The sequence below is a fragment of the Erithacus rubecula genome, assembly GCF_903797595.1.
Source record: "Erithacus rubecula genome assembly, chromosome: 5".
Taxonomy (NCBI): Eukaryota; Metazoa; Chordata; class Aves; order Passeriformes; family Muscicapidae; genus Erithacus; species Erithacus rubecula.
This window is the reverse complement of record NC_136687.1, coordinates 44,653,841-44,725,929: the sequence shown is the minus strand read 5'-3', so window position 1 is coordinate 44,725,929 and position 72,089 is coordinate 44,653,841. Positions and strand designations below refer to the sequence as shown.

General features: G+C 39.7%; 1 protein-coding gene across 1 annotated transcript; it reads left to right on the top strand.

Moving 5' to 3' along the window:
* The first annotated feature begins 25,018 nt into the window (after positions 1 to 25,018).
* ENPEP (glutamyl aminopeptidase) lies at positions 25,019 to 59,849 on the top strand. Its single transcript, XM_079306382.1, has 21 exons — positions 25,019 to 25,086; positions 25,219 to 25,873; positions 30,755 to 30,896; positions 33,722 to 33,853; positions 37,939 to 38,059; positions 40,158 to 40,312; positions 40,938 to 41,051; positions 43,391 to 43,525; positions 47,538 to 47,603; positions 48,979 to 49,044; positions 50,316 to 50,467; positions 51,746 to 51,825; positions 53,451 to 53,578; positions 53,697 to 53,752; positions 54,577 to 54,727; positions 55,487 to 55,560; positions 55,660 to 55,761; positions 55,870 to 56,040; positions 57,783 to 57,923; positions 58,709 to 58,787; positions 59,035 to 59,849. Exons 2-21 carry the CDS (start codon positions 25,233 to 25,235, stop codon positions 59,197 to 59,199), a joined length of 2,871 nt encoding a protein of 956 aa, XP_079162508.1. The 5' UTR covers positions 25,019 to 25,086; positions 25,219 to 25,232; the 3' UTR covers positions 59,200 to 59,849.
* The last annotated feature ends 12,240 nt before the right edge of the window (positions 59,850 to 72,089 follow it).

Here is a 72,089-nt window from a genome sequence, read left to right as displayed (position 1 = left end):
ATAGATACCTAAAATTATCTTTGAGAGAAAGTTTGTTCAATGTATGTTAAAAGTATGGCCCATACTATGGAAACCTGCACTCGGATTTATATTCTGCTCTACTACAGGTGATCCTTATGAAGTTGGGCTATTCATTTGCTCATTCCTTGGTCCATTTTCCCTTCTCTAAACTGAAGAAAGGAGTATTTCCATGCTTCATAGAAGAGTAATGAGCATAAATTAATTGATATTTATGAGGTACTAAAGGGAATCTGATGGGTACCATAAAAAGGCTGACTTATAAACAAAATCCTCTCTGTGTTCTGTTTCCCATGATATAGCTGTTTTTCTCTACTTCTTAAAGCAAGGACTTTTTTTCCCAGAGTAGTATTTTTCACTTGTGACATTTCTTGATTTTACTTTGGAACAATAAGTACTTGTACACTGCAGATCCAGCAATTATTTTTATGCATGATAGGCTATATATGAAACTTTCAGTGTCCTTTATAGCCAAACAGAACAGATTCGTTTCTTTTAAGATTTATTTTTAAAGCCTGTGAAAAAGCACCAGACTTGCAGCTGACTAGGCAGAAGCACCTTTAGACATACAGCAGAGGGAGGATGTGAAGCAGAGAGAAGAGCATCATTTATGATTATCATTCAGTCCTCAGGAGGGCTGACTCATGGGTGAGACTGCAGAATAAAACCCAGTGCATATAAACTCTGCTTCCTTACTCCATCTGCACAACAGAGGTTTCCAGTGTCGTTCAAGCTATTTTCAAGTTTGGGTGGCAATCAAAAATAAACAAATCAGGCTGATGTGTCTCAAAAGAAAGCAGAGGAACCTATTTTTCTGTTATTGATAGGTAAGCTTGAACCACTTTATTGGCATAAAACCCAGGAAACTTTTAGCAGAATTTATCCCTGCTGAGAATTTTAACACCAGCTTTGTGAAGAAAATCATGTGTACAAGTTAAGTTCCTTTTGTTTACTGAATGTACTTATTTCTCTATGTATATTTATGATGACACCCAAACATTATGTAGAAATGAGCCAAGCAGCACTATTCTCAAATTTACATAGGAAATAAAAACTTTCAAAACAAGCAGGGAAAGAAATCTTTTGACTACTGTAAAACTCAGCTTTAAAAGCTTGAGAAAAGAAAGCAGTTCAAAATCTTTTCATATGCTGGAGCAATATTAGGAATAATAGGAAGCAGTGTGATACAATTTAGACAAGCAAACTGTTTCAGTAAGTCCCCTGGTCAGGGGAATTCCGTTAGCCCTCCAATTTTCCTTCCCTGTGAAAGTCATTGAGCTGGATGATAAAGAACCATAGAAGAAGGAAGCATTTTAAGCCACATACTGCCACTTGCAGGTCAAACAGAGCCCATGACAGCTACATAAGACAAGGATAGAAGCACACCAGTCCATAGCTGTGCAATACAGAGCTCCGATGAGGGATTTGGTAAAGGCACTCTGGAAGAATTTATTTGACATTCTCGAGAGAGAGAGCAAGTTTGAACAAAGTTAGCTTTGTCACGAAGGAGGAAGCTCTTAGCAGCAGGCATATATCTGAGAGCAAACAGGGTTGCATGTTCAGGTGACTGGCAGCACAGCAGGATGTCCTAGCTGTCCCAACAGAAAAGAAACATCAGCATGTTGAATAAATGCTATTGAATGTCAGAAACAACCAACACCACAGCATGTGGTCAGCTTGGGACTGTTCCAGGGTGAGTCCTGGGCTTGGAGAAAGCCATGTGTACTTTCAAACCATCTTAATCACTCCTCAGGGTTTCTCTGGATGCAGTCCATGCTGCCCTGGGACAGGTCTACCCTGCACTGACAGCAGCATTCCCTGTGGAGTGGCTCTGCTGGCTAGGGGGTTGTGCCCTCTTCTTCCCCTTTGCTGAGGGAGAAATATAGATTTGATCATTTAGGTTTCTGTGGCCATGAGCTACTTTTCTGTAAAAACAGATGTTTGTGAGGCTACTCAGGTCAAGGGCTTGACTCCTCACCTGGAGAAAAAAAAAAATGCAGTTTAGGCTGTGGAGTTCTTCAGACACCATGTACAGAGTAATCAAGGGAGAACCAACAGTCAGGAGGGGAAGGAGGGCAGTAAACCTGCATTCCCTGCACACCATGGTTCCTGGAAGGCAGCACAATCAGTGACACCAGCTCAGTGTGTTCCACTTGGCACGCTCTCCAGGCTGAGGTCCAGCAGAATTCCACTTCAAATGGCACTTTAAAGCTGCTGTCTGCATTTGAGCAGCACCCCCCTCCAGGGCTCCTGTGTTCTGCAAGTTTTCAAAACTCAAATACAGGAATGTTGGCCTCTGGGTCTACATCTTAATTTATATTTGAAGGGAAGGGGATTCACAGACTTTCTGTTGAGTTTAGAGAAGGCAGGGAGTGGAGAAAAATTAGTCCAACACATATGTAAGAGGTGGCCCTCATCTCACAGTAGAGATTTCTGCTGACATTTAAAATCAATCATTTATCAAGGGCACTGGTATTATACCCCAAACATCATATTCTGGCACATCCCTATTGTGCCTGCATGATATCATCACAATAACTTCCTGGCCACAACTTGATATAAAAAGTAAAAGTAGTAAGAAGTGAGAGATTATGAAAATACTAATAACTTTCCAGTCAGTGGGTGATTGAGCACTTCAGCGAGAGAAGACAACCTGGTATTTGTGCTCTGGCTCATACACTGCTGACCTGCTTAGACAAGAGGAATGAGAACTTTTTTGATCTTGTTGAAAAGGTGACTGAACCTTCTTGGTTTTGGTTTTTAGGTGCAAGATCAGTTTATTGATCTGTTTCTATTAAATATTATGAATAGACAAGAAGCTTCCCTGAGAAGGGAAGATTAAATAATGGTATTCACTAAATTAAGTGGAATTAAGAAAAATGCTGTGGAATTAATGGAACATACTCCTTGATAAAAAAAATTAATTGCTCTATTTTAGTTGTAGATTGTAAACATTTCACTCACTGACAGACAGACAGCAATCATAAAACCTAAGGTCAAAATCATTATTTACTATTTTCAGATCTCTACATTTTTGCAATCTTTTAATTATTTTGTTTTAAGCATTCTATATCACTTATAAACAGACATATCTTCTATATTTGTGTAGGATTATGCATGAAAAAAAATTGGTAGAAATTTGCTAATTTTTAACTTGAATTAAAATTCTGCTGGAAAGGTCTGAAACTATTAAAAAAAAGAAAATGTGCAATGATATTATGCATATGATATTAACTTGGGGATTCAAAACATTATGTATGTCTAGATTTATTTTGTTTGTTTATTATAACTGTAGTACAGTATTTAAATGTCAAATTTTGGCAAATCTATATTAAAACAAGTACAGCATCATCCTAGGAAAATTAACAGTGTATTAATACACTTTATGTGGCCACTTCATCATTTTCTAGCTTTAGACTTTCCAGAACAAACTTGATGTCTAATTGGAATAAATATATTAATTTATGGGTTTTTTAAGTCTTGCAAGAATAGAGGAAAAGGGTATTAGAATTTTAAAACATGTATTATTTGAATTTAAAAATATGTATGTCTTCAAGCTAACCTTTCTTCTACTTCCAGGTCAGTCAGCTCCTCAAAGGTATAGACACTAGTTACTCAGACAATTAATGACAGATAAGCCACTCCTCATCATTTCTCTTGAAGTGCTAAATTTAACTCTCTGGTTAAGACAGACACAGGCAACATAAGCACATCACAAAGTTCCATCAGTGAGCTTCCACTGCTCTCAGATATCTCAGGCATCAGACAGCCGTGTCTGATTTCGGTGAACCAAAGGCTGTGGGGAAATCCCAACAGACAATTAAATCAATCCTTGTTCTGTAACCTGACCATAAATTTGTTTTCTCAGAGCATGGCTGAACCATTTCATTCTCTAGAATCTACATATGATGAAATAGCTTTCCACTTGCTTCATCTTATAAGTTAGCTCCTTTCCATATCTTCTGGTTTAGGATCTACATATTTGGTGGCTTTAATACTGACCCTAGAAATGAACTTAAAATTAATTAAAAGAAAATCTTTTCAAGTAAAAAAAAAATTAAAAATATTAAAAAAATAAAAAATCAAGGATTTTGACCTCTACAATAAAAAGATATTGGGGAAATTTTAGGATCATTAGAAAAGCTCTAAACACCTCGAATTCTTCTGTTAGGTAGTTTGGTTGCTAATACAAATAAAAGCACAACTGAATCAGAGAAGGCTTCCTTCTGGTTTTGGAAAGCAGTTACCACACCTTTTTGAAAAGGGTACTGGAGGCACCTAAGACTGTGCCCTGTCCTTTTTCATACATGCTCAGTTCATACTCTCAGCTGTGCACTGTCTTTGTTTCTGTGCATTGTTAACTTCCATGAACACTCAGGGCCCACTGTGCAGAGCTCGCCCTCACACTTCCTACTCCTTTCATGCCATTTATTCTTCATCTGTAGTTTAGCATGCTGCATTAAGTATGTTATAATTCCGCTTCAGTGGCAGAATAAAGAATCTGAAGTAAATGTGCTCTGCACAAAGTAATATACTTATTAGATGGGTTTTGGCAGAAGCCCTTCCTGAAGGCCTAAGACACTGCTATCAAAATAAGCTGAACCCTCAGAAATATTGATACTTCTTCATTCATGTTCAAGTCACAGCTGTCACATAGCCTCCTTTGGACATCTATAGAAATACTGATCTGTCCCAGCTGATCAAGATGCTTGTCTGGGACAGGAAAGAGATGAAAACTTGGATCCGTGATTCCTCCATTTCAGGAAAAGGCTGGAGCTTGGGACTCTAAGCAACCTGGTTCTAGTGAAATGTTAGCTGCCCATGTCAGGGGGCTTGGAACTAGATGGTCTTCAAGATCCCTTACAATCCCTTACAATGATTCTAATTTTTATGAATTATATGCAATTTCATAGGCACCATTTAAAGATAAAATATAGAGGTGTAGTATGCAAATGACAAGAGCACTTAAACCCTATTAGCCAAGAGAGAAAGAATAAAATTTTAGGATTTTTCACAGGTAACAGAAAGAACTGTTTGAGACAAATATAATATATTCTTGTATAGAAAAGAACTAATGCTTCCCTTGGACTTGGGTCCCTTGGCTGGAACGGATGGAACGATGTAGCTGCATTTATTTAAAAAAAAAAGAGTCATGAAAAAAGGAACTTATTAGGTGTTTGGGGCCAAGAAGTAGCTGTATCTTTCTATGCATTTATTACAGAGATATTTTCCACAGTTAAGTTATCTACTTCTTGGACATTTTGAGTTAATTTTTACTTTGAAGACCGCTAAGGAAAATACCTAAGGTGAAACTTTAAATGTTAAGAGAGCTAAGGTGAAATGATCAAACATCTCAGTTTAGCACAGAGGTTGGTACAAAATAAAACTCCTAAACAAGAATGTTTTCTGAAAGTAGTTTAATACCAAAGAAGTATTTCTGATTATATCACAGCTATTTAATTAATTAAACAGCAATTTTGATAACTCTCTTTGACTTATCCAGTTAAAGGTATCATACAAACGTTTAAAGGCAACCAGCAGAGCATGAAATCTGGGATTACACAGGACTATCAGTTCAGAAGGATGTGGTGTTGGTTTTATTCCAAGTCTCAAGGATATTGATGCATTACTTAACACACCAGTTCCTGATAACAGGAATGTCAAGTTCAGGTGTATGACAAGGAAACCTGTAGCCTTCCTAGTTAAAGGGATGAGACTGGAATTCAAGCACACCTGGAAATTTCCAAAGACAAAGAGAACCTAACATATCTCAAAACACTAGTCTTTTCTAAGCCAGACCCATGTTGGTTGCAACTTGAACTCTGATATTTGAACATTTGCCTCTTCAGGCTAATTCCTGTAATTCAGGGGTTTTTTTGTATTTACAGAGTGGATAATTTTTGTTCTGCATCTAGCAGGACCAGAAGATTCATTTCAGCCAGCGCCCCACTGCTTCTCTCTTTGGACTGTCCAAGGGAACCAAGTCCTCTGATTTTTCTCCCATGCAGTTAGCACAAGAGTACATGCCAAAGGCTTCATCTGTCTGTACCAAACCAGCTGACAGATGGTATGGCCAGCTCCAACCTAGACATGCAAATCTATCTGAACTTTGTCAGACTTCTGAAGAGCCCTTTGGGTACAGCTCCTCCAGGTTTATGATTATGATATGAGATTAAGGTCCCTCAAAGCCAGCTTTGCACCAACGCTACTTCATTTGATCTCTGTTGAGGCTCAGCTAATATGCCTGACAGGATTTGAGCTGCTCTGCACAGGTTTGCAGCTCGTTTATCAGTCACAGTTTAAAAACTGCAATGGAGAACTGAGTGTCCCTGTACTAAATCTAGTCAGGTACTCAGCACCTCCTCTCTCAGACACTGTTTTTGAGTCCCAAAAGTTTAGCTTCTTAAAGAACAGGACAATGTCCCATTTATTTTGCTCCTCTAGTTTTAAATCCTGTATTAATGCTGTACTTGTTACTTGGCCAGCCAAGTAAGACCGTGACTATTATAAGTCAACGGCTGGGAAGCCTGGGGTTTAATACTTCATATAAATTCTGGCACCACTCAATTTTCTCAACAACATGTTCTCAGAGTCAACCGAAACTCCAAGGGGAAAAATTGTGTTCCCATACATTAATGGGCTATGGAAAATGCTGGTTCTGTCTTTGACAAAGTTTTAACCAGACGCATAATTCTTCTCATTAGCAAACTGAAGAGGCATGCATTTGTTACTGATGCAAATGTAACATTTGTATGGATCAGTAAATAATTTTCCATATCAATGTAAATAGGCTTGGCAGTTTGAATCTGCCACAATTTTCAGTGGTAATTATGCAAATGTCATACAATACCAAAGGAAAACAGTTTCCTAAAATATTCATGTGGGAATATCTGTTATTATAGCAAGATATGTAATATTCAAAGTACACTGACCAACAAATGTCTATGACAGCTCTATTCTGCAGGAACAGTAAGGAATGCTCAGTGCCATCCTTCATACTTGTGGTCACAATAATTATTACAAATCATTCTTGTTAATCTGCCTCCAGGGGTATGGCTGTGTAGTCCACCCACAAAATACTCAACAGCTAAGTGTGCACTGCCACATACACTGCCAGAATATGCCACTGTGCCCAGATCACTGTATGCCATAGAGGGCTGCTTTAGAACATGTTCGCTGTCATAACCTGAAGGAAGAGGCATTATCTTACAAAAACATTTTTCTTTCACTGGGCCTTTCAGAGTTCTCAGGAAGATTCTCACCTCATTTGTATGTCTGCAGATTAGCAGCAATTACTATCTTCAAGGGAATTCCATATTTAAAGTTTCACTATAAAGGGTGATGAAATCCACTGAGTCCAGTATTAGAATTGTAATGTGTTTGCTATTGTAAAAATAGGCCTTTAGATTCACTTTTTTAGAAGTTCATATCTTACATGACCACCAGGTCTAGACTGGCACTGGGCACAGCACTTCTGCCTCTGCACTATTGGGAAACCCAGTGTCTTCAAGTAGCAATATCTGGGGATACAGAAGAATGATACTTAGTCCTTTGTGACAAGGGACCCTTGACAGAATGAAGGATTCCTGACATTTTGGCAATTTTAAAAAGTAGCTTCTTGACAATGCATCATCACTTGTTGGCTCTTCTTCAGTGTTTAGGGGCCTGGATCTTTCCTAACAAGGTCACAACGCTGCCTATTTCAGGGAGATCCCACTATGAGTCCAGCTGGAATACCTACTAAAGATGTGGAAGTGTAGGAGATGCTAATAATACCTCTGAAGATAAGCAGAGTAATTTTCACTGAGGTCTGTGGAAACAAAAGCAAAAATATGCCTGTAATTCCTTTTCTGACCCTTTCATACCACTGTGATCAGGATTCCTGGTTTTTAGATTAACACATGACTGAGGATGAAAAGGCTGGTCTCTATACCAGGCCATGACCACAAAGAAAGTGGTTATAAAATGGGTGGTGTGAATGAAACTTCTGCAAGTCCTTAGACTGCAAAATCAGAGATTGGAGAGAAGAAAGTGGATTGACAAAGAAATAGACCCTTGCCTCAGAAAGTGTCCTGCAATCTGCCTCTCTATCTAAATTGGTCGTCACCTGTTGGTCAAAGGTTGTCACACTAGGAGAAGAGCAATAAAATATCATATAAATCTTATAATCTTTACTGCATTCATCCTGTTAATGATTATCTCCCTGCCAGCTGATGTCAGCAGCAAATTACACTACAGGTGAAATCTCTAATTTCTGATCTGATCCCCCCATTGCTTCTTTATTTCATAGTGTTACAATAGTACAGGCTATTCCAAAGAAGAACTTCCTGCACTTCTAAAGTTAAAGTTTTTATAATGCATTTAAATTCTGTAAGACTAATCTGTATTACTGATAATAACGATCTTTAACACAACGATATCTAAGAAACAGGAACATACTCTGAAGCAAACATCACTGCATCGTTTCACCCTAGAATACATCTTGATTTGATACTATGAGTATGTATCTTACCGTACAGAAAATATCCTTCTGCATCTGCAAATATCTCTGAATTTATTGTGCTGTGTCTAAAGAATCTAACAACAAGCCTTAGTATGGCAACAACTGCACAAATTCAAAGCTCTGCCTCCAAATTATTGTCTTGCTACCCATTTGAATTCAGGGTTAACATTTCCCTCAGCTGGTCTAGTGTAAAAGAACACAACATGCAGACAAGGGCAATGGGTTATTCTGATCTCTTGAGGGAGCCCATGTTTTATCTTTTCCAAAGGAGAATATTCAGTGGTACTCCACAGCCACACTAAATAACCAGCAGCTCAGTTTTGTTGGCAAGAAAAAGCCCCTGTACCTCTGTGGCATTCACCACTGTTCAGAGATCATCCCCTTTGTACAGTGACATATACCAGCAAAGAGCCTCCTCAGTCTCTTCTCAGCCACACAAACAAACTCAGCACTCATCTGCTGCTGTACATATTTCCAGTGTAGCACCCAATTCAGCTGCAGGCAGCAGAGGTCAAATAAGTACCATTAGGATCATGTAGGATCTGATCCATGTAGTCCTTTTTTCCTGCACATACCAAGAAGCTCCCTCCTCTCCAGGTCATGTTGCTAATACAGTGTGTGCAGCATAGTTCCCCCAAAGATGGCCCCACACATAGAATTCAACAGGTCCTACTACACCTGTTCAGCTTTTCTTCCTGTGGCTCTGAGGTCTCAACATACCCTAGCAATTAAAAAGTGTTTTCCTCTCCAGAACAGATGTCTCTACTTATGTAGTATGCTCACAGAAGCTCTGCAGTAGCAATGTCTTCCACATGCTTTCAACATCCTTGCAACTTCCAAGGCTCCCTGATGAGCAGCTGTTCCTGTGAGCCAATCCAACCACTTCTGCAGTTCAACAGTAACTGTGCTGTGAATTCACACACTCTTTCAGCTTCACTGATAGGAAAAGCAGAGTTGGGGACTAAAGCTGGGAAATCAGCTGCTGTATCCAACTCTTTGTATTTTCCTACAGAATCAAAAGCAAAGCACACTTCATGGTGATTTCTGGATCTACAAAGATCACAAGGCTACAAAGAAGGAATCCTGAATTCTCATTCTCACTCTGACACATCTCTCCAGACTGCATTGTTATTCCATAATCAAGTAGTTAATTTGAAACATATTAATGTTTTAATGAATACAGCCAAAATAATAATAATAATGATAATAATAATAATATACTGCAATGGTTAAATAATACAGCATATTAGGTACGTGACTCCATATTATTCAGAACTGGCTTTAGTGTTCCCATGCATCTGTGTCCAACTCACCACAAATTATCATTAAAATGAGAGTGCTGGTTCCCAAGTCATGGTATCAGTAAGGAGTTGAATCCTTTTGCTATGCTGTTCCATATATGCAATAACCATGCCATGACTATCAGGTATTTTTCAAACAGTTGTCTAAGTAATTTGCATATCATGTCTTTTACTATTCTTGTTTTTTCTTATCTTTGATGTGTGTCTCATCTGTAATTTAGATCTTGGCAAGTGCTTTGAGGTACTTTGAGTTTCTTAAGGGAATCTCTTGCTAAGCACATTTCTACTTGCAACTTCATTTATACCTTCCTTTTTTTGAAGTTATTGCTGCTGATCACAGTAATCAGATTTTGGCAAAGCTTCTGTTTTTATTGCTACTCAAACACAGTCCTTGTTCAAGACCTCTTAGAAGTGCTGAAATGTTAAACCTTACCTGCATTGCCATGCCGTGCTATAACACACACTTGCTATTTCAATACTCTGCAAGAAAGGAAAGCCCTTTTTTCACCTCTCTGTCAGGTCTTTAGTGGCCTTTAAGGTCCTGACCAGCCTCACCTCAGACCCCCATTCACATCCCTACCTGTTGGGGCCCTATTTAGGGTCAGGTTGGGCTTTACCATTATTCCCCTCTTCAAGCTCTGTCACAGCCTGTGACTGGACAAGGACTCAAACTCTGGACTGACTTCCCAGCTAGACTCCTGCCTTGTGTCACCACAGTTAGCACCCAGGTGGTATTCTGGTGCTCTCTCAGACATCTGCCTTTTAAGGGTGGGGACTTTCCTCAAGGGATTATAAATTTTTGATCCTATAACCAGGAAGACTTCGACTTTTCCTTTGAGGAATGACAGCTTCTTCCTTGACATTAAAACCAGCCTACTCTGAAGTCCAAAACTGTAGCAAAGGAAATAATTATGGTTCAAGGAAAAACTGCTAGTCCTGAAATATGCTGAATATCTGTTCTGTGGCCATGCAATGTTTTGCAAACCTTCCATTAGAGATTGAGTAGGGACCAAGATTTCAATCTTAAGTCTAAGATGCTTCCAGGATGAAGAAATGTTTCCAGGAATATTTAACATGCAGTCAAACTCCATGGCTATGATCTGTTTTATTGTGAAATATAACATTTTATTGCTTTGTCTTCAGTTGACACTACTTAAGAATTTGGAGCTCTCATTGGCTTGCTTGTTTATAAGTACCTTGTGTGAAAGTACTTAATCTCAGCTCCAGCTTTCATATTCTGAGCTGTAAGGTGCTGGTAATGGTGTGGTATCTCATGATGCTGCCACATACATACTATGGAAAGACATGGTAATTCAAAAGTCACATAGCTGCACCTATTTTACAAATTATTCAAAGGATGCTGATTTCTCTGCTTATAATGTTAATGGGAGCTCTTAGACCCTTTTTTTTGACAGAGTTATCCAGTGAAGGACATTGACACTAATCCAATCACTTTCTGGTCATGGAAACTGAAGACTTGTAACATTTGTCTTGTACTCAGGCATAGTAATAACAGGAGAATATCTTATGGGAGCATTGGATTTAATTTTTGTTAAGAGGTTACAGCATTCAGGTCTCCTGAATTGTGAATATTTTTGTAATAACTGTCAATAAACTTATGGCAAACTGATTCTTTTTCCACTGAAATTTCAAGAATATGAGAAAACCCCACTGTTCTAACCACCATTAGCATGACTTTAGAAAAAAACCCAGCATGTCAAGTAATTTCATTATTTCTTTAAAGCAGTGCAAGACCTGTCACTTCCATAAAATGCACATTGCTGTTCATGGCACCCTTTCCTTCTGCTCATTCTCAGGCTATACTCTCATTCAGTATCCTATTAGCTGGTCAGTTTGAATGAGTCTTTCTAGATTTGAAATCCTTCTTCTCCCAGCAGAAAATTAATCTACTGATGGTATTTCTGATTTGCTAACCCTGAGGAACAGCATGCTTTGCCAGCTTGGAAGCCAGCATTTCATGTCAGGCAAGCTGTACAACATGCTGTGTTGCCTGATAAAAAAAACATGCAGGCTCTTCCTATTAACTGCTTCCTAATGAATGAGAGTTTAATCATTGTACTGCACACCAGTCAGAATCTGCCACTAAAGGCAATACTTCAGCTCTGGGCTTGGACAAATGCTTCTAATCATCTCCACTAAATAACTTGCCTCTGCAAGTGCTTCATCCTGAAAGCTCATGTGAGAAGTATTAATACTGTCCACTGGAAAACACAAAATAAGACAAAATTAAGACTTGACAATAAGTACTGTACAGGTATATTGGTGACCAGGACTCAGCGATTGAACATAGGCAGTCATGGCATTATGTAATTGAGGAAAAACAGCTTCAAATGACATAAGAAAGTAACTGAGTAGGTGTAAGTCTCACTGCAGTGAGAACAGTGAGCAGAGTCAGCAAAGTGTGAACTGGAACCTCACAGTCCTATGCGACATAGTGCAGCACTTCTCTTAGATAGCACCACAATAAATACTGAGAATCTGAACAGCTGAACTTTGGGAGCCTGTGTATGGTCTTGTAAATGGTCCCTATCTACATTAGGTTTTTGAGAATAAGAATAGGGTCCTTTTTCCTTAAGAAGTAACTTACAGATATCAAGCACAAGCATTGGCACAACTCAAGTTATGTAGTTATGAAATGTTGGAGTCTGGCTCTAAAAAGAAGACCAATTCATAAAAAGTACATTTGGGAACCAGAATGACTGAGTGCACCTTAAGTATCAGCACCATTAAGAACCTCAATTCAGAATGGGATGGCAGGGAAACTTAATCATTCTGCTGTTCATATGAGAACACGAGTTAGGAGAGGTCACACAGATGCATTAAGACCCTGTCCTCTTAGTCTGTTGTTTTGGGATTTTTTAAAGGAAAAAAAAAAAGACACTGAAGGATATACCTAAAGCACAGAAGTCATCAGGCAAGTGCTGGGCAATCTCCCAAACAAAACAACATTTGAAACTTGGGGCCTTGTTCCTACAACTTTGAGGTTATTTAGCTGAAGGTCACTTTTCAAAATCTTCCTATGGTAATAAACATTGATATCAGTCTATTTTTATACCAGCTCCCTTTTCCATGTGATAACACTAATGCTCTTTCTGTACAATTTGACAACCATTAAAGCCACTCCTGATGAAAGAATAAAGTCCAACCAGATGTAATATGATAGAATCACTTCTAGCATTTCAAAATGTACTGCTGAATCCTGAGTAAACTATTAACCTGTTTACTGGAAGACTAATTGCAGTCTTAGCAGAATAGTACAGAAATTGCCCAGAAAATGAATACACAGTTTCCATTCAAGCAATGTGCTGTACTTAGAGCCAGCAGCTGTGGCTACCTATATTCAAAATACAGCACTCCTATCAGCCCAAGTCTAAAACAGGGCAGTACTTTGACACTTTGAGTAACCAGACACATTGATTAGGGTTCCCTCACTGCCACCTTCATACAGCTGCAAACTCATTTGTTCCCTGCTTCTGAGAAGGAGAAGAGAACAGGAGAGTTAAATCCAGCTGTCCTCAGGGCAGCATGGATGGGAGGGAGCACAGCCTGGCTTTTCCACTCCAGTCTGAATGACTGGCCAACAGTGGAGCAGATTATTTCACAGTGAAGCTAGTGTGAAGAAAGAAAAATTATACTAAATCAGAAGGAAATAATTTTATTATCCACACCTGTTCTTCATTGGTATGAAAGTGAAACATCTGTTCCTATTTATAAATGAGCAATGAAGCTGCCACAGAGTAAGACAATGGAAGCCTGTCCTCATGAGAATAGCAAATGTACCTTTACAAGATAGGCAGCTCAAGAAAGAAGCATGAGTTTCCAGATTCTGGAACAGGAAGCTAAATCATAATCTGATATAAAAATCCCTCAGAGACATATTTCCAACACCCCTGGATTACTTAACTCACAATTTTTGGAATTTGATTATATAAGGTGTAGAAATAATAATACAGCTCTGGGGACAAGCATAAACACAGGTCTAGTCCTGGCTGCTCTTACATTGATGGGAGATGGACATGAAAGGCTGCAGATGGAAGAGGAAATGAAATCAGAAGTGTTACACATCTGTCATTGAGTCACACAGGTGCCAAAAATCAACCACCCTAAACCCACCAGACTTCTTTATTAACTGCCCCATCAGGAAAATATTTTTAAATATATCCATCTTACAGAGCATTTATATAGAAATCTTAGTGATCAGGCCTCACCTTAGAAAGCAAGTTCCTTTAGCCATCACCTCCTTTGACCACTCTCTTCCCAGTGCTTTTATTCAGAGCAGTTAAGGCCATTTCCTCTGCTCCCTGGTCATTGCCTGGCTTCACCTCTTTCTTTCTGTAAATCCCAGCAGATCAAGGGATTTAGAACTGTATTTAAGATACTAGTTCATGCTGTTCCCAGGCAGAAGGCTGCTTTAGTAATTTGCTGAATAAAAGCACATTTTTTCCCTTGCTACAATGATTTCTGACACTACTAAAGCTATGAACCAGAGCTGGAAAACACCTGACAATGTGAATTTTATACATTTTCCCCTGATAAAAGACACTGATGTATGAGGTGCTTTACTGACCCCAAAGAGGAATGCAAATGCTTTGAGAAGACATTATAATTAATGTTGCAGAAACAAATCCAAGACAGTAGAAGCAATGCTTTGTCTGAATTGAGCTAGTTTCCAAGGATTTAATTAGCAAAGAGTATGACCTGATAGTATCCCTTACTGGAACAGACAGTACCCCACTTAGCCAATCAGAGGGCCTGGGATATAGGGCTGAATGTGGAATTAGCACTGCTTGGAAGAGTTGCTGAAATCCCTGCTACACTGGGTGCTCTGCCCTGGGTGAGGCTGTGGGATTAGTACTAAATTTTATTTTCTAGAGGAATGATGGAGCCTTGCATTTACAGTCATCAGATAAAAGGCACATGGCCACAGAGAGAATTTGCTTGGACACCACCACTGGTCACGTGCATGACCTGAAGCAACATAACTCTCCTTTTCTTCAGGACTCTGTATATCAGGACTTTCAGTATATCTCAGGAGACAGAAAGTCCTGAGCCTTATTATACTGCAGGAAAGGGCTGGCACAAGGTGAATGCAGACACCTTGATAAATGTGGCACTGGCAATAATCCAAAAGATCAGAGAAGCATAACCAGAATATTTCTGTTAAAATGAGGCACAACACTGTTTTTCATAGGATTCCAGGAATGTGAAGCTGCAGCAGGTAATACATACAAGCTTTCAGGATAACCCTGAAAAGCATGTACTGATTTTATTTTTCTACTACTTAAATTTTTTTGTAAATTAAACTACAATTTTACTGTTTTGGTAGTTTGAGTTTTTGATTTTGGTTGGGGTTTTTTTTATTTTGTTTGGTTTTTTGTTTGTTGGGGGGGGTCATAATTTATTTTTTTTTTCCTGGACAGTCAGTGCTGAATTGGATAATTGAGTTCACTAGGAAGCACTTGAAAAACAGGGCTGCTTGTTAAAATGGTTCATGTGAATCTGGGAGTCTCAGATGAGTGTGTGCCTAACTAGTGTCACAGGACAATAGGGAACAGCTTGTGCAGCATGTTAAACTCCAGTGAGTCTGCCTGAAGGCAAGGCTCTGAACCCTGCTTTCTCTGCAGTACTAAATGTGCAGCTGTCTCTGAGAGGAAGATAAGAAAACCAAACTCCATCTTGGCAAAGCAGAAAAAGGCCTTTCTGTTTCTCTATCTAGAACACTGAGAGGTTTTTACCTGGTATACATAAAGCAGCACTACTAAAATGTTCCACACAGTCAGAAGCATTCCTTTGCAATCTAGGTGAAATATCCCCAGAATAACAGAATTTATATATCTATCCTGCACTAGGACAATGGATAAATGGAAAATTAAGAAGGAAGGACTAGAGGATGGAAATAGACTTCACTGTTCTTACATTAACAACTTTGTTATAAAGACAGTACAAAGACGGTTTTGTTTAGCTTTAGTTTCTTTTCCCAGTTTTCTCTCCTACAGTCCCTGTGTGAAGATTTGAACGTCTTTGGCAGTAACAAATATATTACAGACCAAAATACATGAAAGGAAGAGGGTGTCATAGCTTTAGAAAGAAAACAGCTAACCTTCCAGCTGGAGTAGATGGTGTCAGATCTTGTGCAAAAATGCCCTTATAGTCAACATGATGTACAAATTTTTATATAAAATTAAGAAAATTATTACAGCTATGTCTCTGAGCTAAGTTTCTGTTGACTTATTTCCATTCTAAAAGTCACGTTGAACTTAAAGGTGTGAGAAGGATTTCAATAGATTGCACTTTGCTTTATTGTTATCCTAATTATATGTTGCAGAAACAGCATTCTAATCTTGGAAAAATAAGATATCGTCATTGCAAAACAATGCTGAACAGTTTGTCCTTTGACTTTTTAATCTTTAGACTGAATCTTCAATATTGAAAAATGTTGTTGACTGCATAGATATGAATTCTGGTAATTCAGTTGGTGATTGCTTTGTCTGAGAGTCAAGAAGTGCTCTTCTCGGCTGAGCAGACATTTTAATGGAATTATTTAAATTAAAAGAACTTCATTTGAAGTTATGTCATTATGAGGAGGAAGCCAGCTGAATGAGAGCCTGTAAAGTAATATGAATTACTTGTAATCCAAATTACATATGTTGAATTACAAATGATGAATAGCACATACCTACCTGCCCACATGGCTATGCTGATATGTGTCCTTATGCTTCATTTCATACTCTCCCTTCCTTTTTTTAGTGCCCTACTTTTTTCTTGTGTCTAAAACCAGCAGATACAGTCTCTGGGCAAGGACCAAGCCTCTGACCTGTCTAAAACCATTAGGTTGCTCTTGAATATATGTACATAAATAGGAAAAAGTTCTGTGAGGGACAAGCATCAAACATTCTATATCTAAGTTTTGCCCTTAGATCTCGCAATAAATGGAGGCAATTCTCTGCTCTACTTCTTGGTCTCTCTGCAGTGAATAGAAATGGTATTACTGACTTCAGTAAGAACCAGAAACAGCATATACAAACTGGGCTATGTCTTTGTAAAAGACATTAGAACAGAGGCTGAAAAGTTGGTGGCTTTATTCATATATATCATGGATATAAATTATGTACATGTATCCATAATTTCTACTATTTTGATGTAATATTTCTGTTTCTTGGTAATTTTTGTGGCTTGCATTGCCAGATCTTGGAAGGAAATTCTGTGTAGTAAAGCTAAGTTCCTGTTAAAGTCTGCCTTTGGCATTTGAAGAAAACAAAAATTAAAAAGTAATTAAAGTAAGAAAGAAGGGTCTGCAGGAAACACCTGGCTGTACGTACTGTAGTTTATCCTGGGAAACACCAGCATTTAAACTTCTCCATGGACAGCAGAGGCAGCAATCCTACAAAAAACACCAGCATTTAAACTTCTCCATGGACAGCAGAGGCAGCAAAATTAAAAGTGAATTGGTGCATATGATCCAATCTCATTTGGCATCTGATTACCAGTGGAGAAGCTCTTGGATAAAAGGTTAAAACCTCTTGTAGAATTCAGATAGCCTAAGACACTAATGGGTTATTTCCATAATGGTAAGCCTCCTTCTCTTCATTTGGTTTTGGATATAAAGGATGCAACTCCTTATTTGGTTTAAAAAAGAGATTAAATACTCATAATCTGTAAGATTTCTGTGTTTCTTTGATTTTGTTTGTGCCACATTTTCTTCAGTGCAATTTTTAACAAGTGTTAATTTTTGCTGGTCTGTTTATTTATGCCCTTGGAAATCTTTTTTACTGTACACAAGCACAAAATAATCTGTTATATACCTGAAGAGTAAAGATGTCCTTATCTTTGTGTGGGAAGATCTATTACTTTGAATCCTGCTGGTCATAATAAAAATTAGTTTAAATATGAGGACTTACTGTTGGCAAAAAAAATGTACTCCCATATTAGCTTGGGTTTGCTAAAACAGAAAAGAATTGTATTCTTCCTGTGTGAAAGCAATTTGCTGATTCTTGCCCTGAAGGACTGCTTTTTTCCTTTAAAAGCAGGGGCAGGCTCAGAGGCAAAAAAAAGGAAATGAAGCATTAGACAGCCCAGTGATGGTCTCTACTCAGCCTGCAGAAAAGGACGTGACTTTCAAACAACATCAAATAAATATTGTTCATTTCAGAGCCCTCTTCCTTCAGGCAAATGTGCTATCTGGTATTCCCAGTGCATACAACTCACCTCACCATCTCACATACGCCTGTTTGTGAAAGTATACGAGAGGAGCGATTTGGGAATTTGCCTGGGAATCAGTCCGGTCTCTGTCTATCTCCTGCTCTACCCAACCACTGGAGCACCTGTTGCTGGTGGGTATGGGGAGGTAAGGACTGAAGAAAACAGAGCTCGTCTGAGGAAGAGAGATATATTGTATGCAGGGCAAAACAGATGAAGCAAATGCTGTGGAAATCCCAAAGACATAGTTTGTTCTATTTCCATTTTGCATTTAAAGAGGTTCAGCTGGGAGGGGGGAAGGGAAGAGAGCCATATCTATAATTGTTGACTTTCTTTCATCCTCCAATCTCTTGATTAATTTTAAAATGCCTTAATACAACCACAATCCTGTTTGCAAAGGGGAAAAAAGAGGATTTTAAAAATACAGTAGTAAATGAAGCTGTTTATGCAACTCTAATTGTTTTCTTTTTCATCAGCTTCATCACCTAACCAAGAAAATGAAATAGGTAACAGACTTGGAAGTAACCTAAATACATGTTGGCAGACAATTGCCCTGAGATTATATCCCCAACCAAGGAAACATTTCTATCCTTGTTGTATCCTTTTCACTAACTTGGTTTCATTTAAGAAACTTTCCTAGCGCTGGAAATCACATGAGCAATTATTTATCAGCAACTTGGAAAAACTTCTGGTCAGATTCAGCAGCAAAGGATCACATGAATTTATACAGCCAAAGAGATCAGAAATCTTCTCAGTCTGCTTCTCTTGTCAGTGGCTGGCATAAGGTGCTTCATAACAGCATCTATGGCCCTTCGTTATGAATGCTGTCATGAATGAGATATATGTGAGAATAACATGAACAGTTTCCTTCTAATTTGTGCCAAATTCACAACCTTTGAAAGTCCTATGAGTTTCCTTGCTATTATATGATGGCATAAGCAAGCTGTCTTTACCTAAGCTACACATTATTTTTACACTGTTATTAAATATTACTACTCTTTTTCAGATTCTTAAATAGTTTGCGATTGACTGTTATGGAGTTGTCCCCAGTGTCCCCTGTATTCAGTTATAAGAGTGGAAGATTCAGTCTCTTCATCTCTTTTAGTGATTAAAAGGATGATTAATTCTTCTATTCTGCCTTGCCAGTTAGTTTGATGACTTCTTTTATTTCCACTGTATCTTTTCTAGTAAGATGAGAAACCCACAATTTACTGTAAGTGAAAACATGCATTCAACTGAAAATACTCGTTTCCAATGTAATCTCCATTACCTGCTCAATGAAGCCAGTATCATACCTGGTTTCAGTACTGACTGTTCCACGCTGAGCAGACACCCCTACTGGGCTGACTGATGATTTGTTTTCACTCCATCAGCCTCTGAACTTCCCCTGACATTCAAAGGAGAAAGCAAGTACAAATAAGTTTGCCCTGAAGGTTAACAGTTTCAGGCTGGGGCCAGTCAAGGTAGGAAGGAAATTTTACACATCTTCTCCATCAAAATGCTTTCCTTCTTGTGCTCTGCTTTCTAGACATTGAAAAGGATCAATAAAGTGTATACTGATTGACACAGCTGTGCTTGAGGGTAGAGGTGGTACCTCAGGAAACTCCAGGTATCAAGTAGATTAAAAGCAGTGTCTTGAAGTGCAAGTGGAGACACAAGGTCTTGTAGGACATCACCCTCACTCACAAAACAAAGTGAAGAGAGTAGAAAGCAAGTTTTTCATTCTAGAGGATAAAATGCCTCCAAAAGTTCATCAAGGAATTTCACACAGGATTTCTAAAATACAGTATTTCATTTTCCCATGCGTCTGCTGGTAGGCCAATGTATCCTGGAACTTACACCATAATAGCTTGTTTCTCACTTTTGTTTAGGAGTTTGTTAAGCAAGATACATGTTGAGTGATTCGGAAAAATTTGCTACATAAGTTAATTCATATTTTGTTGATACAGTAGAATTCTCCTCAGGAGAATTAAAGACATTGGAAGGTGAAGAGTGCATAGCCATAAACCGTAACTATTTTAATGGCCAAAAGGGTACAAAAATGTAACAATAGTAAAACATGGTAGAATTGGAAAGTTGGAACTGTATTCACTGGATCCAGACTATTCTGGTTTTGTATTAAAGGTTAATGAAGAGAATGGAAAACCACAAGGAATCTCATCTTAGCAGCATTGCAGTGGAAGTTATACAATAGAGTTGAAGTTATGAAGTTATATAATAGAGTATATGAAGTTATGAAGTTATGAAGTTATATAATGAAGTTATATAATAGAGTATAATAAGATATCACATCAAACAATATCATCATGATTAAGTAGCAGAGGAACTTCTTACAAGGGCATGTAGGGCATGTAGGGCAGGTAGGGATAGGATAAGGGGTAATGGCTTTAAAGTGGCAGGGTAGATTAGATATTAGCAATTCTTCACCGTGAGGTTGGTGAGACGCCCCGTTCCTGGATGTGTTCAAGGCCAGGTTGGATGGGGCTTTGAGCAATCTGATTTAGTGGAAAATGTCCCTGGTCATGGCAGGAGGGTTGAGTCTAATTCTTAAGGTCCCTTTTAACTCAAGCCATTCTGTGATTTTATGGTAAGTGTTCATTTGATTAGATACATGATATGATATGATATCTTATCACGAACATGACATGATAGAGCAAGCCAAATGAATGCAGTTTGATTTGCTTTATTTCCATGAATAGTATAAGAGATGACATTCACATTTCAAGGCACAGAATCTATATCTAGGAATTTGAAACATGAAAAAAGAGAGAAAGGAAACAAAGCCTGTGCTAATGGTAACACAGTACTTCACTGAGAACAGGCTTTGAGGTAACTCCCCTCAGCCTCAACCCTAGTGATAAATACATCCAGCACTGACCTGCTGGGGCAGTACAGCAGAATCCAGATTAAGTTGTGGGGCTGCACTGCACTTCAACTGGTGTGTTACAGACAGAACTTGTCAGTCTGCAGCAGGAAATAATGCAGTCCTCCAAGGCAGTGCATCCAAGAGTATCCTACAAACTGAGCACAGATTTTAAAGATCTGAATGGGAAAACAAGGATGGCTAAATAAATGCTGACTTTCTCAAGTCAGTTCAAAACATTCGCACTTTGAAACAACAGAAACACAAAAGAACTTGTTTTGTAGTTACAAACTGTCATAGATAAGATTGTGAGTGGAACAAGTACCATTGCAAGCCAGTAATTACTAAGACTTGTGAACTCTAGGGGATTAATGATTGCTAGAGGATGCAAAGCCAAAAAGATAGAGACAAAATCAGTCATTACAGACACAGGAAAACACTGGACAAGGGAATAATTTGTGACAGTTTGTTTCTGACTTGGTGGAACAACAGTCTAACCAGTTTCATATTTCTCAAATTAATGACCTAAAGATTTTTTTGGTAGGGGGCCACAGGGGAGAAATCTACAAGTGCAGCTGTGCCAGAAAGCTGTCACGACAGCAGATTGCTTCATGTCTTCTTATTTTGCAACGAAAAATTGAAGGAGTGTTATTTTAGCATAAAGAGAGACAAATTCCTCCTGATGGAGGCAGAAAGGATCCATTTATAATTCCAAAATCTTGCAGGAAGGGCAGTTCAGAGAGCAGAAGGGAATCAGAAATCCTTAGACTGCTGCCCTCATGTTGCTCTAAAGTCCCTGGACACAGGGAGACAAAGAGCTCCTTGGCATTGGCCCAGTAAGCGTTTCATGTTATTCCAAGGATGACTTGGCTCAGAGCAGTTGCATTTGTTGTGAGTTGCAATGGAGGTTTTTCCTTTTTTAAATATATTTAATTTCTTTTCATGTCTTTGATGTTTTCCAGAGCAGTTCTTTCCTCATTGTCAGCTTCAATTAAGGATATCCTGGGAGTATGTGAGATCTCCCTGAGGGCTTGGAGCAGACCTTCCCTAATATTGATCCTAGCTGTCACTTGCAGAAATTTTATTCCACTTTCTATACTTAAAATTGAAAATTGCATTGGAAACAAATGGCTGACAACCAGTTTATAAAAATTAGCATTCATTACATTCCTGGTAGCTGTCTGAAAAGTTATCTGGGTATTGTTCCTACAAGCATCTACACGGCCACCAGCAATGACAAGGCAGAGTAGGGTGATTCCACACTACCTGCATTTTAGGTATCCAAAGGGGCAGGGTTAAGGTAGTTGTGGTAATTCTGGTGCAATCTGGGAACTAAATCCTAGCTTGAAGTGAAATTGATTGGACAAAAACCAACAAATAATATTTTTTTATAACAGGTGTTAGCATTGCCCAGGTAACTAAAAAGACTGTTTAAATCTAAAGTTAATCTAAATTAATCTAAAGCAATCTAAGCAATCCAAGCTTGGCCAACACTTGCCTGCATTCGTGCTTGCAGTTCGTGCTGGAGCAGCCTGGGGTGATCTTTCCTTGTCTTTTCAGATCCATCATCTTGTGCAGGTAGGGAGAGGGTAAATGAACTATCTATACCTTGTCCATGAAGACCACAGTGCTCTTCTCTCTGGGGAGGTAGATCCTGTTCCATACCCCTTACTGCCTAGAAATGGCCAAACAGAGGGAATGCTGGCATTGCTTTTGGGAGCTCTGCCCTCCTGCATTGCTCCTGTGTAGAAGAATTAACAGTTTGGGCCCTGTTTACCCTTGGACATGTTTATTGGGTCTCTGGCATCAGGGAGGCTTGTTAGCACTGCTGGCTGACTGCAGGAGTGTCTGTAACAAAGCATATTTTGGATGTGGGAGAATTAAGCCTGCTCATAGCTACCCATACCAGAAATATATCTAGTTTTGGCTGCAACAAGGTTGGAATCTCAGTTATTACAATGAGAAGATCAACACTAGAACTTGTGTATAACTACACTACTGCTCTTGACTGACAGCTTGTAATGGACTTTACTACCAGCATTGTCTTCAAGGCTTAGGATAAGAAATACATATATATGTGCTGTTTAGGACTAGCTCATCCACATTTGTTTTCTAGCTCTTCCTGAAAGAAGTAATTTTTACCACTGAAAAAATCTCCAAGTGTCTTCAAACTGCAGGAAATAACTTCCTCTGCAGTCTGTAAGTTCAAACAGCATTTTTCATCTTCAGGTTAAAAATGTAAAGAAAGGCTCATGGCTTAGGAAAATAAAAATGGGAGTGATGTAAAAGTCATGTCTGAAATCAAGACACATTTACTATCTCATCACTTATGGCCTGCTCTGGTAAAGATGTCTTCTTTAAAATCTGTTGTAACTATTTTTCCTTGTCCTGCCCAATCAGAACAAAATAAAAGATTAAACGGTTTTAAATGTTAAGACTATGATCTTCAGTGCTGGCCCTGCTGCTAGAAGTGAGTTCTTACTCAATCCATTAAAGGGCACTGGTTTCCCATGTCATATCTAGTTTTGATCACAGCAGAGAAATGGGAAACAATAAAAACAGACATAATGTGAAACAGATTTTTAGCTTTCTGCTTCATTTTTCTTAGCATCAGTCTTTCGCTTTTGAAAATATGTAAATAAGAGTTATTGTGATGATTTGCAAAAAAAAAAAAAAAAAAAAAAAAGACTGTTTTTCCTGATGGTGACCGGCAGTTTTTAGAAATGTGGCTTATACTTATGAACAGATCAATTTCTAAACAGAGTGGGTGAAATTCCCCAGTTCAGTGCATCTCACTTGAAGCCTGTGTTAACTGATTGTAAAACCTGAGTCAATCCATTCAGGTGAAACTTCATTCATCTGGGGGAAAAAAAAAAAAAAAAAGGGAAGGGAAGGGAAGGGAAGGGAAGGGAAGGGAAGGGAAGGGAAGGGAAGGGAAGGGAAGGGAAGGGAAGGGAAGGGAAGGGAAGGGAAGGGAAGGGAAGGGAAGGGAAGGGAAGGGAAGGGAAGGGAAGGGAAGGGAAGGGAAGGGAAGGGAAGGGAAGGGAAGGGAAGGGAAGGGAAGGGCTAAGTAGTCAGAAACTGATGTAAAATGTTGTAATAATCATTCTCCTTATAAACAAAATCAGGAGGCAGAAAGCCAAACTGATGTGCCTGATTAAAAAATTTACTGAAGAGGACTGTGTAAGTGGAGAAATAGAGTTAAGAAATGCAGGGACTGACTTTTCAATCCTAAACTATTTTCCTTTAGTCTAGTTTCAAACAAGGTCAAGACTACCACTGTGCTCACTTTCCTCCTGCATTAGCAACATCTTGCTTGCAGGCTTAGCAAGGCCTTACTTACAATGAGTTCCCTCAAGCAGAATCAGGCTCCATGTAATTAATTTTCTTCAATGAAGTGTCGCATTGTGATGACAAGCAATAAATGGTAAATTAGATCTTTAGTGCATAAATCATACTTAAAAATGTCCCTCACAGCAAGAGTTCACAGGCAGCACTATAATTGTGACCAACAAAGCAATGCCACCCCAGGCTACCAGCTTGTATGCATGGTTATGGTCAATCTCCTAGAAAACTGGCCCTGTGAGGGGGAGAGGAATTAGACAACTGTTAAAGTTTGAAGCGGTGATCAACATTTATTGTTCCACTGCACATTCATCTGTTAATGACTGCCTTGAGTTACTTGGCAAAGGTAAACGAGCCCAGAAAAGAGGGGAAACAGCTGAAAGATAAATGTAATTTTCGCAAGTTTTGAGATGTCATTTCACAAACTATAGGGTGGAAATTCAAGGAAATCTTTCTTAGTAAGAGGAAGAAAGAAAACAACCCAAACCACAAAAACCTAAACAAGACATAGCAGAGTAAGAAAGGAAGAGGTAGTGGTGAAGTTTGAGGATTTGGAGCAGTTACACCTCTAGCTGCAAACTCCTTCTGAAAGCTGCTGACAGAGCCTTGGCATCTGATCACCTCCTGACTGCTGATTAACATAGCACTGTTTTATATTTAACTCAGGCCAGAACAGGAGGGGCTGGGGGGTGGGGTTGCACTGCTTATAAGGGGAGCACGGCAGAAACAATGTTCTGTGTCAGTTCCCTCTGTCTCCCCGCCCTGCTGCACTTATTTGCTATCTCCATTGCCTCTAAATGCATGTTGTCTTTAATTAATCGAGTGTCTCGTGGAAAGAGGTGCAGGAGACAGGCAGAGAACAGCTAGAGCTACACAATTAAAATACAAACCAAGACTGCTGAGTTTACTGAATGCACATGCTGAAGTGACTAATAAGCTTTTTTATGGTTTATGTTTTGTTCTGAGAACAGACCTAGGAGCAGAGATGGAGGGCATGGATTTTGAGGATGAGAAGTCCAAGAGGTACTGCATGAAGACAAAGCATGTGGCTATCATCTGTGGAGTCGTGGTTGTTGTAGGACTTGCTGTGGGGCTTGGTGTGGGATTGAGCAGACCTAAACCTCCAAAGGTAACAGAGCCACCAGCAACAGAGAGACCAGCAACAGAGCTACCAGCAACAGAAGAGCCTCCTCCCCCAGTGGATTTGGATCCCTGTCCTTCCAAGAATGATGAGACTGGAGACTGGAGGGATTTTAGGCTGCCCTCTTATGTCAAGCCTGTCCACTACGATCTGGAAATCAAGCCTGAAATGGAAAAAGACACTTACAGTGGGACAGTCAGTATATCTATTGCTCTGGAAAAACCAACCAGCTCCCTGTGGCTTCACCTGCGAGAAACCAAGGTTACAGAAATGCCCACACTCCAGAAATCTTCAGGAGAGCAGATTGCTCTGAATGACTGCTTTGAGTACAAGCCACAAGAATACATTGTGATGAAGGCAGCAGCAGAGCTCTCTGTCACTAATGAAAGTAATCCCTATGTGCTCACCCTGAAGTTTCAAGGCTGGCTGAATGGCTCACTGGTTGGATTTTATAGGACCACCTACACTGAGAATGGACAGATCAAGTAAAGCAGTTTTATTTATTAAACTTTCTACTCTATTTTTACTTGCTCAGGCATGTTCTATTCCTATTTCAGCTTTTCAATCTTATCTCTCACCAACTTGCTGACATTTCTGGGCTGTTCCTTAGTTTTCTCATTCCTCTAAAGAAGATGCTATATTCAAACCCTTTGGCTTCTGACTAGTGAATGTGGGCTGGAGAGATGAGGGGTTTGTTATTATTATTCTGAAAAACCTTTTCAAAATCTTCTGGTCTGAGCTTACCTTTGAACTGAATGACTTCCTCAAAGAACTGGAGGGATCAAGGCCTGTGTTTATCTCTATAGTAAATAGCATACAACCATATAGGCAATAAATAGCATACAACTATCACCACTCTCTTCTGTTATCCCAAGGTAGCAGTTTTGGTGTAAAATGTGTTTCTAATAGTTTTCCTGATAGCATACCTCCTTGATGTTGTAAGCCGGAGGAATACTCAAATCAGAACTTCCCTGTCTCTCTTGCAGCTGGTTTAAATTACATGTAGGAAAGTCAAAACAATTAGGGTCATCTTTTACTCTTTTTTTTTGTGCTTCATTTCTTCCTTATTAAAATATCAACAGTCACTGAAAGATTACAAAGCCTCTACTAGTTCAGCTGAGCCATTCCACTTGCCAGGTTTGTACAGCTTCGAGGCAGAAGCTTGAAAAAGCCATTGTCCACTGCTCAAAGGCTTCTCTTCACAGTTAATATATGGAAAGGACCCTCACCCATTTTCTGATATTTACATTTCTGAAGTGACTTTTTCCAGCTTTTACAGCAGGGAGATAAACTTGGCTAGACTTTTACAAGACCCTGTAGGAGGAACATGGTAGATGCATTTTCATGGCATTTTTTTGTCCTCCAGGGACAATGGTGTCATGAGTGAGAGTCTCATCAGCTCCATTCAACCACTGATAGGAGTAGCTGCAGTGATAGGCAACAGCAACAGCAGATCCAAGAGGCAGAGGATAAAGCAAGCATTGATTTTTCCTGTGGAGAGGTCATGTAGGGAACAGTTGGAACACCAGGCAGCTCTTTTCCTCTTGTTTTCTTCTATCTATGACTGCAGCACTGCTCTGACTTAAAAGGTGCTTTAGTTTTATACTTTGAGCAGCTTTGGTTTCATACTTTGAGCATCTGATATCGCCACAGCAGTTTTAAAATGCAACGTCCTAGCATCTTTCAAAGTTGAGGTGTGTTACTTCCTTTTCATTAGTGAAGGATATCTAGATATTAAATTTATAGCCCCAGGTCTGTCACAGCCCCAGAACAGCAGGACCTGAACACAGGTCTTCTGAGTTGCAGAGCTGGAGAGGTGAGTGCCTGTCCCTCAAATCCAGACAGTATAGGTAGACAAGGGCCAAGCATCTGATACCAGGAAGAAAGGATAACTTTAAAACTAAAGAAAGTATAAAATGTGAGCTTACTTTGACTGTTCCTACTTCTTGAATTGGATACTGGAAACTACAGTTGCAAAGATGATCCTAGACAGCTGTCTGAAAACTCTCAATGCAGAAAGAAACTTGAGGGTGTGAGGTTTTTAGGCTTGAGAAGAGCTTTAACAAGAATTTGTGAGTGGCAAATTCTGAAATATTTTTCATGTGGTTGAGTTCGGGCAGATTGTTTGTGGGGGTGGCAGAGGTGGTGTGCAGTATAGTGGTAAGTACAAAAAAGCAAAGCAACCACCAGCCAAGTTGCTGCTGTGGAGCAGAGGGCAGGGGATAGAATGGAGTGAGGAAGGACAGTGATGGAAGGGTTTTATTATTTATTAAAAATTAATTTCCCCCCAGATTTTTGCTTAAACACAATGCTGACTGGAATTTGAATTTTTATTTTTCCTTTGCCTGAGGTAGACACCACCCTTGGGACATTTCAACCCAAATAATTCTGTTCTTGTCATGTTGCAAGTAAATATAAATCAGATTAGGTAACAGCAATGATCAAACAAGTCTGTTAATTGCGGATGTTAAAGAGAAGGGGGCTAAGGTGAAAAGGAGATCCAACATGTAATTAACCTACTCCATTATCCCTTCTGTGCAATGTTAGAAGCAGCAGGACCTTTTGAGAGACTTAATAAGAATGAAAGTCAGGTTCTAGAGCTGAGCTGCTCCCCAGATGTTTATCTGGGAAGGCAAAGGTTTGCCAAAGCATTGCTATAATGCCTTTTGTTTACAAACTGGGCACATGTCCAGGCTCTGCTGTTGCTTAGATTCAAATCTCCTAGCCCACTTCCTAGAAAACAGGTAGAGATGTGCTGAACATGTCTCTAAGTCTGGGATCCTTGAGGGGCTTAGGGAGAAGAATGCCTCATTTGGGGATCCTGTTCAGACAGATCACATAATCCCCATCAGGAAAAAGGTGCTTTTGAACATACCCTGAAGCAGGTAGTGAGATACCTTGGAATCATGACTATTTAAATTGATGTGCACATGCAGGTAGGAAACAGGAAAGCAGAAACTTTGAAAATGTCAATTTTGGGCATAGACCTGCCTAGATGCTTCTGTGGTTCCCAAATCTAGCCATAAGCAATTAAGTCCTTTGATAAAATTATTTCTCTGATTGCACATTTCATTTCCCCATTGATGGAAAAGGAATAACAGTCCTTCCTTACTTTGCATGATGCAGTGAGCATAACTACATTACACTTTTATTGTTTTCAGATCTTATGGAAAGGAGCAAAAGAAGAGTCATTGGCTGGTGTACTGGGTTATTCAAGTCACTAGTTTCTCTTAAGGAATGTGCTGAAGCCCTCTTGTATTTTTTCATTAGTTTTAAAAATAATACAAACATGTCACAACAGCTGGCTTTGATTTTGCACTGCTATTAGTGACAAAGTATAGCTTCCCTTTTTTAGGAATTCCCTCTGTCGTTCATAAGAGAGCAAGAGGCTGCCACATGGCAAACAGGGATGTATTTAGGATTTTATTGAATAGACAAGGGAAAATTTTTCTCCTGTATACAAAAGTAACAGTGCTGACTCTTCCTCAAGGAAAAAGTTTTCTCAGAAGAAGCAACAAGTCAAAAGTCTGAGAAAGACTAGGAGAAAAATGCTTTAATTAGTTCAGGGAGGAAGGATTTGACACTAACACCTTGTACTTCAGGGGAGGGGGGAAAAAGGAAAATTCATCATGGTTCTAAATGTATTACTGTTTTATTTTGAGAACAGCTGGATGCAGTCTCAGCCAAATTTTCACTTCTTATTACTATGATGTTTACAACTGTCAACTCTAGTTCATATTTAAAGGTCTGGATATCAAGAGCAGAAGCCACCAAAAAGTGAAGAAAATCTTATCCAAAAACTACATTATGCAGTTTGAGAGTGAATTACAACATTTCATGTTTCTATTGCCACTTCTATGCCATAGTCTGGAGTTCTCATAATCTAGCCTATAGGAAGGGTAGTGCTGAGGTTTTTCACTCCTAATGTCTGTCTGTCTCCACAAACATATGAGGATAGATAGATTTTTCACCTTATAAATCAACAGATATATCACAATGTTATCAGTCTGTAGGAACAAGACATAAATGTGTCAAAATACATAGCCAAGTTTTTAACCAATAGCTGTGAAGCACTGCCCTGGAGGCTTGGAGTAAACTTAATTTTGAAATAGCTTTCAAATCCTACGAAAAGTAGAGAGTGACAGCAAAGAATGCACCAAGATAAAGAAACTCTGTTGAGTCTGAAATTATGTTAAGGTGAATGCTCATTATGCTTTCTGCCCATGAACCTTTGAGCTACTATTCCACGGAACGTGAATGGAGAGAACCCAGACATATTACCTGTGTCAGGCTTGTAAATGACCCTTGCTGCTACAAGTTCCTAATGACCAGTTTAGTATTTAACTGTCACAGGGAAATGCCAAGGGCAACAGAAACATTGTAAAAAATTGGTTGTCAAGTGAGCTTCTAGGATTGCTGCAGATCTGTAATTTATGATGTACACTTTTAATTACTTTTTGGAAAGAAAAACTGCCTTAATATAGTTTGGAGCAGCTGTAGAAGTGCTGTCAGAAAATGCTCAACATTCCAGATTAATTGAAGGAGCATCTGTGATCCCTTTCACCATCAATCACTGGAGAATATGCTCTGCCACTGTGTGGGTCATTAAAGGGAGGAGCCTGATGTCACTGAGAGAAGCAAGCACAATATGAATGCTCACAGCCTTCACCTTATGTTTTTACATGACCCCTATTGTCTAGTTCCTCCAGCTGGCTGTGCATAACTGAGATTACTTTCTGACTCCCCCAACACAGCTTGTGTAGCATCAGTTACGTACTAGGATGTTCACCTGAACTTTTGCCAGCAGTTTCACTAATGGAGTCGGGGGAGCATAAGAACATTAGCAGAAAAATATATGTGGTAAATTAAGAAAAAGAAACGCACAAGCAGGATGAGATGTATTGGCATTTACACAATTTCAAGGTGTCCCTTCAGGAGGTATTCAAGAGCCTAATACCAAGATACACTGTAGTGGGTAAACAACTATTACAGTGACTTATTCCTTTTAGGTGATATCAATTCTTTATTTTAGGTGCATAAATCAATGGGAAAGTTCAGAAGGAGGGTGAGCAAAGTTTTCACTGTGCATGAGAGGTCATGCCTCTCTTATTGCCTGGCTCCTAAAAATATTTGATGATAAGCAATTGCATTAGTTTTGATCTGAAACCTAGAGAATGTTGATGACAGACTGACTATGCAATGTCAGCTCATGCATTTCTGATGTGACCTGCTTCTATGAATAGATAAATATGCACAAATATTTGTAGTTGAATTTAGTTTGTGAAATCCTTGAAGAAATGCTTCAAATTGTAGACAGGATTTCAAAGCCATATAATGAAGTCTTGCCAATGTGTTGTCTGTTTCAGGAGCATTGCAGCTACTGATCATGAGCCAACAGATGCACGGAAATCATTTCCCTGCTTTGATGAGCCAAACAAAAAGGCAACCTACAACATATCTATCATCCATCAAGATGCGTACCAAGCGCTTTCAAACATGCCAGTACAGGTTTGTATTTCCCAACTGCTGCTTCAGAACAGTTCTGTAGAGCTGCTGAAAGGTAATGTGGGTTGCCAGGTTTTACATGTTCACAGACTCTACCTCTCAGGTACTGTAAAACTCATGGTTAATAAACATTCCATGAACAGAACTGGTTGGCTGGTTTGGACTCTAAGTGGTCCACCAGCACACAACAGGGCAGCACAGAGTCAAATCCAAAGCAAAAATGAAACACCTCTTCTGTCATTAGCCAGCTGACCCTCTGTTCACATATTCCATGTGAGCATCCCCTGCTAACTATAAATAGATATTGGCAGGTTCTTCAGTCAAAGTGGGTAAGCTCAGAGAATGAGTACTCTGAAAGAGCTGCTTCCCAGATGGAAAGTCTGAAATAATCACTAAAACTGCATGATGGTCCAGAACAAGGATCTGCTGATCACAATTTAATGGCAAAGAATCCTGCCAGCCAGAAAGACTAGGATTATTCTTTTAAATAATGGAGGATCTGAAACCCCATCTGTCAGCTCATGGGTGTGGACATTTGTCCTTCTGCTATGTCTATAATTTCCTAAATAATCCATTTCTGGACCTACTGTGTCAAATTCCAAATTTTGCATGAAATTCTATGGCATCAATTATCTACCTTCTGGAAGAAGACTGAATGACTTTCAGATGAGAGAGTCTCTACTGGTATCTTCTAGTTCAACTGAATGTATAGTCTATTGCATAATTTCTAATAACAAGTTCTGAAGTGGGAGATTAAGTGCCAAGTTTAAAAAAGAAAAAAAAAAATGGAAGAAAAAAGAGCTTCCAGCCTCCAGACTGTTGGCATTTGCATTTTTCCAATCAGTCCCCCACCCAGAAAGCAAAGGTCTGCTTTTATTTAGAGAGCCCAAACTTATTCTCCTAGCAATGCAGCTGAGATATCTATTACCAGGCTGATACAGCTGCATCCATACTCTTTGCACATTTAAAGCTCTGACCCATTGTTATTAAAAATATTTTATGCTACCTAGAAGACAACCAGGCACTTTGATGAACAGCATGTGAAAGGAGACTGCTGTACCTTTCCTCACAGACCTCAGATAAGTGAGAGTATGAGCAAGGAAGTAAGGGGATAATACAGTATATTATCAAGATTTATTGTGTTTTGAGATTTACTTTACACCTTGACATGTGGACCTTGCCTCTAGTATGGACCTACAATAATAAACTTGCAAAGGGCTAATTACTGCTTCTTAATTGATTTGTTAAAAAATAAGTACAGAGAAGAAAATGTTGGTTATGCTGAATATGTTGAGGCTTGACTAATGGATTCTAGAAGGACACTTTTTCATCTGGTCAAGGTCAGTAGCTTTGGTCTTAGTAGTGAAAGAACTTTGGGAAAGATCTTTTCCACAGATGGAAATTTAAGAGTTTGTAAATGCAAGGCACGTTGTATGTTACATGACCTATAGTAGTTTGGGTGGTGTGAGCTTTATAAATCAGCATGGCAAAATCAGATCAGAAAAATCAGAATCTTTTACATTTCATTTGCATTTTTCACTGGAGTTGAGTTTCTTCAAAATTTTTCCACTCAAGTTCTGACTTTGTTGAAATGACAGAAGATATCAAAATAGAGTCAAAATGGTAAAATAATGGAAAATTAGATTGTGAATACTATTTCCAACAAGGAGTTATGAATATATCTGTGAATAGGTGGTTTTGCTCATGAAATCATATTACCTGTAACATTAACTGTCTGGGCTTTAGTTATATTGTGTTTGTAACAAAAAAATCTCATGGACCACTGTAAATCTAGAAGGCTAATTCTTTTATATGCTTTTGGCTTTTGTTCTATTTAAGTTAGTCATCCAGTCAGAAGCTCAAAAAGTTTCAGACTATATCAGAAAAAGAATAGAAGAAATATATGTTTAGAATAGAATCTTAGAATAAGCTGAGTTGTGAGGCACCCCTCGAGATCATCAAGTCCAACCCCTGGCCCTGTGCAGGACACCCCAAGAGTCTCACCATGTCCCTGAGAGCATTGTTCAAATGCTTCAGGAACTTTGTCAGGTTTGGTATTGTGACCACTTTCCTAGGGAGCCTGTTCCAGTTTTCACCCTCTTGATGAAAAACCTTTTCCTATAATCAAACCTAAACCTCTCCTGACTTAACTTCATGCCATTTCCTTGAGTCCTGTCACTGGTCATGGGAAAGAAGAGACCAGTAGCTACCCCTTCCTATTTAGTGTTGTCAATAAACTTAGAGGAAAAAACATCTGGGAGAATCAAGAATGTTTTTAAATTGTTTAGCAAAATAAAAACTATGATCAGCACTAAATTTTATATATATTTAGGCAACTCACCAATTAGCAGTGCTCATTTGTATTTGAATTAATTCAGGATAGATTCATTAGACTGGTCTATAGTCCAGGTAGCATCCCTGCATCATGACTTAAATACATGATGCATGTATTTAAGAGAGGGAAGAACTTAGTCTCTTCTCTGCTCTGTCTAAAGTGATGTTATTTTATGCAACAATTGCAAGAACAAAGCATACACCAGATAACTCCTGTTTGCAAAATTTCTGTTCATGTGAATGATTTCAAATACCTGATAAAAATTAGAGCAAGGTAAACTTGTTTAGTGGCAAAAAAGCAAAGTACCATTTCATGTATTTCAGAAGAAAAATATCTTGTCTTTTCTCATGCCTTCAGTGAAATGCCAGAAGAGGAAGACCTGGAGAGGTGATTTGTTGCTCCCATGCAGTTGCAGCCATCATACAAATATTGTACTCTTATGCATATGTTTGCAATTTCAAAAATCAATTTGATTCTTTTTGTATTTCTGCAGCAAGCTGTACAGCTCGGCGATGGCTGGACTCGAACAACTTTTGAGAAGTCAGTCCCCATGAGCACTTACTTGGTATGCTTTGCAGTGCACCAGTTTGACTGGATAGAGAGAACATCTGCAAGTGGAATACCTGTAAGTCCTTCTGTAGCCTGAACATGGTTCAGATGACAGATGTGCCTTGGTTTGCATTTTTTCTTTAAAATCTCTTTTTATACAAACAGGGACATATTTTTCCACTTCCTATAGCGTATTTTATGCAGCCTATTTCATCAGATTAGGTGTTCACAGTGACCCTCTGACCTTGACTACATACAGTGTTTTGCAGTCCTTCCCTGTCTCCCATCTTTGTGAGATCCCTGTTAGTACTGCCACACTGGCACACAGGTGAGGAAGGAATACTCTTTTTCCAACTCATCTTTGACTTGAAGCCTGTAACTGAAGGGATGTACAAGTTAGGGGGTACAGGAGAGTCACAGGCCATGAATACAAATACTTAATCATTTTCTGTGGATTAAAAAGTGTGAATTGCACTTGATGTTATTATAGCTGTTGAGACACAGGACTACAGTGCTATGTGCCATTATGTACTGACTTGCTTTATTTTACAACAGTGGCAACAGGCAATTTCCCAGTATAAGATCTGTAAAAGTAAGTATAGAAGTGATAGTGCTGCCTAAACAGGTGGATATTTGGTAGATCCCCTAATGAAGCGAATAGGTTTAATTAAATTTAATTAAAATTGCTCCTTCATTTAGATGCAGCAGGCAGGCCAATCCATTTCTTGCTTAGGTCCAAATCTCTTGAAGGTGTAGCTGATCAGGCATAAAGAGATCACAAGACATTACATTGAATCACAAACTGAAATCCAAAATACAACTCGCACCTCAACAGAAACTCCTCATTTAGCCTAAACCTAGTTTGGGATACTCAACCTGCTGTTTATTGCTTTAGATCTTTTCCTCATCTGATACAGAGAGTGATCCCTAGGGCTGTATGCCCTTCCTTCTTCCCCTTCCTTTCCCCTCATGTAACACAAGGTTTGTCATTCACAGCAGCTGGCAGTGCTTTCCTCTTTTCTGTAGACAATGTCCCAAATGGACATGGAATCTAGAATAAAACCCCAGACAGGCAACTTTCCCTTTCTCTTCCTTACTTTCTTTAACCAAAAAAGCTCATAAAATCCTTCCCTACTTAAGCCTGTTAGCTGATGTTAAAATCTGTCTTACAGAAATCTCCAAGATTCTGATTCTTAGCAAAGACTTCCTGTCACAGCACTGTGCTGAGGCTTCCCTCTGTGCCCTCACTAGTGTCATGCTGTATGCTTATATTATCACTTGACAAATAACTAAAGCTAAATTACACTTAGAAAGGCAAATGGAGCTTGCTTTGAGATACAGACATAATGTTCTTAGTCTCTGCTGTTCAACTAGGTGATTCAAAGGAGTACACTTTTAGGCCACCCAGTCACACAATTTTGTTAACCAATTTCTCTTCAGCATGGCTGATCCACTCATTATCAGGGACATGACTTTGACTACTTGGTCTCAATAAATATTCTCTAGAGTTCAGTTCCTTTAAAAATCAGAATTTGTCCAGGTTTTTGTGAAGAACATAGTGCAGTAGGGAAAACAAGTACTGAAGAAGTGTGTAAGGCTGTTTTGTACATGCAAGAGTTAAACATTCACTACTTGTCCATGCCATGCTCCAGAGTGTGGCCCAGAGGTCACTATTTGTTTTTTTCCCCAAGTGAAACAGTACAGCCCACAATGTTCCTGACTGGATGTAGTTTTTCTAAATAGAAGGGAGTGTCCACTGAAACATGGTAATTAAAGTGTGTGTGTGTAGAAGCAGGGTACTCATGTCGGTACAGAGGTTGCCTGAAGAAACATTTTCTAATTCAGGCCTATGTTACTTCATATTTTATTAATGCTGTTCACTAAACAATGTCTGAGGGCTTGCCTGCACTAGAAAACTTGGGGTTTAAGTGAGGTTAAAATCATAACTTTCCTTTCTCTTAACATGGACATGGTTTTACCAATATAAAATACATGCATAAGATCCATCACTAAAAATTATCTTTTACCCAGGGAAACCAGACTATCTTTAGAGGTTCTAATCATATATATAGAAAGTTATTCTTCTAACCTTTCCAAGGCTTCCTGTCCAAGAACTTTGAAGACCAGCTGAACAATGAGATATTTCAATTCACCAACTACTGAAAAGAGCATTCCAGTTTGCTGTGTAAATTTCTAACAATAAATCCCTCATTCAACAGAAAGTTGAATCCACTTGATCCATAAATTACTTTCATAAACAACAGCAAGAGCATAGAGCTCATGACATAGTAAATTATTATAAAATTCTGCCATTCACTCTAAAGCCCTAACGAAAACATTCATGAAATCAGTGGTGGGAAATGTGCCTACAGCTGGAAACAATGCTCCTGAGCTGATTACCTGTCAGGAACCAAATGTCTGGTTTGGAAAATCACAGAGGAGATTATACAAATGAAACCCAAAGTCAGTTTTAGCATAGGCCGAAGGTTTTGAAAACCATTAATATGGATCAGCTAGGGGACTGAGGACTGCTAAACTGGGTAAAGAGCTTACAGAAGTGGAAATTGCAGATTGTGATTGCAAACTGACCCTGGGGGAAATCCTGGAATGGCTAGAGTAGACTGCTGATCGAATTTCCTCAGCTTTCTTTGGTGTTTTTTTGGGTTTTTTTTCTTGTTTGCTTGGGGAGGGTGGGGGGGGTGGAAGGGAAAGGGGTTTTTTTGTCTTTTGTTTTTGTAATTTGTTTTTTAAAATTTTGTTGTTGTTGTTGTTGTTCCAGCTTTATTTCTGACCACTTTCCCATCCTCTCCTCTCATTGGAAGAAGTGTAATTTATGGTATTGAAACCAATGTGTTGTCAGGCTCCAAAAGTGTTTCTGGAACAGACCAGCTCCTTTTCTCAGCTTGGGCCCTAAACTCCTGGCTGACAGCACTGAAGGAGTAAACAAGCCACACCAGTGTAGTCAGATGAATGTGTCCCATTCATAAGAGTCATGGAGCTGGCAAAATGAGATAGATTGGTTTTCCTAAAACCAGAAACTTCACTCCATAGAGAAGTCTCTTATCCACACTGGAGATTTTCAGCTTACATACAGCTCCAGCAGGCTTTGGGACAAAGAGATTGAGGGAAAGATCCCCAAAAAGCTCCATGAATTCTGGTCTCAAACTTTGCCTTCACAATGTGAGGATAACTTCTCAAAAGTTTTTTTCAAGCCTCCTCATCATGGGCATGAATGCCATAAAGATTCTAGTCCTCCACAGCTTGTTTCCTACTGCTTGACAGCAATAGCCAAACCCATCCCAGGTATCATGCTCAGGGATAGAAAGGTCAACATTCAACACATAATTTTTTACTTTCATATACACAGTACACCGGAGGAGCACAGAAATAGTCACTCATCACATACAGGGCTACCAAACATGCCAGTTTTCCCTGACTTGACTGGTCATAAAAATGACAGCTGATTTTGGCTGTGATTTCCCAGGACACAGCAGCCCAGAAAGCACCAAAGCTGTGACTGGGCTGTGACCATCCCAAGGTCCTGGTCAAACAGCCACTCAACCTGCACAGGCCAGCATGTCTGGGAAGGGTCACAGATCTAGTAAATGCACTGTCTTCAGTGGGTTTGAGATCTTCAAACATACAAGAACAAGAGAAAACTGTGATGATAATATGTAGGAAAGATAAGAAGTTCAATAAAATAAGGTGCTATGGGCTTCTGACGCATTTCAATACAGATGTGCTCCTGAAGATTTATCTGATGGGATCAGTCAAGATCAGTGGACTGCTCAGAACAAGTGGATCTCCTTTTACTGTCCTTGCCCAGGTTTCCTCCTTGAGAAAACCATGGGCCATGGGGAAGTAGGGGCTGGTATGCAACCAGGCCCTGCTCCAGGCTTGGCCACTGTGGACATGGGTCTTGCCAGTTTTACAATTCAGACAAACAGTGGAAATTGTGCACATGTTGACTTGGTCTCTTTTATGTATGACACTTGAAAAACTTTGTTGAATAAATGTGATAGGGATCAGAATTTGGTGTTTAGGCCAGTCTCAGAGATAATCTGAACTGTTAGTGATATGTATGCTAAATGCCTTTTCAATGTTTGACACCTGATTCCTTTTAACTGAAAACTTTTCTAATTGTCTCTCTGTATTTTTCAGCTGAGAGTTTATGCCCAGCCACTGCAAATACACACGGCAGAATATGCAGCAAATGTAACAAAAATTGTATTTGACTTCTTTGAAGAGTACTTTAATTTGAGCTACTCTCTTCCAAAACTGGGTGATTATTAATGTTTATATTTTTCATTTTTTTAATTCAGTATGTGGTTATGTTGCTCCTACAGATCTCTGTGCTTTGGTGGAAAACAACATGAAAGCATTTGGTTGCTAACTGCTGATATTATGTCAGGATGTTTTAAAACTATACCAATGTAGTTCAAGATGTTTCTAAATGTCATGATGGATGAGTTGGTCTCAGTTACTGTTTAGTTACCAGTTCCCACTATTCAGTTTGCTGAATAACTGGTCCTGACATACTTACTTTAAAGTATCTTGTGGAAAATCAAGGCAAGCATTGGCAAAGGACCATCATGAGTTAAAACAGCCTGAGGTTTTAGAAAAATACGAACCACTTCCATGTGAACTGGACAAAAGTCAGCAGTGAGACAAGTGAAGATGGAAACTGCCAGAGAGTATGTCATATTATTTATTAATCTTAGTGCAAAGTGGGTGTGTATAGACTTCTTAGAAAGATGAATGTGGTCCAGCATACAACTTGTAGTTTCTGTTGCTGGACTAAATAAAGATCTGGAACTAAATAAGAGTGGACACACTGTCAAATTTTGCCCATGGTTACAAAACAAAGAGAAGGTAGTGCATTTGGGTATCCTTTAGCTTGGACTATCTGGACTCTGGATCCCATTCATGCAGTTTAACATGCACGATAATCAAGCTGGGAATGCAATGAGAGTTTTGGAAATTATCCCTCCTAACACCTTCAAAGAGGTAATTCAGTTAGGTCCATGAACTTAAAAGGATAGAAAAATACTAGCTGCAAACAAGTTGAGACAATATAGGGGGAAAAAATATCCTCCAAACTTTGAAGACAATTAATAATGCTGTGCAAACCTTTTGTTGGCTATTTGTACCTGGACCTGTCAGGCTAACCTGTATTATTTTAACAAAAGGCTTTTGCCTCCTTTCAAAACAGCACCTGAGTTTACCATAAGTATGTTTGCATTTCAATGGCAACTGAATTAGGGAAACCAGTACAATATGTTGTTCTTTCACACACTGGTCCCCAGTAATAACAGTTACTTAATTTCACCTGGGCTTTATATTCAAACTTTCACTGTCATGAAAGCCTGATGACTTTGCCATGGCAGGATAAAGGCCTGTCTGTGTGACAGGATGGACTGGTATCTTCAGGTCAGCAGTGTCACAAGATAGATATTTTTGTAGATTCTATACTGATTTTCTCAGAATGTCTATTTGTTGGATCACTAACCTTGACTTGCCATGTTGTTCCCTCATTATTAGAAGTTATCCAGGTCAAACGTGATTATTCAGATATGTTTTTGCATAATGATTTATTTAAATATTGTATTTCGCATTGATTTATGGCTTCTGGCATTACCTTTCTCCTTGTCTCCTCATTTTGACTGTCACTGAAGCCCTTGCCAAATTATCAGCTTTGATTCTATAATCAGGTTGTTTAATTTAAAATAAGTAATTCCTATCTTTTGTTGGAGTGGGGTGAGGGGTTTTCATTCTGTTCAGTTTTAAATCCATCTGTACTTTTTCACTAACACACGTAGAAAGCCTGTGGTCATTATTTGCAGAAGAAAATGCCAGTTCAATTGAGTCTTCAATTCTCATTTAAGCCTGTATTGATTACTGACCATAAATGAGTGACCCCCACAAATTGCCAGGCATAGAAGCAGATGTTGTTCACTGCATGGGGGATTTACTTCAGTTAACATGTCAATAAATATTTTTAATACAACAGTGTGACAAACAATGTCATGCCTCATTATTCTACAAATAGTTTCAGGAGGTTTACTGCCTACAGCACATCCCCAGACAATAGTATTAATTTCTGGAGCCCAAATTAAGTAATGCATGATACATATGTCCCCGGGAGATGGCATAGCATCACCTCCCAGTACAGATCCTCAGCAAGTGCAACTGATCCTTCCTCTGCCAATCTCAGCAGAGTCAGGGCACTTGCTATCAGCTGCTTTAGGCTAGTTCTCTTCTTGAACACAGATCATAGCCTGCAGTCCACAGTAGTTAGCCAGAATCACAAATAGTAAGCAAAACAGGCTGTCAATACACAGTTACACAGTGGTAATTGTTGTCTCTTTCTTTAAATACAGATAAAATAGCGATTCCAGATTTCGGGACAGGTGCTATGGAGAACTGGGGTCTGATCACATACCGAGAAACAAACCTGCTGTATGATCCTATGGAGTCAGCTACATCCAACAAACAGAGAGTAGCTGCTGTGATTGCCCATGAACTCGTTCACCAGGTATATTTTAGGATATGAGTCACTTTTACAGTGTTTCAAATATATAGTCACAACATTTTAATCTTGAAAAGACTGTCATTAATTTTGTCTCAGGATCTGCTACATGTGCTCAGAATCTGATTGCAAAATATCATCTGTTAAAACAGATCCCCAATAGAGCTTTAAAATACTGTGACTACTGCCTTGGAATTTTTCTCAGAAGTTAGATGCTTGGGCCCAGACTGTCAGCCAGTATACAGAAATCTATCTAAAATGTCTTAGAGAAACTAATTTATGTGTGCAGATGTCTCTTTTAGGCAAGCAAACAGGGACAGTTATATACTGTGGAGGCTGTCTGAAAACATCCTTAAATCAAAAATCATCAAATCAAGAGGGAGAAACTAAAAATATTTTCAGTGGCACATGAATCATTAGCAATCTCTCAAGTAATATGTAATTTTATAATTAAAGTGATGTTTCAACACAAGGCAAAGTCTTCATTCCTATTCAAACCCCAGAATTATGATAATTTTCATCTGGCAGCAGGAAAAAATGAAGCAAGTGAATTTTCTATATGCAGATGCGAGATACTGAAATGTACATGTACTATTTATCTAAACCTGCATCTTTATGTCTATAACTATAGTGGTTTGGAAATATCGTAACTATGGACTGGTGGGATGACTTGTGGTTAAACGAAGGATTCGCCAGTTATTTTGAGTTCCTGGGAGCAAATGCATCAGAACCAGATTGGAAAATGGTAATTATTTCTGCCTTGTGGAGGTTTGGTGGGGCTGGGAGGAACATTTTGGAAGGGAGTAAAATTTAGACAAGGATGATGAAGACTTAAAGTATATTTATAGGGAACTAACATAGTATGGTGCAACATAAAGAAAAAGTTGGTTTAAGTTTTCCACCTACCTATTTATGGTCTGAAACTAGTAAAAGTAAACTTTATAAAGTTTTAGTTTGCTGAGAAGGGTAATTCTTTTTTAACAAGGGAGTGAAGCGTTTGGTGATTATGGCAAAAACACCTAGGTGGGTTCTGGACAGAGCCTTAAGTTTTGCAGGGTTGCTTAAAGGTCTAACTCTGAAAGATGGAGACTCTCCTATATTTATTTAGTTGGGCTGTACTCTCTCCATGGGACTTAGGATCATTATCTGATCTGGTAAGGGTTGGGAAACTGGGCCTGTCTCCACAGTTTGGTCTATTAACAAGGAAAATAATGGACACCCATTCAGCTTCTGCCAGCATTGTAAGAATAATTTCAAATGCTCTAACTCAGACAATCTCTATTTTGTGCAGTGCAAAAATAGGTAGTGACAGTGGATAGCAGAAGTGCTAACTGTGCCAACTCCAGACACTTCAGGGCGTTGCAAAGAAGTTAGCTTAAATATGCATTATACGCTGAATAAAGGGAGTTTTCTTGCTCCTTCCTTCCTCTCCTCCCAAATAGATGTGATGGCACATAGCATGCATATTTTCCCCAGCTGTCCAGGTGTAATGAGGTTCTGGATGCTTGCACATATACAATGTATGCCAGTTGAAGGCAGTAAAGTAGGTTTTGCATAGGCTGAGCCTATTGAAATCTACTATCTCCTGAGCCTAGTGATTTTAGAAATAGGCAGTGCCTCCTTCTGCTTTCCCTCCTTCTCTCCCTGCAGAGAGGCTAAGAACAAAATCATTCCCTGGGTCACTTTTACACTTGAATGTAGAAGATTTGTGGTCCTAACTATGTAAAAAAAAATCTAATCATTGAGTTTAAAAATTAAAATACCTTTTTTTCATCTCGATACTATGTTAATCTAAGATCTAAGACATTTCAATGTTATCCTAGTGAATATTACAGAGGAAAGCTAAATTGAATGTTAGTCTTTTTTTGGTCAATATTGATTAGGAAATAAGGGGATTTTGGCTGCTGGTTACTTAATCTTTTCTAAAAAATTCAAATAAATTTTAAAAAAACATTACAAGACTTGGAATGGGGACCCCTGCCTCCGTCTTCCCTCCCTCCCTTTCTACCCAGCTCCTCTTTTGCAAGAGGAGGTCATAATGTTTTGTAAATATTGTCACACTTCTGAAATTGGTAACACAGGCTACTCTTTTGGCCTACTGGGGGCAAGGGAGGGTGGGATGGGTGTGTCTGTGTTATGATATACACAGAAAAACAGGATCTGCAAAAGGCCATTTATCCTAGTTAATGAGAAATTATATCCCACCCCTCTCTGATGTAAAGCAAGAATTTACAACTCCTTCTTTGGAGGGCATGAAATATCATTCTGTTTCAAATGGCTGTGTTGGTTTGAAAGACAGGTATCTGCTAAGACAAGCAGAAGCCTCTTTGTGAAATGGAAAATGTAAGCCCCCTTCCTCCAAATTATAATTTTTTAATTAAGGGGCTCTCAGGCAAAGATATGAGAATAGGAGTAACAGTTCTTTACTAGGAAAAATTAAAATGGAAATACAGTACTACAAAAAAACAATCCCAAAACACTGACAGAGTCAGAATACAACCTGACACCCTCTCAGTCAGGGTATTGGTAGCAATCCCATTAAATGGTGGATACAGTCCTCCTGCAGAGGCAGATGTGGTTCAGCTGAAGCAGTGCTCCTGTAGAAGGTGCAGTTTTCCTCCAAAGGTCCCATGATGATGTGGAAAGGTTTTCCTCTGGAATTCAGTGGAAAAGGCTGCCTTGGTGTTCCAAATCTCAGATTTCATCTAGGTGGGAAAAGTTTGGCTCCTCTCCCTGGGTGGAGCATCTCCCAATGGGATGATGTAATTTTATCAGTCATGCAGTGAGACTCAATGGCCCATTAACAGAAGATATCTTCCTGGAGGAAGGATGGGTTGTGGAAAAGATAAAGAACACTGCCTCACCTGGTTTTTAGCAGATGACCTATTAGAGGAGGATATCTCCCATGCAGATAAGAATTCTCGATCTGGTTTCAACAGATGGTGATAGAATACATACTTTTGGTCACATCCTGTATTGCAACTTAAGACAGTGGCCTAGAGAAGTTGAAGTTCAAGCTACTTATTTGTGAAGTAGGCATATACTCCTGCCCTTGTTTCTATTCTAATGTCTTCTCTTTCTCAGCTTGAACAGGTTTTAATTGATGATGTGCTTCCTGTACTGAAGGATGACTCTTTGCTTTCTTCCCACCCAATTGTAGTCGATGTGTCATCTCCAGCTGAAATCACCTCTGTGTTTGATGGGATATCCTACAGTAAGGTAGGACTTTTGTGACTTTGGATGCAAAGGAAGTGCCAGCTTTGGAGAGGAGATAAATGTCAGGGGTACTCATTATCATGACACTTCAGCTGTGTCTATACAGATCTTTGTTCTGGGACATTCCCAACTGCTGTCAGTGATGATGCATTAAAAGCAGCTGTGAGAGAAGCAGTGCAGCCAGAGCCTTGTCAGCCACTGCACATCATGCAGGCATGCTCACAGCATGCAATGATGCAGCCAAAACACTGTCACTAGCATCTGCCACTAGAGTGTTTGGTTTAAAATTAAGCTAAACCAGGTACTAATCACATTCCCCTCCCATCACCTCATGCTGATGCAGCCCAGTTACGTCAAGTCTCACACAAGGGCAGAGGAAGCAAGCGCAAATGTCCAGGTATCCTTTCTGTCATTTCTCCATCCCACTAGCAGGCCAGTATAACTTATTTTTTGAGGAACCAAGTCAGGGAACCAAGCAGGGAAAACAGGAAAGTGACTTTTTATCTCAAGTTGCTCGCAGTATCCCACCCACCCAAAAAACTTTAGCAAAGATGGGTTACACCAACTTCTACTGGTATTGGCCTACACTGGGAGATCAGTAGCTCCACATTTAACTGAAAGTTGTGAAGCTCAGGAGTTCATTGGAGTATAGTAGTCTGTAGCCCAGGAGTTGGTAGCAGACACTCTATTAAGTATTTGACAAGATTTTTTGCTCATCCCATCCCAGTCAGTGGCAGTGAGGACCTGTGCCTACAAAGACTCCCTAAGGATCTAGCTGGAAGAATACCTTGGGTCTGCCTTAGCAGAGAGACACAGGAATGCTGGAGTCATCCAACTACTGTTGTGGCCAGGGTACACAGAGGCCTTTGGGAGTCCATGGCCTCTGGTAGCACTTGCCATATGGGGTGGCAGCCTGCAGGTCAGCACATGTGGGAAAGTGCTGTGAGGTACAGAGCATGAGGGACACCAGCAGCCATGCTGAGGATCATCACTTTGAAGACCCAGCCTAGAGGGCTGAGGCCAGCTCATCTCCCTCCATATCAGATGCAGCCACTCTGTCCTTAGACAAGCCTTAGACATGGAATAAAGCAGGTGTCTCCCCATATCTAACCAGGGAGTCTCTTGAGGCAAGGACCCAAACAACACTGTTCTCTCCAGTTGTCTTCTGCAGTGCGTCAAGCCCAAAGAAGCTCAGGAGAAAACACCTGTGTCACTCTTCCCTCAACCAGTCATCTCCCATGCTGCTTCTGAACCTGATACACCATATATTTTAATTGGCAGCTTCTTGTATGACTCTGTTAGTGTTCCCTGTCTGATGCCATAGCATGCTTCCATTGAACACACAAAATTCACCATTATTAAATACTGTTTGTTGTTTTCCCTCCAGGCTCCCATTATCAGCTAAACATAAAGTATATATATTGCACTGACTTTAGTTTTAGCTGTGCTACAGTCTGAACTGTAGATACGACTTTTATTAGCTAGACTCAATCCATCCATTTCCATCAGTCTTCTGTTTTCAATTGTTAAATTCTCTATCCAACAATACCATCAGTATTTATTGCATGATAAATGCCTCACAGTCAAATCATAAACCATGTAAAAACCTGCATTGTGTAACACTGTTTTTAAATCAAACTAACAAAAGTCACAAAATATACTCAGCTAAATCAAATACTCTCAATCAAAATGTATTTTAGTGGTGAATTAAGCAAGAGAATACTTTTGCAGGGTCTGTAAAAACAATGGAGAAAAAAAATCCTAGCTTTTACTCATCTCTTTGTGCCTAGATAATTGTTACATGAACTCATTTTTTTAAGCAAAAACACTTAGGACTTGTGCATTGTTTGGGAACAGTTTGCTTGGGATATAATTTGGCTTGGGCTATAATTTGGCTTGAAAGAGAAAGTCTTTGCTTAGATTTAGCTCAAATTACTGATGGTATTTATATATAAATGCATGACAAAATTAACTTGGTTTTTTTTGGCTTTATTTTGGCTTCTCTTTTGCATTTTTCTTTTAAAAACAATCTTCTCATGATAATATTCATCACTAAACAAATAAAGCCTAATTTTGAATGCTCTCTGTTAGTCTTACCAGAATGACCAGAGATCTTATCCAATCCTAAGACCCTAATGAATTGCCTAAGGGAATGGAGTCATTGCAGCATATTCTGTACTGCTCCTCTAACTGCTGTGTGGTTGGTAGGGCATTATATAGGAAAGCTCTACTAAAGTAGAGCGGGTGAGAAAAGTATTTTCATCTCATCTCATCTCATCTCTTTTCCAGTTTAATCCTGTCTCTTATTTTGAAAGGTTTTATTAAAGTAACAGTGATGTTTTTTGTCTTAAATAAATTCTGTTAGAATTTTTTTCAAAATTTTTTGGAATTTCCCATCTACAGAAGTTTAGGATTCATCTTCCACATTTCTGTCACAAACAAATCTTATCATGTACTTGGCAATTACTATGAAATTATGTAGGTGTTGATAAAAGACTCCCCCTTATGCCCCCATCAGAGAACATCAGCTATTCAGATTAAGGTCACATTCCTGACACTACTCAAATAGTTGTAAGAAAGAAAAGTTCTTAAAATACTGGCATTCTTATAATCAGTGATTTTTGTTAGGATGAGTTTTCTCAAACACATTCCATCATGGACTACAGAGGAATGACAAGAGAGGGGGGAAGAGACAGAAAAATAATAGTAGAAGGTGTAAGTGACTAACTATACATTACAATTTTAAGCCAAAGAAGTCTCCACTGTTACCAAATACATGTGTAAGTGTGTATTTCTACTTTGGCTTTTAATGTAAATGGGAAGGGATGGTTTATAAGAGGTAATATCAGATAAGAAGTGGCTGAGAGACAAAGCTGAGGAACTGAGGTTCCCTAGTGCATGGGATCATGGCCTTATGATCACCACTAATCATTAAGCAGCCTTATGATTACCACTAATGGATATCCATTCTAAATGTCACTGAATCGGTTTTGAACATATCCCATGGCAAAAACATAAAATTTCTGTATCAGAAAAGACTGAGTCATCTGCTGACCACTTTGACTCCCCAGCCATAGCCTGGAAAGCAGTTTGAGACATATCTGAGACTGTTGAGACTGTTCAAATCACCCCTCTGCCATGACTCATCTAGTAATTATTCTCATACACAAAAATAGAGGAAAAATTATTTAGTGAAAATCCAGGGAATATTCTTGTTTTCATGGGACAACTGGATTTTTAAACCATTCATAGCACAAGGCTCTCAACTGCCCCTTGATTTATCTCAGAAAATGAAAACATGCTAATCCTAAAATTGTATTTTGCATTTTAGATTGAATTTTCACTCCTTTTTCCCTTCATCATTTTGTGTACGCTCTGTTCTTTGTACCACACGGCTCTTCTATTTCTCTCTTCGTCTTGCTTTTGTTTCTTTCTTCTTTCAACAGCCTGTTTGGTTTTTTCCTGTGATGCTTGAGTTAGTAACTTCTCTGATCCCAAGTCTACCCTGCTTCAGAAGTCAGAGCTCTTACTAGTCTTCAGCAAATCTCATTCCTTATCTTGAGACACCATAACCATCCTGTAAAGCCCCAGACTGGCAGCATTTTAGGAGTTCCCTTCCTGTTGTGTGTTCATCTGAAGTCACTTCCTCTCTCAGGCTGTTCCCCTGACAGGGTCCTCAGCTCCTCTCACCGCTATCCTGTTCAACACAAAACCAGGAGCCCTGCTCACACAAACTGATAAAGTGGCAGGACAGTAACCTACAGCAGCAGGGCTCAAGAGCTCATAGAAACAAGTGTCTGATCACAGCTAAAGACTGATTCTCACATCCAGATTTACACTCCACCAGGTGGGCACGCTATCCCACAGAGGAAATAGAAAATCCACTTCCTTTGTCTGATGGATGATTTCTATCTTTGCCTTATAAAATACTCTTTACCATGTTGCCTTTTAGATGAATGGAAACCTATGTTAGAGCAGTGTGGATTGACCTTCTCCCCTTTCCCTTCGTCCTCAGGGTGCATCGATCCTCAGAATGATTCAAGACTGGATTACACCAGAGCTCTTCCAGAAAGGCTGTCAGGTAAAGTGGGCACCAAAGCCCACCAGAAATACAGCCCATCTTCATGTAACAGTAGCAAAGCCATTATTCAAAAACTGAATATTAGAGATCCTGGTATTGGTAGCAAAAGCACTTAGTGCATTTCAGTACTGAGTGGGCAACACAGAGGGGAAGAAGTTCTATGCTGCCACAAAAGCAGGAATGTGAACAGCATAAAGATTTGATAGCCAGACAGTGAGGACCTAAATTCCTGACAGCTTTTAATCAAAAAACCTCCTCTATCCCACTGTTATTCTGTTGTCAACTGAGATCCCTTCATTCCACTGTAAAGTGTATCTGGAGCTTCCTATGGCCAGGATCCTCCAACCCACACAAGGCTGCTATGTAGGGACACTCTTAGAGGCATAACCTCATCCATGCCCTGATGCAGGGACACCCAGCCCTAGAAAGTCAATAAAAAAAGGGCTATATTGCACAGTTCATAGTCCTTTCTTGTGAAGGAAAAAGTGGTTCTACAAAATTATGGAATGACAAAATGGGAGAAAGGAGCTAGCACAGAAGGAGAAAGGCTGCCTGTCCTTTATTCTGTACAGACATTGGTAACAAGAGTTATAGTGCAGGCTTGCCACATTTGTTTTTACTTCCCTCTCTCATGAAGAGCACATTTATGGGCTGCTACAAGACAGTTGTATTTTCCTGTACTTCCCCTTTCACATGAGAATCCGAAGAGTTACCCAAGATATCAAAAAACAGCCACCTTGTCCCCAAGACCCCAGCCCTTCCCCGCTGCTCAGAGCCTTCAAGAGCACTAACGTAGCAGCTGTGGCCAACAGCGAAACAAACAGCACCATCTACTGACTGAACATCACCAGGAGCAGGTGATAGGGTAGGAAAACACCCTCCAAGCAGCCAAGGAAGACACAGGATGTGAATAAGATTTAGGCGTTGCAAACTCTTTGCTGAACACTATTGCTCCTTGTAACAATCATGATCAAAACTTAGAGGTGACTAGAATTTCCTACTTCCACTCTAAGTCCACAGGTAGTGAAATCTCATTAAGTATCTTTCTCCTGCTAAACGGCCTCTTATATTAGTCAGAAATTTGCAACAGGGTATAGTGGTGTCCATTTAAACAAAACACAAAGAACTCTTCAAGTACAAATTTATTTCTTACTAACAAGTCACTCTGGAAAATGCCGACTTTTGTTGTTATGGGATGCACTGGACAGCAAAGGAATTACATCATCTGAATACTGATCCATTTAATCTCCCATTCATGTGTGCATACTCTGTGCAACTGAGAGGTACTCTTTGTATCCCTGGGAATATGTATATTATTTTCATAGGCAAAGAAGAAACACTAGTAGTATTTTCACAGTCTCTCATCTCCCTCTAGGCATATTTGAAGAAATACCATTTCCAGAATGCCAAGACACAACAATTTTGGGAAGCTCTGGAAGAGGTATATTTTGCATCCACCCAAACCCTTGCTAATAAATGTTTAATATCTCACCCACCAATTTCATTTTCTCAAACTTTTAATATTCTGTAGCTTTTCTGTCAATGAGAGATCACAAGTTAGGCAGCCCCAGTATATTTTCTTTCTATTTTTTCTTTTTCTATTTCTTTTTTTTTTTTTTTTTTTTTTTGGCATATAGCTGTGGGAGTGGAATAAGAAACAAGAAAGGAGGATTTGCTAACAAACAACCTGCTACTGAAACATTTCCTTTCCAATTCAAACTCATTTCATGTGTCAAAACACCTCTCATCCACATACACCCCATACAGTCTCTTTTCTCTATCCAGATTCAGGTGTTTGAAAGCTTTCAGTAGCATCAATTCCCAAGTAATTTTGGTGCTTATCTCCCTCTCTAGCTTCTGAGTCCCAGTTGGGTCATCATCTGTGCCACCATTTTCTGATCTTTCCTGTTCCTGGAGGCTGGATTATTTTTCTCCATCTATCTAATTACCCCCCATTACACTTGCATACTGCCAGGTTCTACCCTGATACTATTTTCTTTCCTTTCAATCCTGTGGACACACACATAGCCCAAATTGTGCTTTTGTGTCTCTTTTCTAGTTTTGGTCTTCTCCTTGCTCCCAGACTTTTTCCTACTCAGCAGAACTCCCTACTTTCTCTGTCTAGTGCTTTGCATCTTCACATCGTCTACCTCATCTGGAGAAGGAAACACTAGAAGTGACCCTAGCTCACTCCCCTCACAGGTGGCATTCTGGGGAGGAAGTGACAGGTTTCTCCAGCTCTAGTTCCTAGGAAAGATGTTCAGGGGTCACAGAATGAATTGAATTTTACATTGATGCAGCTGCTGGTGGTTCTTCCTTCACATTAAAAACAGGACACACGGCAAAGAGGCTTCTGGCTTTAAAAATCCCTGTGTCCTTTCTGTCCTGTTCAGCTTTTCTGTCAGAAAAAAAAATGGAGTGATCTCAGAGCATGCAAGGAGCCTCAAAGGTTCCTCACTATTTCTTATCCATGATACTGGCCAGTCTCCTGCCTACACATTTCTCATTTCTTGTGTGGGTATTCAAGTTTCCAAATAATTTCTTTCTTCAATGGCAGGCACCATAAAAGGATTTAATGGAGGAATATTTTGTTCTGAACATGCTCTTTCCTCTGTCCCTTTCTGCTCTTCTTTTTCTTAATACCAGAGATACTTTCCTTCTTCTTATGACTGAATTTCCATTTTCACTCCAACCTTCTTCCATCATTCATAGGCAAGTAATAAATCTGTGAAGGAAGTAATGGACACATGGACTAGGCAGATGGGCTACCCTGTTTTGGAGATGGGAGATAATTCAGTATTCACACAGAAACGTTTTCTTTTGGATCCCAATGCAAATGCTTCTCATCCTCCTTCTGATCTTGGGTAAGTTCCTATTGCAAATGTTGATTCAAACCAAGTAGAAACTAAGTAGAATGTACCTCATTAAGTGCATTTACAAAAACAAGTTAAAGAAAAAACCTAAAACAAAACACAAAAACCCAAATTAACAAACAAGCAAACAAACAAACAAACAAACAAAAAAAAAAAAAAGAAACCAACCAACCAACCAAAAACCACAAATAAACAAACAAAACCAAAAAACCTACATGGGTTTTATCTTGGGAAACACAGTATCTCTCTAAATTCCATACTAGTAAGCTTCAAAAAAGAAATAGTAAAACTAGAATTGTATAAATCTTTTGAGATATTTTGTTTAGGAGATACAAAACAATAAATCTTTTTTCCTGGAGGTAGAAGGAGATACCATAACCTTAATTTTTTTTATTTTCTGGAAGTTAGTGACCATTTACTTAACCCAGGGTACAAAGATGACATATATTTTTCTATAGCATTTGTCACCAAGAAGAAATTTCCCTAGGATGAACTGTAATATACTAATATGGAATATTATTAAACAGCAGTTGACTGCTCAAAAGGGCTTAATAATTTTAGCAGCCCCATGTCAGTGGCTGACATTATGCTTACAGCATGCTCTTCTGTCTCATGTCCCTGACTGGGGCACAGTCTTGGGCACAGTCTTGGTCAGGTTGTGCCATGGCTCCATTCCTGCCCAAATTTCTCATCTTTGTGCTGGGCATGCCCTGGACTGAAGAACCTGCACTTACCTAATAAAGGTATACAAGGAACTGAGGAGCAAGAACTAAGGTCGCATTTGCCACCCAGTGTTTTATAATGAAGGAATTAGAGTTGTCTTGGAGAAGAAAAATAGGCTGGAAAAGGCAAGAGGTCCTATTAACTGTATCACAGTGGTTGCTTAAACTCTTTCATTTTTTCAATCTGTAAAAATACTGGTGTAACACCTAGAAGTTTATTTCAAGTCAGCATTGCAAAGATTAACTAGTGTCTGTACAAAGCCCTAGACACATCAGCATTAACACTGACACCAGTTATTAACATATAATCATATATTACTAAATTATTTGCTTTGTATCCTGCTAGAATATTGCCTGACATATTATTTAGTAAATGTATGTGTTCATAAGCACAAGTCGGCTTCATTAAAAAAGATGTAAGCACTAAAATAAACAAACTAAAAAAGATGTAAGCACTAAAATAAACAAACAAAGACATACTGGAGGGAGTTTTTAATCATTTGACTTCAAATGTAATGTGATTTTCTTTCTCATTAAATAATTTCAGTTATAAATGGAATATACCAGTCAAATGGAGGTTTGGCAATTCATCAGCTTATACTTTCTACAACGCATCAAATCTTACAGGTAAACATCTTCTCTTTTAAGGATAATGAATAAATAAAACTTTTCAATATCTTTTGCAAAAAACAGACCACAGAATGAACTTTCATGCTTTCCAGTTTTCAGATGTGGGAGTTAGCACACAGCTTGGTTGTACTGTAGTTATGAGTAATTTCAGTGATAAGATTACTATTTCCCCTATACAACATTGTGTCAATTTTGGCTCAGTTTCAGTATAGTGCTTAAGAATCTGTTTTAATACAGTCCTATTCAAAGAAACATCTATGCATACTCTCAATTATAATGTACTAAAATCAATTTGGCTTAGAAATGGTCATTGTCCAGTTCAAGAAAAGAGAAGTAAAAGGCTGATGAATGCTTCTGTGGAATGGTAAACTGGGAACTTGAGTTCAATTAAAGAAAAAGAACTACAGCTCAATAATGACCTTTTCTAATGCTGATTTCAGAACTGAGAAAATTCCTACTTCTTTAAAAATCATTGTTCTATTATGCAGTCAAATCTGAATTTCTTGTTTTACACCTCCAGTGGACAAAAATGTGGGGGAAAATTACTACTTTTTCAGATTTTAAATTATATGCAATTGAATTTCAGAAATATTACAAACAGCCAAGCTTTTCTTGTATTTGTTTGTTACCCATTTTAAATGCAATTTTTGTTCTGTTTTTGCTTTTTTCTTTTTTTTTTACTTGGCTGCTTTTAGTATCCATGCAAAAGCAAACAGAAAATACCTTATGTCATGATACAAGTCAGAAGTTGACACAAATAATTTTTCTGTCACTGGTTTCCACATGATATGAGGGCTGCAAGGGGCTATTAACTCCACAAAGCCTGCAAAGTCATGATTAGGTGCTTACTGCTATATCCACAAAATTTCTGTTTTACAGGGCAAACAGCAACTGTAGGGAGAAATCTCTTCAGAAATACTTTATATGTACCATCTAAACAGAAATGTGCTTTAACTACAACCACCCTCAAACCATAGATTGAAGATGACTGTTTTCAATGGGAAATAGAAAAATTTTCATAAGTAGCATCATCAAGTGGACCAGGCCAAGCTTCTGAGAAAGGAACATTTTTCATGTATTCATTTTGAATAGAAAAATCCTTAAGCATGAGTACTTGCATGAAGTCTCAGCCTATTTTGTAAATCCTTTATCAGTAGCTACAAAAATAGCATCAAAGAAGAGTACAGGAAAGAAAACTTAGTCACTTGAAACAAACTGAAAAATTAAACTAATGGAGGATAAAATACAAGAACTTTAATAGTGCACATGAGGATGAAAAAGGTTTAAAAATATTTATCTGCAAGAACTACTTCTTTGCATTTTTTTTTTACTTCTTATAATTACATTACTCACAATGATCTCCATTTCAAATTTAACAAACTAGCTAGCCCAAGTAATTACCACAATTCATTGTTCTAAGACAAGTGCTGTCATTCATCAAAATCTGAAATAACTCATCTTTACTCAGAGCTATTTAGAAATAAATAAAGAAATAAATTATATTAAGGGTTGTACCTTATTTTGACATCCATTAAAACCAAACAATACTTTCGGAGTCAAGGAATCACCAGTGAGTTTTACATCATATCAGGTGCACTAACTGATCAATGTTTATTTTGCAGGAATTACAATAGCAGCTCCTACTGATACTTTTCTGAAGGTTAATCCAGACCACATTGGATTCTTTCGGGTGAATTATGATAGTCAAAACTGGGCCAGGTTAAGCAATCTCCTGATCCAAAAGCACACAGTGAGTGTTGTAATGTCTAACCTGTCTGGTGGGTCTCTTATAAGAGGCCTGTAGAGGCTGGGGGTTTTCTGCAAACAATCTGTATATTCTTGATCCCTCTTTTCCTCTTTTCATACAGGATTTTTCAACTGCTGATCGTGCAGGGATTTTGGATGATGCTTTTTCTTTAGCAAGGTAAACTAATTCTCTGCAGAGATTTCAACACAAGTTTTTCACTTTCTGTTGACTAATAATTAGAATTCACACAACCCAGGTAGTTGAAAGAAATTTTCTGACTTTGGTACAGGGTTTAATTTTTTTTTTGTTGCTTTACCTTATCCTCCAAAAGGGGTGCATTTAAGTACTCCTTTTCAACTTGTATTATGAATGCAATCAAGAGAAATGCTCCCTTTCAGTACCAGGGCAATAAAAAAGAAGGCTTTAATCACATAGGTCTTAGAAGGGGTGTTTTCTCCATATAATTAACAATAGAAGCACTCCAGAAGAAGTTAGGTATCCAGAAAAGTAGAGGCATGCCTACAAATGCATACCAAGGCATTGAGTAGCTACCACCTCAGCTAGTAGTTTGTTTAGAAACTTGATTGGAAACTTCTAGCTCTTGTGCCCAGACATGCTGACACAGATAAATTTTAGGCTGTGACAGCCTCTAAGTCTAAGTCTCCTCAGACTTCCAGGATGTCTCCAACCAGCAATTCCTTTATTTTTTGTGATCCTAATGTAGTCAGTTAAGGGCTGCCCACTTCTAGGCACACTGGGCTGCTGCACAATGCTAGCAATCTTCTTACAACAGCACAATTCCTACGGCTAGGCATTGATCAACAGTGATCCTCGGTTATCTCTTTGGAAAACACCTTCCAAGTTACATTCCAGACTACTTTCTCACTCACAAACTTTACTATTTCAGGCCTTCTAAAGTAAATAGTAAAGCTAATATCTTTGAAGAAGCAAGTGCTTCAAATTCATTAAAATAACAGAAGTTATGTTTTCTCCTTCCACAGACCTGGACTTGTGAATTACTCTGTTCCCCTGGACCTCACAATATACCTAAGAAACGAAACAGAGTATTTACCTTGGCATAGAGCTATATCAGCTGTAACTTACCTTGCAGACATGCTTGAAGATGATCAAAATATCTATCCCTTGTTTCAGGTGATGAAGCAAAACAAAAGCCAATCCATCTTGGGACCACTGAATCTGATAATTCAGAATCTCTAGAAAGAATAATACTGAAATTCAAGTGATTTTTCAGTGTTGCTAAAGTATTAATATTTACTTTTCTTTACTGCTCTCTTTAAAAAACCCTCTAAACACTGCTTAGTAGTGGTTTCTGAATTACTTGAATTCTGCATTCAGGACCATGCACTTGGAGAAAAGAAATTATGCCTAATTATTATCTGTCACCAGAAGGCATGTTACAGATATTTATTAGTCAAGGCTGTCCTGCATTCAGTAAAGAAGTGTGTATAGGGCAGCAAAATCTCAGACACCTGTCCTCAGCACAAAGGATGGCTATATCTCTATGTGGCAATGAGTAGGTTTGTTAGTTGACCTAATACACTGAACATGATTTAATGGCCACTAAAGTAAGTATGTCCTGAACTTCCTATCATCTCTGGAAAGCATTTGTGGCAGTGTGTCCTTGCTGGACCTCAGCCTTCATCTGGGAGTACAGATAAGGTTGGAGAGAAGCAGGTTGGCTTTGTCCTATCAGGACATTTGTTTTGCAAGCATTCAAACTTGGCATGCTCTGGGGATCTGGCAAGATTGTGTGTCTGCCTGTTCATGTTACTTTTCATTCAAGAGATGCTAGTTCTGAGAAAAAAATGAAGGAGAATAAACTATGAAATTAAATATATTATTATTTAAAGAAATCTACACATGTAACCAGCATGCTTTTTTCTGTCTCAGAGATATTTTCGCGATCTGGTAAAACCAACTGTGGATCAACTGCTCTGGGAGGATTCTGGAGACCATTTGCAGAAGTGGGACAATTTTTATTTTTTCCTTCTCATATTATTGATGCTCCAAGAATAGTTAGCAGTAGGAAAATATCTCTCTCCCTCTCTCTCTCTTTCTCCAAGGCTTCTTCGTGCATCTGTTCTAGACTTTTCCTGCAGTATGAATGACCCAGAATCTTTGAGCAATGCTTCTGAACTCTTCAATAGATGGTTACAAGGAGAAAAGTGAGTGCTCACATCCTTTGTGGTTTGTGAAGAACATAGCATGTGACTGGGTCACTGATCTCAAGTAGGAAGAGGGATGAATATTTAAGGACTGTTTCTTTATTTTAGTATTGCTGCAAATCTCCGACTTACAGTTTATCGCTATGGGATGCAGAACTCAGGCAATGAGACATCATGGAATTACATGTTCAAGAAATACCAAGAAACTTCATTAGCCCAAGAAAAAGAAAAGCTGCTATATGGCCTGGCATCAGTGAGGAACATCACGCTTTTGGACAGGTGATTTAAACAAACACAGATTTCTCTTTTCCCACAGAAGAAACTGGTCACTGTTTGCTCATTCCTCTCTTCCTCTCTTCTGTGCTGTCATTTTGGTCAGATTACAGCATGAGGAGTGCAACACATTTTCCAGACCAGTTTTATAACATGCCCCTCTGAGCTTGTACTACAGCAGGAAAAAACCCTTGTTCTTTTAGTGGAAAGATATTGAAGATATGGTAGTTGCTGCATACAATCAACTACCTTCAGCTCTTCCAACAATGCATTCACCCTGTGAAATTTTAGTTGCTTAATATTTAAGCATCGGGAATAAATTAGTTTTCATCCATTTCCTCTTTAATCAGTGAAGAGAGGCCGGACCTACAAAGCACTGCTTATCCCAGAAAAGGGGCTTAAAATCAATGGAAAGAGCTGCTTTTGGGTATTGTCAGTCACCCTCCATTGGGTCCAGTTTGCTTAGCCTAGATGTCTACCTTCTATACAGCTAAAATTAGGCAAACAGCCTTGAGCAGTTGTTATTAACAGTCCTATGAAGGCATCCACATGAACTTGCAATGCTCCCTGAGGTGCTGTGCTGCAGCACTCAAGCTAATACCAAAAATGTTGAATTCATGCTGCCTTGGCAATGATAAGGAGTCTGGATGCTGCCCCAGACTGGTCCAGCAGACTGTCAGACTGGGCAAGTATCTCACCAGGCTGTCGCCCTGTGCATAGGCACACCAGCTACTTTAGGTTTATCTGATAACTTTGTTGTATCGTGTAGCATCCGTACACCAGGGCCATTCACCACTGTATTGTATCTAAATATCATAACATGGAGCAACTTCTGCTTGAAAGTTTCAAGTTTAAAGGAGGTAAAACAAGGAAGTTTAGGAGATTCAGGAAGAATAAATATAAGAATTGGAGTAATTGAAATAATGGTAGGAAGCACCTTCCTAAATTCTTGTGACCAAAAATGCTGTAATCTAAAGCCATTAAATAGCTAATGGCTGAAATTATTAAGACATTAATTAATTAGCTAGATCAGCCTATATTTGCAGAAAATAAAAAATCCCTCCTAAAGCAAGGAAAGCTTGTCTCTTAATTTACTATTAAAATAACAAGCAAGGAGGGAAGAGCAAACAGATTGAACAAAATTGTCCATTACATATAGCGAAAAAGAAGACAATCCTTAATCCCAACACACAACAGCTTGAAAAGGTGTTCTGCACCTGCTGCAGTGAATCCATGACCATGCTACTCATCTCCCTGAAAACGTGTGCTTCACCCCATCAGTCAAAACCATCTGTGCCATAACTGGAAGTATGATGGCAGTACTTGCAGGCATGCTCAGTCCAAATGAATTTTAATTTTATATGGATAAAAGTTTCCAAACAAACAGCACGGATGTCAGTGTAAGCAAGCCACCCGTGCACATATTAATGGTCCCTGTAAGATCTTTAAAGTCTGGACAACTACTTTTTGGTGCTTGACTGAGCAGACTGAACTACTAACTTATGAGTCTTGTTTTCTCTACTGCATTAAAATATCAGAATAATAATGGGGTTTGGCTATTTTCAAGTCGGGACATAAATTCTGCCTACTTTGCTAAAGAGATTCCTAACTAAGATTTCTTTCAAAACAATTATCTCTTGGCACAGTTATGTTTTAGATCTGTGTACTTCACCTTTAAAATGCTGTAGGAAAAAAATAAATTCCTGTTTGGAAAAAGGTCTCATCAATTCCTTTGGCATTTCCCTTAGATATCTGAAATATATTTACAACACCAGCCTCATCAAAAGCCAAGATGTGTTCACAGTCCTGAGATACATCTCATATAACACCTATGGGAAAACGATGGCCTGGGACTGGATACGACTGAACTGGGAGTACTTAGTTGACAGGTACTGGGAAACTACATCTGCCTGTAAATCTTGTTACATGCCATATTTTTCTGGTTTTCCATTGTACAGCTATAATCACTGGCCTCTGCAAAATGAAAACCGAAAGCTTACAACACAATTATATCCATTTGCTGTTGAACAAGTACTTTGTTGCTAACTTGAAAACCATTCTTTCCCTAAATGATCACGACCAGTAAATGGTGATAAAGGAGACAAAGTTTTACCAAGGCCACAGAAATCAGGTTATTGCATGGAAATTAGTGAATCAAGTCTCCACTCTCGTGACTGATTTCATACTAAGAAGACAGAGTATAAAACTGGGTTTTCTAAAAAATTTATTCTAATGGTAACAGCAAGCAGCAGACATACAGATGAGAAGTGGAAGCAGTGGCAAACCTTTTAGTTTTTCTCCTCACTATTTAAGTGACTTCTCTCTCCTTCCATCCCCTTTCTAAATGCTTAGTGAGAGCACAGAAGGAAAGCACACCTGCAAGTCTAAAGCTGTGAACTGGACAGTTTTTGTATTGCCGAGCAGCAATATTCCTAACTTCCAGCCTGAAACAATCAGTAATTACTTTAAAAAAAAAGATTCTACCCTAAGAGATTGCTCCATTAGTAAACATATATAAGAACAGCTCAGAGATTATGCAGGGGTGCTATTTTTCAACTATTTTGAAAAATGTTGAAATTTGAGTTCATCTTTTTAAATGAAACACAATTAGAAGTTTAAGCTTCAGATAATTATGGTTTTGCATCAAACATAATTTATAAAATTGTTTTTCTAGATTCACTATAAATGACAGAACCCTTGGTCGAATAGTAACTATTACCCAAACCTTCAACACTGAGCTCCAGCTTTGGCAGGTATGGTGACATCAATTCTCTTGGGTTTAAGTCAATATATTTAACAATCTTCTGGCAGGAAACTTAATGTTTTTGTCCTCTAAATGCTTAAAGCAGCAGGAGTTAACTGTAAAACTATTCCAGTGCTACTAGCATGAGCTTATGGATCTCTCCCAGTCAGAATTAACTCTGACCATGTCTTTGTAAAAAGCCACTTGCTCAATAGCAGCATTATTTATTTCACATCAATTCTTTTTCTCTTTACCAGATGGAAAATTTCTTTGAAAAATATCCTAATGCTGGGGCAGGAGAAATGCCCAGGAGTCAGTCACTGGAGCAAGTGAAGAGCAACATTGAATGGCTAAAAGAAAACAAGGAGGAAATACAAACATGGCTGAATGGTACACTAAGGCTTCAAAGTCTTACTTTGTGAAAAAGATGAGGCACTCAGATCTTCAAAGATGTTTAGCAATGTGGATTTCTCAGCTAGACACCTTAGAGGACTAAGACCTAATATTTTTTTCTACAAACACTCAGGAGACCACTGCCAGAGCAATGTTTGTGTAGCTGCTTAGCAGGAATAGCTTTATATGTTGAGAACTGAATTTGTCTGAACAAAGAGGACAAAGGTTTAAAGTCACTCAAAGCAGAAGTAATGGCAGAACTGGAGTCCTTGCTGATCACTCTGGTCTCACGCCTTATGCACACCACTCTGCAAAGCTACTTCTTGTTTTGCACAGTAGTATATCTAGTACACTCAGGGATTCCTTTCCAAGTGCACCTCATAGGAGCTTTCTCCTGAAGGAAAGAGAATTAAAACAGTAGTTTTGACAGTGTCTGAAAATCATCCCCTATATTTATAGCTGTAAGAATTCTTCGACTGGGATTTAGGTATGCTTTCTGATACTACAGAAAGGCCAGTTAAGCTTTCCTCTCAACTGATTTTTGAAGTTTAACTACCAGTACAGAAGGGATCAATATTAGCAACTTCTTTTTCAATGTTATTAGTTGGGATTCTGTAGCTTAGGGTAGGGGTTGTCTTGGTCACTTCTATCTTTATTTCTAAATCTTTAAAAAACAAAGAGAGAACTTGTGGCAGCCAATACTGCAAACAAGACATGCTTTACTTACTGTTTCTTTTCTTATAGAAAAATAAAATTTAAAATCTACATGAAATCTCAGTCTCTTTCTAATGAAGTGATTAAACTTCCTGGAAAACCAGCTGTTTCATAGCTCACCTGTACTTACATAACAGCTTCAGTGACTTCTGAGGAGGGAGAAATCTATTAACTCCTCTGAGAAAACACAGAAAAAATGGCAAATACACCCAGAGGGATCAGATGACTCCCACTGCTGCAATTGAATCTATTGCAGAAATACTGACAGCAAAGAAAGAATTCTCAGTCCCAAGTCCCTGTGCCCTTAAGATGCAAGAGAATGCATCAGGGCTACTCTGCCTGTCTCTGCCAAGCTGGAAGCTGGGGGCCTTTGGATTTCCCAGATTTCCATGTGCTGTGTCCTGGCACTGGACAAGCAGCAAATGTGAGCACCTCCTTGCCTTCTTCCTGGGCAGAGACCATAACCAGCTAGAGCCAATGTCTGTCCAGATGTCCTGGGAGCAGTATCACAGAGCACCTCACAATAGGTAGCCCTGGGAGATTTCATGCACAGCTGTCAAGAAATCCTGCAGTTGGATCAGAGGACAGAAGCATGGAAAAGCACTCCTCTTACCTTCATCCTGCAATGCTATCCAAAGGGAAGAGGAGATGACTGTAAGGAAATTTCACTATAGGTGACGTGCTGGCCTCTGGGCAGAGGACTCCAGAACAACTTACACAGTCCCAGATGGAAACACTTTACTCAGCTTTCACATTTCATTCAAAGCTGGTATGGTTTGGGACCTCTCTCTAGACCCCAAATAGCTGTGACAAGGCCAGACAAATCTGGTGACAAAGTCACTTGCCCTGTTGTGCTGGTTTGGGCTGGGATAGAGTTAATTTTCTTCACAGTAGCTGGTGTGGGCTATGTTTTCCATTTGTACTGGAAACAGTATTGATAAAACAGGGATGTTTTCATTACTGCCGAGCAGAGCTTACAGTGTCAGGGCTTTTTCTGCCTCTTGCACCACCCTACCAACAAGGACACTGGATGTGCATAAACTGGGAGGGGACAGAGTTGAGACAGCTGATCCCATCTCAGCCATGGGATATTCCATACCATAGTGCATCATGCTCAGCATACAAAGATGGAGGGGAGAAGAAGAAAGAGAGGGACATTCAGAGTGGAGGTGTTTGTGTTCCCAAGTAACTATTATGTGTGATGGAGTTCTGTTTTCATAGGGATGGCTGAACACCTGTCAGCTCATGGGAAGTGGTGAAGGAATTCCTTGTTTTTCTTTACTTGCATGCACTGCTTTTGTTTTAATTATTAAACTATCTTTATCTTAACCTATGAGTTTTCTTGTTTCAAATGCTCAATTCTCTCCCCCATCCCACTGAGAAGGAGCGAGTGAGTGGCTCTGTGAGGCTGAGATGCCAGGTGGGGTTAAAACACAAGACCTGTCAAAGGAAAATTTCAGTCATTTGCCTCCTGTAAACAAAACATGGCAGAATTTTGACTTACGGTGGTTACAACTTGCTAGAGACACCAGTTGCTCTTCAAGGTGAGGAGGTGGCAAAGGGAAATTCAGTTTTTCTTGTTGCTGCAATTCATACACAGAGAACAGTGAAAATGAAGCAGCTGCCCATACTGAAAAGTACCAGCAGCAGACAGGGAGCAGATTGTCCTTGGGCAGTTGCTAGCTCAGTACAACATATGACAACTCACCTTCACTATTTTACACTTTTGATGAACTGAAGGAGTAGAAGCCAAACAAAAACTCTTTTAGTTTCAGGGTCACAAACAGGTTTGGAGGCACCACACAGTAATGCCATCAACACTTGTTATCACTTTCACTATCTACAGTGACATCTCTGAAAATTTTTCTGTGTACAGTATGTTATGATTGAAGGTTTTTCATTTCAGCTGGCCATGATGTTCAACACTGCAAAACCAATAGGAGGATATCCAAGCACATAGCTCAGTCATTTTGCCTTTAAGAGACAATTTAATGAAATTTTGGCAAAAATAACTGATTTTATTATTCATATATCTCTGCCACAAGTTGCTGATTTTCTATGATGCTGGAAAGCTACAGCGAAAGCAGCCTCCATCACACAGACAATACCACTGTTTCAGAAAAGACATAAAGCATGGAGAGAAAGAGAAGCCAAGGACAAGCCTGAACAACTACTGAGCTTATGATCCTGGGTGAATGGGGGAGAGAAGGAAATTTAAAAAGTGAACTAAGCAATTGCCACCTGTCATTTGATTCTCATTCTGTTCAGGAAGTTGTGACCAATTGCAGCTTTTGTGCCTGAGTCGCACTGGACCAAAATGAGTTCTGAGTAGTGCTCAAATAGTTTTTATATTACAGAAAAGTGAGCTGGATTTCTGCACTAATCTTAAGGGGGTAGAGGAACATGGAAGAAAGTTCAATAGCCCCAGAAGGCAACTGCTTTTATGATAGAGTAAAGGTTCCGTCAATTTTAAATAATGTTCTTTAGATTATGAAGTACTCTTGCTACCTTTAAATGGCTCATGGAGAATGTACTGTATGTCATGAACCTCTTTCAGACTGTTTGTCTGAGATGGATAACAAATCTGATACATGCTAAATCTTTCAGTCAGAAACTGGTGCATTTATAAATGGTCTGTGATAAGCTTAAGAATGCCAATTTGAAACTGATTCCAAAGAAATGTGAACTGTTTTAAAAAGAGATAATTTTCCCCCGGTCATTCGATCAGCAAGGAAGGAATTTCTACTGATAAAGCTGAGTGAGGGAGTGCAGAACCAGCTGGCCCCTTAGATCCACACAGCTTTTTGAGACTGCTACTCCTATTGTACCACACCAAAAGCTATTGCAGGCAGTGAGGCAGAGAAACATCTTGAGTAATCGAAGTGCAATGTGGTGGAGTTAAAGAGGGGCCACTTACAACTTTTGCAGTGTTGCCTTACACCAGCTCTGCAAATCCATCTCATATCAGCTACAGCTGTGTGTCCTATAGAGCCTGAGCCCATCAGCCCCAGGAGGCTGTAAGCCTGATAGGAGAATGAAAACGCTTTATCTTGATAATTCAGGTAAAGAAATAATTGAAGACATTGTATTACTGCACACAGCAAAAAAAAATGAATAGCACAATGGGAACACCAAGGCGTCTACATCTCCCCAACTGAGCTGGTTTCTAAATCAGCAGTTAAGATCACTATGAGTATGCAGACATTAAAAAAAAGATCCCCACCTTAAACTTATGTCTGTTGAAATAGAACGAGGCTGGGGAGTATCCCTGCAGTCATCCCACAATAACTAGTACTAGCTCTTGGCATTTTGTGTGATGGCATCTTCCAGCAGCTTTTGGGACTCAAGGTGAGAGAGAGGGAAAAAGCTAGCCTGTGCTGGACACAGGAATGCCTAGATAAACAGGGTCTGAAGGATAGAAACTTATCCTGTTGCTAGCAACAACAATACCATACTGCCAGATTTGTCTTGTGTTATATGTATCCAGTTATGAAAATTAATCAAACAAGGTTGAGTTTGCTTTCCCAAGTGTTTACATGAAATCCAGTATTCCATTAGAAGTCAATTGTCCTGGAGGTATTTCACTTTAAATCCACACCTACAGCAGTTGAATGTATGCCAGTATGTGGAAAATTAGTACAGAAAGATATAGGTATATGAGACTAAGGAAATATTCTCTAGCTCACAAGAACTACAGTGGCTCACAAGGCTGCTCAGATACCTGAATTTTTCCAAGATGTGCTTCAGGGGAAAAAAACAAAAAACAAAAAACCAAGAAACAAAACAAAGCAAAAAACAAAACAAAACAAAACAAAGAAAAAAAAACCCACCAAAAAACAAAACAACCTACAAATATATCAGCAAAGCATTTGAAATATATGTGGTTCAGGTAAGTCTAAAAGTTTCTGGCTTCCCAGTGTACATTCTAAAAAGTCATGAAGGAATAATCAAGTCCTGAAAAATATGACCACAATATAGTGTGAAAGAAAATGACACAACTTCTGTTACTGCAGAAATGTCTGTTGTGCTTGTAACAAAACCTAAAAACTAAAAAATAGCATTAGTAAGTAGCATTTGCTAGTTGTTTCAGAAATCCATCACTTGCAGAAAACCTTTCCATATCAACCCTCTCTTCTTCATGAATTGATATCCAGAGACTGCTACCAAGCTGGCATCTGCTTGCTGATGGCTTAATGATGCTGAAACAATATGCATGGATGGTCTCAAGAAGCTGGTAGTCACTGAAAAGAAGATCTCCAGGCATGAGAGAAGACTGGAGCCTAACTCTTCAAAAGGAAGGCTGGAGGTACATGGTCATTATTTTTGTAAAAAGAAAAAGTTAATTTGAAATAGGTGTTGCAGTTATAAATGTTATATCTACCACACAACCTTCACCCAGCTTAAACCATCAAGGTTCATTTTCCTTTGGAGAATGGATGAGATGACCAGGTGACTTCTAAATATCCTTCCCAATATTTTCTTTGTTTGCAGTGAATGAGGGACTGATCACTGATATGATTTCTTCCAAGGAGTGCAAGGCCAGACATGGCTGATGAGGTTCTAGTATTCCAGAGCTTCCATTCTGTTTTGCCTACTGTCAAATGCATTTCTACACCACAAGTCAGCAAGGAAGCCTGTCCAACCAGGAACTGCAAACTCCTGAGCTACAGAGCTCATATCTGTAGCAGCTCTGCAGCTTAGGGCTGCCTTTTGTCTTCCTCAAAGAGGGATCCTGAAACCAAAAAACTGCAGGATGCACTCTGGAGGATTGCTAACATAGCTATTAGCCAAAACAAAAGTTGAGGAATCTCACGCCAAAAAAGGTGTTAAGCTGTAGGTCAAGCTCTCATAACCCAAAGGTGTTACTGTGGAAACCTAAGAGGAAGATTTTCCAGGTGTCTGGTGGACAGCCAAAAATGAATTGGATTCATTTATTTTAGCAAATAGTCACTTTCAGCAAACTGAAATTATGGCCCACCCAGGTTCCTTAAGCAAATTCAGCTGGAGAAAACACTACAAGACCTGAAGTTACATAAACTGATGAAAAGTCATCATCTCTGCTTTTTTCTTGAGCTGGAGCATTTGCAAAGAAAGCAAACAGATCAAAGCTCAGTTCTGCCTCCTCCAAAGAAATGCACACAAACTCTTCCAAATGACTCTACTGGGCCTGGTCTTTCAAATTTTCCCATAGTACTTAAATAATAGCCAGAATCAAAAGTAATTAGTAACTTCCTAGTTTGTTGCTTTGCATGAGCATCTGAGAACACAGGATTGCCAGACATTTTTACTAGTATTTTATTACAGAGTAATTTTATCATTACTTTAAGTAAAGATGGATATCTTCAACAGAGACTGCTAATGAGCTCAGATCTGTATCAGTAGGCCCTAAGTAATTAGAAATGCAGAGGAGCTCAGTTCCATAGTACAGTGATTTGAGTAAAAGCCTGAAAGGGCAGACATGTGGTTTAAAATTCTCTCCAGCAGAAACAATAATTCATATGTCTTCCACTTCCCACTCAAGATCTTAAACTACTGCATGTAAGAGGCATTCCTCTGCTCCAGTGCTCTTGTAAATCCAGCCCTTATTTTACCCTACCACCTCAAGGACTCCAAACCAAAATGTTCAGTCCTGTGCAAGGGAATATTTCTATGTCAGGTGAGACAAGACTTCAGCTTTCCATTTCTTCAGCCGAAAACAAATCTTCCTTCAAGCTGCATAAACACACACCCCTTCTCCCTAATTTAGGAGAAAAACAAAAATGTGCTCCTTCCCTAAATGCCCCAAAATAGCATGACTTGGCTTCACAAACAAGTTGTTCAGCTCCCTGGCCCAACTGCAACAGAGGAAAGACAAGCTCCAGGCATGAAAGACAACCAGTGGAAACTAGGAAGTGAACCAGAGCAAACCACCCCCTCAGGTATCACCTTAGCCACAAAACAGAAGCACACAATTGAGCAATTTGAAAAGGGCTGATGCAAGCTGGGGCTGGTTTTAATGAACATCAAGTCAGTCACCAAGCATTACAAAAAAAAGGACAGCCAGCAGCAGAGCCAACAACACATAATTAACACTGAAATACCACAACCAAGGGCAAGGTCAGCCATGGTTGAAATCAGATTGCAGGAGGGGGAAATCAGCTACAACAGCAAAGGGCACATCTTAGCTGGCACTAGTGTGGCCCAGTCAGAAAGTCAGAGCTAGGCCAAAGGATGGTACTCATGCAAGCAAGGTGCTACACTAACACACCAGTACAGTGCCTTCTGTGCTGCACCCCGGACAGACCCCTCCTCACATCCGCACTCATGGCTGCAGATGCACAGCTAGGAGAAAACTGAGCAGAGCAAGAAAGGTTTGGCCATCTTTGCATTTTGAATGAAGGGAGAACAACTCATTGGGCCAAAAGTGGTCATCCAACTCTAATGGATGGGTGGGTTTACTGAGGAAAAAGACGTTTGGGGTGCATTCTGGGCTGCCAAGGTGAATGTGGAAACAGGGAAACAGAGAGGCAGTTAAGTTACCAAAGCAAGTTGACACCCATGTCCTAGTGACACACACACACAGCTTGTGTTTTGTATATTTAAACACTCTTGGCTTAGGGCCTAACTGTTCTGCAGAAAACATTTAAGAGTTCTCTGCAAAACATTGAAGGTATTTTTATTCTTTAGTCAGGACTCCTTGCATAGGAGATTAACGCAATCTGTGCAAGACAAATCAGATGGGCAAGATTAGGGACAGGGAAAAAAGCAAGCATCAGAAGACATATTTATGAAGTATCATTAAGTTTTTACTACGGGAAATATATTGTCCCAAAAACATACATTAAAGCAAAATATAAATTTCCAACTATAATTTCAGGAGTTATTTCTCAAATATTTATTAAAATTAAATACAAAACTTTTTATCTATTTGCTGTGTTCACAAGAAAAACAATGAGCATTGGTGGTCTGGGATATATAGTTTGTCCTTGCATTGGATTGTAATAGCAAGAGTGATTTTATGGTTAAACAAATCTTTAGCAATGGAAATAAATAGGATAATCATGAAGATGCATCATGGTGATGAACTTCTTTTCCTCTTATTAAAGAAAGGAAAAAACCCACTTTATGCGAGATAGAGGATGTGTAGTGAATTTTTCCCCTATTTTTATTTCTTCAAGGTGCATTAAGAGCAGCCTCTAGTGACAGTTAGTAGCCATTACATTTAATTATGCTGGCTTTAAGACAGAGTGCAGAAACAGAAACACCTCCTTAACTATTTATAATACATCTTCAAAAAATAAACAAAACAGCCCCAACCTGGTCTTAGAGACCAGTCCCTAAGCACACAGGGGCTTCTAGGTAACATTGCATAAATCTATTTAACCTGGAATAAATGATAATCATAAAGGCTAAAATTTATAGGTATAAAAATAAAATAACCAACCCATATAATAAGCTTTTGTGTCATTTTAAGGTTACATTTAACCATTGTAATCATGAAATAGCCTGGGTTGGAAAGGGCCTTAAAGATCATCTTGTTCAACCTCCTTGCTGCAGGCAGGGACACCTTCCACTAGACCAGGTTGCTCAAAGGCATTTGAACACCTGCAGGGATGGGACACTCACAGTTTCTCTGTGCTGCCTGTGCCTCACCACCCTTGCAATAAAGAATTTCTTCCTAACACCCAGCTTAAACTGACCCTCCTTCTGCTTAAAGCCATTCCCCCTTGTCCTATCCCTACATGCCCTTGTATAATGTTCCTATGTCGTCTCAACATGCCCTTTTGTCCATGCCCTTCTTATACCAGGGGCTCCATAGCTGAACACAGTGTTCCTGGTAGGGTCTCAAGAGCAGAGCAGAAGAGGAGAATCCCCTCCCTCACCCTGCTGGCCACCCTGCTTTGGATGCAACCCAGGACACAGTTTGGCTCTCTGGGCTGCAAACATACATTCCTTGGTCATGTTTAGCTTCTCATCCATCAACATCCCCAAGTCCGTCTCCTCAGGGCTGCTTTCCATAGATTCTCTGTTCAGCCTGTATTTGTGCCTGGAATTGCCCTGACCCAGGTGCAGGACCTTGGCACTTGTCCTTGCTGAACTTCATGATATTCACACAAAACCACCCCTCAAGCCTGTCAAGGCCCCATTTCATGGCATCCCTTCCTTCCAGTACGTTGGCCACACCACACAGCTTAGTGTTATTGGCAAATTGCCTGAGAGAGCACTCAATCCCCCTGACCATGTTGTCAATGAAGATGTTAAACAGCTCTGGTCTCAATAGGAACCTCTGAGAAACACCTCTCACCTTTAGAAATTGCTGAAAATGCAAGTCATGTTTCATAAAGCAGTGGGCACTGCCATGATGAATCAAAAGGTCAAACACTCAGAACACAACAGTCACAAGGAGCTTGCATACACATCTGTATACAGAAGGTGTGCTGGATTCTGGCACGATGGCTATTTTACCTCAAGCAGTTGTTTGCAACTTAAAAGCTTCATAGCAAAACCAGGAATGTGTAATTTGCAACAATCATAAATGTCCATAACATCATTCTGAGCTAGGTATTTTTTATCTTTCTTCACTGATAGCCACTGCAACATTAAGAAGATATTTCATCTTCTTGCAAACTTGTCTTTCTTTTTGGATGTACACACACAAACACTTGTGTTTTGTGGAAACAAGCACCTGTGATTGTGTGGAGTTCCCATGCTCAGCAAAATGCTGAGGGGTCATGGCAGGACCCAAACAAGCTCTGGCTGCCTGAGGTGTGGCTGGGAATGGAAAAGCCAGGCAGTGTCCCATCACAGTTCTGCCAGTAGTCCACAACAATGACTTTAGCATTTCCAAAACAGGCTTATGTTTGTTTTTTAATCCATTGCTCTGGAGAGTCATATGTTCTTTTATTCCTCACTGAAAAGAAGTTAGGAAATATTTGTTTAAGAAGCCTGAGCACCTGCTTTTAAGTAATTTCTTCATTTACAGAAGGAGGACTCATCTACCACTGCCTGTGGCAGCTGCTCTCCTGCAGACATGGCTCTGCCCCAAGCTCTGCAGAATTGCTCTGGTCAGTCAAGCTTTGCTTATAGAAAATGAACCCAGGTTCACAGTCATGTTTTATCATGACGCAGTCACAGCCATGACACAGTTCACAGTCTGTAGCCTCAGCATTTCAGCAACATTTCTGCAGCTTTACAAAGGGAGGCTGGAGAGCCAGGGAGAGTTCAGGCATCAGGCACAAGCAGTACAGCCCCCAGCCAGGCAGGCTGGAGGGAGAGCCTGCCAGAGGGATGGGCTCCTCCCATGGCCGCCTTCCCATGGGCTATGGAAAACAAAACCTTACAGCCCGCGGTGGGACAGTGCTCGCCCTGGTGGACACGAGTGTTTGATCAGGTCCCGGCATTGAGGCAGGTCTGGCGCCTCCCCTCACACCTACCTCCCGTGCTGGGGTGACCTTGCTCCTGTGCAGTCTGAGGGGCTGAGGCCCATTCCAGGCTCTCATTTCACACCAGCTGAGGTGCCGGTTCACTGTTTTGAAGCATAAAGCCCCTCTCCTGAGAGTGCAGGAGAGGCCCTGATACTGGGCCCTGGCCACAGCCGAGTGGGGTTCTGTGGCCGGGCATCCCGGACAGCTGCACCCCTCCAGCACCTGGGGCGGCTCTGACTTCATCCCCCATCCCTGGCTCTCCTAAGGTTACCATCGTGAGGGGGATAGATCTCTCTTAGGGATGCAGGAGCCTGCGAAGCATTTGTGGCTCCATGAAGCAGGCAGGGAGAAGGAAAGGCCCCGCCTGCATCTGTGCGATCTGCAGCACATTCCCTGCACGAGGCTGGGCAGCACCACAGCCTTGGCAGTCGAGCCCCCCGCCGGCGCACCGGGAGGACAGGGGTGGGTGGCCGCTGCTCTCCTTACAGCCACTCATCGGCTGCTAATCCAATCACGCCGCTAATGAAATCAGGCTGTGCCACTAATGAAATCACCCTGCAGCAGCCAGCAGGGCTTCACAGTGCTGTTGCTGTCAGAAGCAGGTCGGCCGTGCTGGTGAGCACCCTCTGCCCACACCCCCCACACCCGCTCGGGCAGCACGGGCTCCAGGCTCCGCCGCCGCGGGCCTGCCCTGCCAGCGGGCAGCCGGGAGCAGAGAGCAGGATGGCTCTGAACAAGACACCAGTTTCTGGCTTTACTTCCCTGCGAGCCTGTATTTGCTCTGGGAGCTGCTGTCCAGGTGTCCTGGGAGGGGACACTGCCTCGGAGCCCTGCTCAGGTGCCGCATGCCTCCCCAGACGGTGTGGCACGGACGCGCAGGGAGGGAGCCGGTGTCTACAGCACCCGTGGCCACCGCACGGCCAGCTCCAGGATAATGCTGCTGATCAGTGACTCCCGGAGTAGCAGAGAAGCATCTCAGCGCCCTGGCCCTGGCCGCTTAGGGATTTATTCCCAAATGTTCCCTGAGTATTTATCAAAATGAGAAAGGGCAACCTTTTCCTTATTAAATGCTTTCCTTCTGATGCTATCATGCCAACCGGCTAGAAAGAGATAAAAAGAATGCTATTTCCTTTAAATACCTTCTTTTCCTTGGGAGACTTTTCAAGTTGCCACAAAATATGCCATATTAATGTTTCTTTTTTATTCCATTAAAAGCTGCTGGACACAGGGGACCAAATTGAAGCATCCAGATAATGTTTGGAGCAAGGTCTGCCTTAAATTGGATGGGTTTGGTTTTTTTTTCAAGCAACTTGGAGCTGAAAGAAATTAAGGAAATTATGATAGCAGTATTGTTTGTATGAAACTTATTCACAGCAAAGGCTTTAGCATTTAATTGGTGCGTTGTTTAAGGGAAGATTTTAATGGTGTAGGAGGCATAAGCCTTTGTAAATAATACTATCTTAAATGCAGAAGGCCTTATCATGCATTCCTTGCTCAGGCAAGTCTCATCTTGAGATCATTTGGAGTTTTGTGTAAGAAGCACAAAATCAAGTCCATAATGACCCTGCTGCTTAATCGAGTGGTATGGAGAAACACATTGAAGCAATTTTCAGGCACATTTGCTAGACATCAGTACTGCCGTGATCTCACTAGAGGGAGCAATTTATTTTGAAATACCAGTCAATATTAGCTCAGCGCTTAGCTGGGCCACCAGTGGGTCAAAATTAAGAAGTCTTTTCTCAAGCAAATACACATTTTAAGATACAAAGACAAACAAGGGGAATAGAGAAATGGAAATACAGTAATAGTTTAAAATCCCAGCTTCTGAAACAATGAGTTGTAAACAGAAAAAGGATTTTGTGTGGCATATGGATACGATTTTTATAATGTTTTTCCTGCTGAAAAAATCTACAGTAGAGGTTCTGTTCCTGTTTCCAGTAGAAATTCCTGCTTTCAGGAATAGCAGATCATTTTGGTTGGCCCTTGATGTGAGATTTTAAAACATGGATAAGCTATTCCCTTTTTTTATCATGGGCTGTAAAAGGAAATAAATTCCCAGATGCATCGAGATTCTGAGAAGCATTGCTAGCACTCAGACTGTCAACATTTCCATCTAAAACTATTATTTAATGTAGAGTCATAAACACCTTTCTGTAAACATTTATTTAGTGCCTGACAAGATCTCCCCTCTAAAGGGGTGGGGGATGGTGCTGTTCCAAAAAAACATGGGTGTAAAATATTTTTAATGATATCTTTAAAGGCTGTGTTCTAAATCTGTCACGGTTCAATACTGTCCTTATTCAAATTCTATATTGGGGTAAGTTTGTTCTGGGCTCATGCAGTGCCTGGCACAGTAAGGTTCTCAGAGACCCAAGGCACTGCAGCGAAAGCAAATTATACAGACTTAATACTGACTGTGTTTATGCAGTCTGACCCTGAGTACTGCTTAGCTCCTGGGTCCTGCTGTCTGGCTCAGCTATGTCTTGACTCTGTGTTGGGGTGAAATGTGGGAATGTGATCCCTCTGCTTTACCCCCTGCCCAGTCTGAAGGGAGGAAAGAGGATCTGTGGACTAGCAGGAAGCCAAAGCAACCTCACTGAGATGTGGTAACACGGAGCACCGCTGTTCCACAGGCAAGGCACAGCCACAAGGATTTAATCCCTCCTCACAAAGCCCAAATGATCAGCTTGTGCATCTATGTGAGCAGAAGCTGGGTCTTTGTTTCATGTGCTCAGCAGTTTCTGTATGCAAGATCACTGAGTCTGCTCGGTGGCTTTTGGATACAGCCTTTAAAAACCCTA

Bases quoted from the DNA above. Each gene is read 5' to 3' on its own strand.
- ENPEP (XM_079306382.1), top strand. From the start codon at position 25,233: ATGGAGGGCATGGATTTTGAGGATGAGAAGTCCAAGAGGTACTGCATG. The intron at 33,854-37,938 runs GTAAGTCCTTCT...TGTATTTTTCAG, and splicing joins CATCTGCAAGTGGAATACCT to CTGAGAGTTTATGCCCAGCC. The intron at 51,826-53,450 runs GTAAACATCTTC...TTTATTTTGCAG, and splicing joins CAACGCATCAAATCTTACAG to GAATTACAATAGCAGCTCCT.